This window comes from Megalopta genalis, chromosome 3 (genome assembly GCF_051020955.1).
Source record: "Megalopta genalis isolate 19385.01 chromosome 3, iyMegGena1_principal, whole genome shotgun sequence".
Taxonomy (NCBI): domain Eukaryota; kingdom Metazoa; phylum Arthropoda; class Insecta; order Hymenoptera; family Halictidae; genus Megalopta; species Megalopta genalis.
This window is the reverse complement of record NC_135015.1, coordinates 2850146-2922234: the sequence shown is the minus strand read 5'-3', so window position 1 is coordinate 2922234 and position 72089 is coordinate 2850146. Positions and strand designations below refer to the sequence as shown.

General features: G+C 36.8%; 5 protein-coding genes across 8 annotated transcripts in view; 1 reads left to right on the top strand and 4 right to left on the bottom strand.

Moving 5' to 3' along the window:
• The window catches only part of Tsp5D (Tetraspanin 5D), a 33169-nt gene extending 575 nt beyond the window's left edge, over positions 1-32594 (bottom strand). Inside the window, exons 1-5 of one of the 2 annotated variants that reach the window (XM_033481466.2) lie at positions 32393-32594; positions 14439-14550; positions 5442-5633; positions 4405-4587; positions 1-2441 (exon numbers count right to left, since the gene is read on the bottom strand). The exon at positions 1-2441 is cut by the window's left edge and continues 575 nt beyond it. In XM_033481466.2, coding sequence (XP_033337357.1) covers positions 2106-2441; positions 4405-4587; positions 5442-5633; positions 14439-14501 — 774 coding nt within the window. In that variant the 5' untranslated portion in view covers positions 14502-14550; positions 32393-32594 and the 3' untranslated portion in view covers positions 1-2105. Of the gene's footprint in view, positions 2442-4404; positions 4588-5441; positions 5634-14438; positions 14551-16888; positions 17127-32392 lie in introns of those variants that run through there. The other variant, XM_033481477.2, reaches the window with a different exon arrangement.
• Positions 32595-34866: 2272 nt separating this feature from the next.
• Positions 34867-42796, bottom strand: LOC117226831 (protein THEM6). Of its 2 annotated transcripts, XR_004491913.2 has the most exons (4): positions 42517-42796; positions 40951-41165; positions 39770-40068; positions 34867-39258 (listed from the first exon to the last, which is right to left on the bottom strand). XR_004491913.2 is itself a non-coding variant. In XM_033481574.2 (3 exons), the coding sequence occupies exons 1-3, from the start codon at positions 42662-42664 to the stop codon at positions 39832-39834; spliced, it is 600 nt and encodes a 199-aa protein (XP_033337465.2). In that variant the 5' UTR covers positions 42665-42796; the 3' UTR covers positions 39760-39831. The 2 variants fall into 2 exon arrangements, 1 of the variants encoding a protein (XP_033337465.2); XM_033481574.2 differs by lacking the exon at positions 34867-39258 and having other exon boundaries at positions 39760-40068.
• Positions 42797-44373: 1577 nt separating this feature from the next.
• On the bottom strand, positions 44374-59463 carry LOC117226806 (protein THEM6). 2 transcript variants are annotated; one of them, XM_033481516.2, is made up of 5 exons: positions 59134-59463; positions 56449-57123; positions 51309-51523; positions 48647-48832; positions 44374-47722 (listed from the first exon to the last, which is right to left on the bottom strand). In XM_033481516.2, the coding sequence occupies exons 2-5, from the start codon at positions 56603-56605 to the stop codon at positions 47612-47614; spliced, it is 669 nt and encodes a 222-aa protein (XP_033337407.1). In that variant the 5' UTR covers positions 56606-57123; positions 59134-59463; the 3' UTR covers positions 44374-47611. The 2 variants fall into 2 exon arrangements, with proteins under 2 accessions (XP_033337407.1, XP_033337445.1); XM_033481554.2 differs by having other exon boundaries at positions 56449-56890.
• On the top strand, positions 59189-60171 carry LOC117226842 (uncharacterized). The gene is made up of 2 exons (XM_033481590.2): positions 59189-59611; positions 59693-60171. The coding sequence occupies exons 1-2, from the start codon at positions 59189-59191 to the stop codon at positions 59882-59884; spliced, it is 615 nt and encodes a 204-aa protein (XP_033337481.2). The 3' UTR covers positions 59885-60171.
• Positions 60172-65840: 5669 nt separating this feature from the next.
• gkt (tyrosyl-DNA phosphodiesterase glaikit) lies at positions 65841-69225 on the bottom strand. The gene is made up of 6 exons (XM_033481604.2): positions 69044-69225; positions 68859-68942; positions 67669-68773; positions 67031-67573; positions 66480-66681; positions 65841-66105 (listed from the first exon to the last, which is right to left on the bottom strand). Exons 1-6 carry the CDS (start codon positions 69069-69071, stop codon positions 65980-65982), a joined length of 2088 nt encoding a protein of 695 aa, XP_033337495.2. The 5' UTR covers positions 69072-69225; the 3' UTR covers positions 65841-65979.
• Between the last annotated feature and the right edge of the window lie 2864 nt (positions 69226-72089).

Below are 72089 nucleotides of genomic sequence, written 5' to 3'. Positions count from 1 at the left end.
TAAACTTTTAACTTCTGTTCGCTTTCCAGGAATATGGTAATATAGGAGATCGTATCGCACGTTGAATTGACGAATTCTACTTTAATTATCAGTTCTTTTAAGTGGGTTGAATACTGCGAAACCTGAATACTGCAATATGAACCTTGAATAATACGATACTTGGATTAGATGAAAATTTGTACGCGATCAATAATTGTACGGACCTTCGAATAATACGATGCCTCAATTGCACTCTTTTTAAAGTTCCCTTCTTAACAATTAATTGCACTGTTTCCAAAGCCTCCTTTTTAACAATTCCGAGAAAAATTATTCTTTGAGAATCAGGATCATCTCATTCGTATGAATTCTTATAATATGACACGATCTTGAATAACACGTAACCAATTAACTGTATTATTCGAGAATCATCCGTATTCAATTAAGAATCACATCTTGCAACATAAACAGAAAGAAAACAAAGATTGCGCAGAATCTAAAAAGAGGCAGTGGATTAGTCTTTATCCTGATGACCGTACAAGGACTGACAAATTTCCTAGAAATTCGCACAAACGTTCGCAGTCCCGGTAACGTAACGCAGTAAATAAAACATGCAATGATAACATAAAAGACCGCATCCTACGATACGAGAACAATTTCAATAGCGCTTTTTTCACTTCCGCCTCGCGTCCCTTTTTCTCCGCAGAGAAAGGTAGCCGCGGTGATTACTATTCCAAGGAGTCAGTGTTCCTCGAGCAGCCGAGGAGGAATCATCATTTATCAAAGCTAACGAGCCGTCGGACTAATGGGCCGGCTCGCGTATCGCTCGAGCTGCACTCGTCGATCATTTCAACCCGCTTCCTGGTTGATAGTCTGCGTTGCCAGGGTCCACTGCGTCGAGGACCGAGACAACGATCGTCTTGTTCACCGGTTGTTCAATCGAATGTCCCTAACGGCAGGGTCGCACTTGGGTCTTCTGAGACACTTCTACGCAGACATGCTCCTACTCGTAAACAGACATCAGTTCAAACGTCTTTTTCGATATTCTTGGATGCTACAATTTTTAGGAAAGCTGGCATTCTTGTCTTGTTTCGCTCTGACAAGGAAGAGACAAGGATCTTCGTTTTCTCAAAGTTTTTCAACCATAAATAATAGCTACAGTCTGGACAGCCTCATTGGATTTTTTCAGGTCGCAAAATTTTCGAAGAACCTAGACACTTTTTTAGATTATATCCAAACTTCTCCTTGATATTGGATAAACGAAATGAACTCTATACAATTTCCTAAGTCTTAGAGAAACAAGCAATAGAAATAATACTAATGATTCCTAGAGATCGTCATAGTTTTTAGACAATCTTTCATTCAATACTTCATCAATACTAGATCAGGAGAACTACAAGGAAGCAACTAGTGTCTGCAGTAGATCTAACAAAGCTCTACAGATTTTGCTAGGTTCTATCTAATCTTGTATTCAATTCTTTGTTTCTTCTTTCTCTCAAATATCATAACGGAGAAACAAACATACAAAATAATCTAAACGATTCCTACAAGTCTTTTTAGTTCCTAACCAATCCGTAAGACAATTCTTTGAGTCATCCTAAATTATCACAACAGACATATATCCAAGAAAGATAAACCTAATGACCTCTATAAAAGTTCTTAGTTCCCGACCAATCTTGAATTCAATCGTTTGTTACGTTCTGGAGAATCATGAAGGACATTCGAAGAAGAAAGCCAATCGTAATGACCTCTATGGATCAGCTTGATTTCTAATCAATCTTACAGTTGTTTGCTTCTTCCTGAAGGACCATAAAGGTAATATAAATATCAAAGACAGTCTCCTATTTCACCCTTAAGATACGACAATCTAAAAACAGTTTTAAAGACCTCGACGGACCTTCATACCCAAAACTTCCGAACAAGGCAGCCCTGCCCAAAGGACAACCCGATTCTCCAACCGAGGAAGAATCTCGTCAAGGAAACAGAGAGACTTTACAAGGGTCCAGATCTCGCGAGGATGGTACGATCAGAACCTTCTTCGAACGGCGAAAAAGAAGATCGTGATCGTTCCGAATAGCCTATCCGAATGGACCTTAGACGCCGGTTTCGTCTAAGATCCATCGAAAATTCTAGGTGTTCGTAGTGTCGTAGCTCTTGTACGTGTGGGAAGACCTCTTGTGCCTAACTGTGCAGAAGAGGATCATACTGGCCACCTGGCCGAACAGCTGGAGGAACGCGACTACCAAACCAACGGTACCGACCACGTGGAGCCTGGTCACCAGCCACATTTGAATAGCAGACACACAGCCCTTCTTGTGCCAGAGCTCCTTGTTCAGACCATTCGAGTCAGCACGACCGCAGTATCGTTTTGGCTGTATGCAACAGGAGTCGGGAACACGGTTTTCCTTTGGCCATGCGTCGATCTGGAACCAGTCCGTGTAATCCTGCACGCCGCAACACTGGAACTGGAAGAGGTGTTGGAGAGTTAGCTACCTTCTATGCAAGATATTGTGGACTTGGCTGCATCGTTGTGCCACCAATCATGTGACCACGATTCATTTGCATACCAGGCCGATCAAAGTTGAGCTCTTAACCATTTAGAGTGGATTTTATCCTGAATATATTGCATTTATGGATATACTAAGTTGCAATAGTTGCAAGTTACACTATTATTTTCTTGATATTGGATCGAACAATTGAGATTCTTCGAGAAGCAAAGTGAATTAGTTTGCTAGGTGACGAGCAAACGATTTTGGAAGAAATGATAATTAATCAGTATTATGAAAGATATAGTGAAGGATGACAATGAAATATATAATGTAGGATAAAGTAAAAAGGATAGTGAAGGTTCAAGTGAAAAATATACCAAAGATTTCGTCGAAGTTGATTAACATTGCAATGAGCTACAGAGAATAAAAAATCCCATTGCAAAAAGTATCAAAAGTCGTACGAACAAGTTTTTGATGTCTGTAGATGAATAACAATTTCCGTTAGCACTGAAACTATTTCGTTAAAAAAACCAAGTTGTTTGCATTATTATGCACCCGTTACTGGTTATGGAAAATATTCTTGTCAGCGTAAATGCAATAATAACTTTGACCTTGATCTGTTGAACTGTTGTACATTTTCAGTATTTTATACATTACATTTCACCATTAGCATTTTAATATTTCATTTTGCTTCCTAACCATCTTTTCGGAAATCATGCAGAGAAAAAGTGAAACATCAATACAAATAACCACACGTGTTTCAATGTTCGTAACGTAACGCACGTGTAAAACAATATTTTATCATATTTAGCTACAAACGAAGACAAAATTTAAATAATAAGAAAGCAATATTTTATTTTATTTAGCTAGAGAGACGGACACAATTTAAATAATGAGAAAGCAATATTTGATTTTATTTAGCTAGACAGACAGACAATTTAAGTAATAGTAAAACAATGTTTAGTTTTATATTTTATAAAACTAACCAAATTATCCGATTAAATATAAAAATTAATATTTCAATTTGAGAATGCAATAAAATATTATCCCAAGTAGTTCATGAAGGAAATATTGGAAACATAGTGCAAGGAAGCAATGAGTGGCGATCGTAGATTGATTCATGTTGCAGTATGTCGTTCGCCGGATTAAATGCACTTGTGCAGCCGGAGATCGAGTGAATGCACAGTTCCTCCAATTACGCAAGCATCTCGATTTAATGCCGGCTATGTATTTGTAATTTATTGTCGCGTGTGCTTTCGTTTACCGCCATTCCCAATCATGACCACATTATTCAGGATGTAACGCAATACTGTCATCAAGCCGCCTATGTATTTTTACATCCAATCAATACTCTATTGCAGTTCGCTTAATAAGCACCTTTTAAATAGGTGCCTGGCAGAAACCTTGAAACCATGATATGCTAATTGCACAAAAGTACAGAGTAAAATTTCAAGGATTAAACTTTTAATTACTTAAAACTTGTTAGCGATCGAAATTCAACGTTTCGGTCGATTTTTGCGTTAAATTTCACGAAGACCAGATGGTATTAATTTAATTGTATTAATCTGGATGTTAAATGTGTACAGTTCATTTAGTAGTAAGATTGTGTAATAACATTACAGAAAGATTTAAAAGTATTCCTATATTATTTTCTAACAATTGGTTAGTAGAATCTAACTTCACTTTAACCCAGCATTTCAAATATATTTAGCTATTCAATGCCTGGTAATTAATTTATGTAAAAGGCAGTATATGAATTGGTCGCAATTAAAAGATCGATCGCGCCAACTAAAATAATTTTAACAATTTTTTCCCAAAACTGTACAATTGTATAGTTGTGCAGTTTGTACAATTTTGAATGCAAACAAGTTTTGTTTCGCATAAAAATCTGCAGTTTATCGATAAGTAATAGGTAAATGAATCTACAATTGCTAGTTACCTCCGTCTGTATGCGGGCCCAAACATACGGAATGGATCCTGGCTCCTTAGTGTGGTTGTAGTGCTTCTCGATCCCGAAGAGAAGCTCCTGCTTCAAATTATGGGCTAGGTGAGCCCTGAAGGTGAAGGCTAGAGTACCCAGCATGAACTCAGCCAGGAACATCAGCATCACCAATCCGAAATACTATATCAGAGTAAGAAAAAAAAAGATATATATTTCTGTGTATACGCAACTTTACAGTTACTTATTACAGGCACAGCATTTCTCTAAAATCTAGGATCTTTTGAAGATCCTAAGAAATTCTCGTACAAGTCTCTCTAAAACTATTTAGATCCTCAAGATAAAGAATTGTCATTACGAAACCAATTGCAGATGGCGTCGAAAAATGTTAAGTTAGAAAGCATGCACGACAATTAATTCCAGCAATTTGCAACGACTTTAAAATATTTTAGATCAAGTCAATATCCACCCAAACAAAACGAAATGTTTCTATAATTACAGATTTTGTCCCAAAAGAACTACAACCCCTGACGAAAATTCTTCGAATACTTTTTAAAATGCAATAACCTTTTCAAAACTCGACTAAATGATTTGAATTTTTTGATGATATTAGAAAAACTAGTTTACTGTACAATAACTAACATACGTCTTCTTAATTTTGCTATTACTCGGAATGACAGAAAAAATAAAAGTCTCCCGCCTGGAACGAAAATTTAATAAATGCGTTTTGCAGAGCTCGGTAACTTACAAGCATAATGAGAATTTTATCAAGAACTACGGCCACTAGAAGACGTAAAAATTACCTGTCTCTGGTTGAAATCCGTACAGAACTGCGATTTTCTCGAACTTTAATTGTTTGTAACTCATAACAATATGTCAACCATGAAGCTATTCCGAAATAAGAACACGACGCGACGTTTCTTTAATTTCTCGAGAATCCAGGTGCAATAATCGCAATTATCATCGACACCGGCGAACCTAAACCCAGCGTGAAGGTGAACCTGTCACAGAACGGAAGGGAACCCAACGCTACGAACCGTGATCAGCATGCATCTAGATTGAAACCAGGCACCGCAGCATCCGAAGAAGGCGATCACGAAGGTCACGCTACCAGCGGCTAACAGTAGAGAATCAGCTGACGCGAAACTGTAATACGGCATCAGGGTCATGTAGCCGGAGTACGCCAGTCGGAGCCAGAGGCCCGCACCCAAAATTCCGCAAGCGCATAGCTGCAACAGAAAAATTGCAAGGGTCAGGAAACGTCACACAGTTGTCCTTTTCGTTGAAAAGCTGGTCAAAATACTCATTTTCCAAGTATAAAACAGACGTATGCTAATATGGTGTTTTTGTTGTACATATTTCAATGTAATAAATTCCGCTTGAAATTTTAAAATTTTTACGAAATATAGAGACCTCAAAAGATGAAGTTTGAATAATTTCAAACGCCTTGCAATTTGTGGCGCGTTTACAGTGTCAGGAGTACTTCCTATCTAAAAAATACTAGACACTAGTTTTTCATTAAATGCATGTTACAATTATCAGCTCTGCACTTAAAAAGCAAAATAACATTCAATTTATTCATGTAATTCTCCCTTCAGTATGCTGCAAAATTTTATTTATATATCGATAAAAAGTTAGAGAAATAGTTGTGGTTTTTGCGAAACTTTACACCGAGACAATTTTGTTCATGTAGAAGAAAATATCAAGAACGATATCCAAGCAAGAAAACTTACAAAAATTTGCGGTTTTAGAAAATATTCAAATTTTGAAGTGAATCGATACACCCTCTTCTGTTTTATTAAAAACTTGAAAAATAATATAAAACACTTTATTTCAATGCAATAAATAATAAACATATTATTAAAAAAGTTAGAAAATGTCTTTTTCTTTATAAAATTAGTACCATTTCTGAGATATTATTACCACTATGATTATTATATTTTATAATTTACGAATTTTGATATGTATTATTGTATATACAGCAGTAGTTCGCAATTGAATTATGTACTTATGTATATAAAACTACGTGCTGGTATAACGGTATAACTAAAAATATGCTCGACAGCAGTTCAGATAATAAAGGTTCAATTATAAGTTCGTATATATGAGGTAGAACATTAATTTGTTCGTATAAAGAAGGAGCACATAAACGAGATTCTATTATGCATTATTATATGTATACATACATTGTAGCATCGGTTTCGCGTTATGCGTTGAAAGCATTCCTGAGAATGCAAGTGTTGATTATGTGATGTATGATTGAACGAGGGAAGAAATTAAAGAACATAAGATAGAAGAAGACGGCAGTAAATAAATCACATTGAATAAGGAAATGGCGCTTCATTTGACTTCATTTTATTTAGAGCTTACGATTGTTATTTAGTACAAAAATATAAAATTCCTGAACGTTTTCGATTTAATTTGATTTCCTTCGAAATACATGAATTCATATTTTTTTAAAATGCTACACTTGATAGGAATCAGAAGGATGAGAAAATCTTAACAACTATAAGTTTCGAAGCATTAAATTTATCATTTCAATTTACGTATTTTACGTTAAAATATCATTTATAATGAAAATCAGGGAAATATTACTTTTTACAACAGTTAACTTAAAAAGCATGTTTATTTTGTTGCCAATTGGATCATCCTTTTAAAAGTTTAAAATTGTGACTACAGATTTAAATTTAGTTCATATGAAGTTATGAATTGTGGCTGGCGTTACGGCGAAAATGACAACTGTGCGCCGTGGCCTAGAACCGGTCGACCATGCTGCTCGTTTCAGCGTGACGGTCGACGATGATCGACTACATTTAGAGTCAGTTTTGACTTTTGGCTGCGCAATCGGTTGAAGGGCACGGTAAACATCTTGCTTTCTTGCTGGCTTGCGAAATGTTCGCGAATTACATTGCAGGTAGTTATGATTGCAGTTTTCGATGGTGAGCGCGACCTCGTTTAACACTTCAGACTGTCACATAACGCATACGTATTATTAATAATACGTTATTATTTATAATACGTTATTATGATCCACAAAACGTAAAGATATTGAAAAAGTCATTCATGTCATATAACTTAACATCTCAATTTTAATTTGATTAACCCTAGCATGTTTAAGGGAGAGTCAAAAAATGTTCACAGAATGTTCTATTATAAATATTTTATATTTTATGTTCGCAGACATTTAAATGTATTATTTAACACTATTGTATAAATAAATATATCTTGAACAGAAACGATAATATTCATAACACTTTTTCTTACATGAATACAAAATATAACAAATATAATATATTCGCATTTTATGAAACTTTTGAGGTTCTTGATGTTTCAGTCAAAGCGTTAACACGTTAAGTGGCAAAAATCAACCCCAAAAATTTCAACAAAATCTGAATAATTTGATTAATAAAACTCAGACTAGACAGTTATAATTTATCATGACGGCTGATATTTTAACTCTTTTGCATCCTAAAAATCCTAGAAAAATTCAGTTTGTTCAAATGCATCACAATAAAAATGAAGTTTGAGGACCAGTAAAAAATATCATCCATGTGTGACCGCCGTGTTAATTGAAATGTATACGAGAGTCTGTGAGATTGCATCTGGGAAGGAAGAAAATAACTATGCAATCTGGTGAATTGCTTCTTTACTCTTGTTTGTAGAATATTTAAGATCTTGCTATAGATTGTACATTAAATTATATGTATAGATGCAAGTAAATTATAACATGATGTATAATTTGATGTATAATTTTTTAACTTTTCCGGCCTAATTTTAAGAATTTAGATGCCTAATGTAAACGATTAAAATAAATTATTTGCTGATTTTCCTTATATGATCTTGAGTTTTTGAAACTTTATTATAAGTAACAGTTGTTTCATACCTACTAGTGGAACACACTAGTGATGATTAATAAATTTCAATGTGTGTGTGTGAGCCATTGTCTCTTCGATTTAGTATCTTAATGTGAACTCTTAACTATCTACTTCATTTTGAATCATACAAGCAACGTTTCAAGCATAGTTCAACTGTCATTTTAGAGAAAGTATCGAAAAACAGAAAATATTTTCTATGTAATTATTTTTTTCTCTTCTCAAGTCACTAATTTCTTTTTGTCAGAAAATATAGACATTTCTTAGTTGCACCAACACTTGTTGGAATTCAACGATTTCCAACTCGTGACCCTGACGTGATTTTGAAAATCAAGGACTGCAATCCTACATATCAATTCTTCATTTCCTTCCTCCACTTACGTTTCTAAAGAAATATTGCAATGAATTATTCTGTCTTAGTCACGTTTTCTGAGCTTAACTGTCTGTCACTTTCGCAATCATCTATAAGGCTCGCAATTAATATGACAAGTAGCTGCGTACTGTTCCAGATATTAGCAATAAAGACGTTTTAACTCGAAATCAGGTCGAATTCAGAAATCATGCACAATGAAGCGATGGAAATCGTAAACGGCTTCTGGGCTCGGTTCAAAATGATTGCTTCAATCTGCGTCAGTCTCGCACCACTGGCAAATTGCTAAACCGCAGATCCACAGCAAAGGTCAATATCCCTTCTAATCTCACTGTCACCGATGTCTCAGGTTCGCTCCGAGACACTATGTCCCATTGATCACGAGAGTTTCCCCTGAAACCATAGCCAGCGACCGCGAGAAAAAATTCTGGTAACGTGTAAATCGAGCTTCAGAGTTAGTTTCGCGTCTGGTAAATTGAAAATCGACGTGCACCGGTCTCGCGTTGACTCGATTTTACGTTTCAGTACCTGGCTATCTGGTCTCACGTTGCCGACCCACTTTTTCGCCGCGATTACACGTCGAAGCCGCTGAATAATCGAGATTCTCACCGCACGCGGAAACCGTCGAGCATTTCTTTTGGATATCGTTCGTTGCATTATTCAATGAGCGTGGTGCTTTGTTGTTCTGAACTAACAGGATTTTCCTGGTCAAAAGGCAGTTAGTTAACATTTCATTGTGCTGTGTAAGTCTTTTGTTGTCAGACTTTAGCGTAGTTGCTTTAGAAATGACTGGTTGGACAATGTAATGAAGTTTATTTACAAGGAAAGACGAACTTAGTCAATGTGATGAAAAGTTTAAAGGCAAACGTGATAAAATTTATTTTAAAAAGCAACCTGTTTATCCGATCCAATATAATCCATTTGTTGAAGAAATGGAAAATTCTTTGAAAAAAGGGACTACTTGGCTCACTTAATAAAACATAATTAAAAAAGAAGATTGTTTGGGTAATACATCAAAACCAGTTTCATAAAAGGTGCTATTTGGCTAACCTAATGAAATTTATTTTAAACAAAACACTATTTGAACAATTCAATAAAGTCAGTATACATAGAAAAGGATGCTCTTCTGTCTACTTGGAGGAACCTATTTAAGGGAAAAAAATATTTTACCAATCTAATGATACTTATTCAAAGGAAATGACCATCTAATCACTTTAATAAAATATATGTAAAGGGAAATACTATTTGATCAGATTGCCAGAACTTATATAAAGGAAGAAACAATTTAGTCAATTCAGTAGAACGTACTCTAAAGAAAAGACTGCTTGACCAGTCTAATAGAAAACAGTACATTCGATCAAGTTAATTTGTGCATTGCAAAGTTGTTTAAGTTATCTGTTAAGTTAATTTGAAACATAAGTTACACAAAAATGTCATTCTCCTCCTAATAATTATAGTAAATTGAAAATAATGAAACAATATCCTCAAATCCTTCCAATGATCTTACAATTTTCTATTTGACCTATTTATTTTTCTCATAAATGCATAAAATCCACATTACACAACGTCTGGATAAACCACCAATCGTACATTATTCTCTACCAAAGCTCCACTGCAGCATCTTTTATCAATCTCCTCACCTGCATCATTTTCCAATACAAATTGTACTAAATAATCGGCCGAGAAATGTTCAATCACTCAGCAGAATTAGCTAGTAAAGGCGACAGAACTGAAGCAACCGATGCACAGGTGGTTAGCAATCGGCACGCTAGCTTCGGCAAACTTCTAGACCAGAGTAGGACATTCACCGGTAGATAAGACGGACAATCAACTGTTGGGCGCAGAGAGGCCGCCGTCAAGCGGAATATTGGCTCTAGACAAGCGCGGACACGCCGCGAAAATTAGCATCTCTGTGGCAACGACGACGGCTTGTCCGATCCGGTCGAACTAGTCCGAGCCCGATTTAACGTGCAGACACCGGAATCACCTGGAAGCACGGTGCTCGACCGACCCAATATCGCCGGTGCACCGGTTCTATCGGCGAGCACAATCGGCCGGGTTGAATGAGGCGGTCGAGATCAACTGATCGAACGCGATGCTCGATTTACGCGGCTCGTGAAACGAGTACCGTTAAGGATCTCGACAGGATAACGGCCGCTGCTTCTGATTAGCGACTGGCTCGCGTCGCGTGAAATTGCGTGCGTAATTTCAGCGCCATCGATCATGGTCACCACTGGCCGACCGTGTAATTAAGGGCGTGCTGCGATTCGTGAGAAATTTGGGAAATTATATATAGGAGCTTTGATTGATTGACTCATTTCTGACGGCTGAAATAACCCTTTTCAAGTGGGCAATGCTGATTCGAGGTTGAAGACAATCAGAGCTCTATTTTATTGTGTGGTATGGATTTTTGTGCGAAGTGTAATAGGCTTGTGAACGTGGTTCTGTTTTTATAGATTATTGATGGGATGGGATTAAAGTGTAGCATTTTTGTGGTTTGGAGGGTGAAGAGATTTTTCTGAATTTAAGAATTTGTTTTCCGGCATGCTGAAGACTGCAAGATTGATCAATGGTGGCGAAAGGAGAAGAATTCCAATGGTAGAGTAGGATTTATTCACTTAGGCAAGACCGTAAACTGTGATACGAATGATAGCGATAATTTATTTTCAGTCGATTGATTAAATTTTAGTTGCGGTTTTCAGATTGCTTTGTTTCGTATTAAAGGCTTAACTTAAAATGGCAACAATGTCGCATGGATTTTGGTAGATATATTTTAATTACCTTCTTTATTAATCTGTGTATAGTGTCTTAAGAATATTAGTAATAGTTCAGTTGTTCCATACTGTACTTTCCACTATATACATATAGTTCTGATTTAACATTGATCTTAAACTAAGAAAAATTTAAGAAGAATATACTGAAAGAATGAATTTCTGCAAATCCTAGGAGGCATTTCTATGAGAATTATGTTCCCTTTAAGTAAATAGTGATCTGACAAATCAAAGTCATCTTCGAATGCAACTTGCAGCTATGAGTGGTCAAACAGCATTGTAAAAGACTGAGCTATTCTTCTACCCACTTAACCTTCATAATTACATAACTACAAACGAGAACGTGTATCTGTGTATTTAAGCTTTAACAGTGCAAGAACAATCTATTCCAATACAAACCCCGACAGGTAAAATATAAAACTGCAAAATGTTAAAATTATTTATAAATATTATCATATTATTTTCGATTTACTCAAATTATTAAAAGAAGAAAAAATGTTCACGTAGCATTAAATCTGCCATCACAGATTAAAATAATTAAATGATCATTTTCTATCTTTTTATTTTTAATCTATTGAAATTATGCAATTGTTTTCAAATTATTCAATAAACTTTGTTTGAGCACATATATAGCAATAAAAGTTGCACAAAATCTCAATAATCTCAGTCTTATCATCTCTAATTGTGTACACAGATCTAAATAAGCTCGATCTCATTATTTTTAATCAAGTTAGTATTATCTTTGTTAATATTTGTTTTCTAATATTGACCTGAAGAAAATATTTCTCAGCATAAAGATCCACAATGCACTCACCAAGAACCTGTCCCAGCACTTTGTCATCGTTCTCGAAGCGCAGACAACTATCAATAAATCTCATCAGAGTGCAATGAAAGATGGCGAGGACAGGTGTACTTGTTGATGTCGCGACAAGGAAAAGTCACTACCAAGCGTGTAGTCGCGCGTCTTTGACGGTACCGTAACTTCATAGCTCATAGCTCACGGTTCAATGTCCTATTTAAGCGTTCCACGCGGCGGGGACGAGCGATTTCAAGTGGAACAATAAATTCGAGAAGAGAGCACCGGAATGCGCCGGGAATGACAATGCTTGGTCGATTTAAATCGCATGCGTGGGCTCCCCTGATCGTTCGACATCTTCTTCTCTCGTTCTCCAATCCGTACGAGATTGGGATCGGCGAGGGCGAGAGAAGAACAAAGAGACGAAACAAATCAGCCCGATTGTTCCGACGATCTGCGATCACTGTTCGAGACCGTGACTGTTTTACAAGGCTCTGAGCACGCGTGTTTTCAATCCGCCAATGCAGCGTCAGCAATACAGCATGTATTTTTAACCGGTTAGAAAGATGCTTTTGTAGACGATGATGGTATTAACGGGAACGCGTGCTAAGACCGAGAAAAGAACTCGCTACTGACTGGCTAATGATCTTACAAAAGTAGCTATTCATAAGCGATGATCGCGACAGGTTCTAGGGAAACATTGCGCGTTTACAAACCGTGTAGGAAATGCGGTTGTTTTACGGTCCTATTCTGATTAGAGATGTGCAAGATACTGTAACGAAGGCGTACCGTAAAAATCTAAATACAGAAGTTTATCGTAACATTTTATATACTGGAGGTTTTTTGAAATTCATTTCATAGCAACGCGCTGAATCAATGCAGCGAAGCACATTACATGCCTGAAGATTTACAATTTCGTCATGTGTGCACTGCATATATCATTTATATGTATCAAAAATATATAAATGAAATGTGAGAGAATCATTAACAAAATTTCAGATTGTTCTTATGTTACTCTCTCTTTATGTAATTTATTATTTAAAAATTGTTTCAATGTAGTAATTTCAAACAAAGATATTTTCGAGTTACTCAGTTTCTGCTAATTAATTTAAATTGAAGATTGAAGTAGAAGATCAATAGTTAACAAATTTTTTAAAGATTGTTCACAATCTATAACGATTTAATATCGTAATTCAACATTAAATAGGAATTATCGAGTTTCTTTTACATACAGCTCAGTCGTTAAAAAGTTAACTAAGAGGTTTTCGGGTTACAAGAGGTCTGCTTTCGGAAAATATAGTGTCCAGTTTAGTATTTCAATTTAACATGCTGCCTGAATGCCAATGCGCCATATTTACGCTGCTACACCGAGCCGCCATATTTACGCTGCTACGCCGAGCAGCCGCTGCGCTGCTTATTTTGATTTTACTCTCTCTCTGGTCGTACTTTTATTTCTTTTGTTTTCTTCACTTTTTTTTAATGAAAAAGATATGTTATTATCACTATAGGTCTGGTAAATAAATGTTTTATGGCTCGATTTATACAAGCGCGTGAACATAAGTTTTCTAGTATTTTGATTCTAAAGTATACTAAAAAGACTGCAGAAGCAGTTTGCAAGTGTGAACTAATTATCCTTAAATATGTGTGCCGGTTTGTATGACTAAAAATTTATGTAATCTTCCACAATATTGTTATGTTATTGATAGTGCAAAGCAAGATTAATCTCTATTGATCAATTTAGTACAAATTAACATTTATAAATGATTTGAGCATAACATGAACGAATGCATATTACGTAGAAACATCCTTGCGAACACAAAATAAAATACAGAATACGTGAGGTATTTGTATAATTTCGATTACTGATGATATCTCAGATAATTGACTGCAATTGCAGTCAAACAAACAGTTGACAATCATTCGCATTATTGTTCGAATATATGGATAGAATAATTTGTGACGAATAATGAATGATCGTTATTTGAATAAAATGTTCGACTAAAAACAACACATTTGAATAATTATCTTAGATAAATATTTAATCGAAACAATTCAAATAATGCCAAACTTTTGCTAGAATTATAGATTAAACTCTTCAATACCATTGTCCACAAAATATCATGTAAATCATTATAAACTCAGAAGAGTCGTCGATTAAATTTTAATTTAATTTTTTTAATAAACAGGAATGAAATTTCTTAAAGAAAATGGCAAATACCACATACCCAAATAAGAACGTTGAGGGAGCAGAAGACGTGCCTGATGCACGTGTATCCTGTGCGACCCATGGCTCGTTTCTTTGCCCTTTCCTCGCAGCAAAGGGACTGGCAGTGTTTCCTGGAACCACCAAAAATGCACGTCATAATTCCCTTTTCGCAACACAGCTTACGAAACAACTTTCCACCGCGTTTCACGAAAACTTCAATAGACCGTACTGCATTAATTACCAGTTACTTCAGCTCATTAAACTACATGCAATCTAACGAAATGATTTCACAAGATCTACACTTTCTCTATCAACCCCTAACGAGCGCTTTCGATCACCAGATGATCTTGATTCGGTTCAATGACAGAGTCAAGGCGAAAGAAACCGCGTAAATGTTTCGCACACGAACTGCGCATCGCGCCGAATTACCAGGAAACATCTTGACCACCGACGAAACGAGGAGAAGAGCAAGATGAAGAAAAGAAGGAGAGATAGAAGATGAAGATAAAGCGGCATGGAACCGACGGGCACGCGACGATTACGTATTCCGCTCGAGCGTGTTGCCTTGAGCGAACGGAGTCCGCGATTATTTCATTCCGACTTCGTCTCGTTACGGATTCACGGAACCACGGTAAACATAACTATGATCCCAGGTGCCTTGGATGAATATTAACGTGTCGACAACGGCGGCAGGGGAGGTGAGACTTATTTTTGCGGCTGCAGGCCACCCGGGGCGAAAAATCGCTTCCGAAGATACCGAAATTCGTCTACAAACTGTCAAAATACAGTAATTAACATTCAAAAAACTTCTAAAACAGAATAACTTTTTTAAAACTTAACTAAATGTTTTGAAATTATGGAGATGTTAGAGACTAGTTTACTACGTCATGTCTTCAAAATGTTTTATAAAAATTGCAATTGGTTGGAAGGGAAAAGAAATGAAAAAACTCGCGCTTTCTTAACATTTTTAATTTTTAATTTTTACGAAAATTTGAACAGACAAAAAAAGTTATAAAAATGTATTTTAACACAGTAAACTAGTCTCTCTAACACTTCCAAAAAAAGTAATTTCATTCAATTTGAAATAAGTTATTCCGTTTTAAAAATTATTAACTAAATTGACGAAAACGTAATTGTGCAATTTAGAATAAAGTAATCGATAGATAGAGTTTGTTTGTGACTAACATGTGACTAACATGAGCAATTATGAAAGATTTTTCAGGAATACATTTTTAAATCTTCGTTTTTCGTAATCGATAAAGAGAATACTTTTTCTGAGTGGAGCTCTACAGTGTGTAATTATTAGACTGCGCATTTTATGCATTTATGAGGAAAATGGAAGAGCGAAACAAAGAACAGTGAAGATATCAGGAAAATATAGAGATCCCATCGAAAGATGAAATACATAAAGATGTATTTCACAATGTATAAATGATCCAAGTAATTTTCATTTTTATATTGGAGGGTTAAATGAAGATCCCTTATTTTGTACAAATGATTCGAGTAATTTTTATTTTGCATAAATAAGTCTAGTAATTACTGTAGCGTAATTGATGGTCGCATAAATGCAGATGTAATAGAAATGAGCAGGCAGAAAGTCGAAAAGCCTCTGAAGAATTAATGAAAACTTGTTTCTTATAACTGTTAAAGGGAATTCTTATTTTGCCTGGAGATCTGCAGTTTAGTATCTAATTGGAGAACCAGATGCAAAAACAAAATGTATGAAAATCGCTAATAGTCACAGAATAGACTGTTAAATTGTGCCCAAACAGTTCTTGTATAAAACTGCATTTGTGTAATAAAGCTAGAGGATTTTAGAATTGCAGAAGCACCAGATACTCCGCAGTGCACAGAGAGAAGTCGCATTCATTAATGTTCATTTACGTTTATTAACATAAACGTATGTCTGCATGAAATGTATTCACCTTCTTTCTTATTCAAATCTGTCTACCTTACTTATTACAGTTATATTATTTAAAGTAGAGATCCTGTTAGCTTCTGGAACGAGAAACAAGGCAAGCATATTTTTTACAATTGTCGAAGAAAAATGACTAAGTTACATTCATTTCATAAATCAAAGTCGAGATAAACGCAACATAAACATATTCTTTACTGTTATCACGGAAGAATATACAAACATGTGTTAATTCTTCAAAAGAAATGCAAGACAAACACAGTATTAATATTTTTCATAAATTTTTCGCACGGAAGCAGCAAAATTTGTCTTCTTTATGAAATTGTCAAAATAAACACATGTCACCACAGAAAAATGCCCCCAAAATTTGACTACCATTTGCAAACAAGAAATAAAGGAAATCTATATCATGCTTTTTCCACTCATCACAGAAAAATATCCTAGAAATGATCTCAAACACAATTACGCTACCAAGTCATCCGAACCTCATTGACAACCAATTAGCAACGCTCCCACAGAACAACATAGAACCCGATTTCGTTGTATGAACTTACACATCAGCTTTTCAGCATGGCGGCTCCCATATCGGTAGCAAAATCGTCGTGTTTAGGTGGCACGAGGCACGATTGTTCGGCACGCGAGCCTCCGAGCGCGAGAACTCGTCGATCCGCTCGTACCGGTTGACTGATCGGCCGATCGAGCGATCCTCGTCGGTTGAGGATCCGTTCCGGTGTGCTCGGAACCGGGTCGACGCGATTGGCTTCGGCCCCATCTGGGCCTTCTAGGTCCCCTAACGGGATACCCGAGCCGACAGAGGGGCCTCTCTCACTCATACGCGATCCCGATATCGTGATCGCGATCGCGTGGGTCCTATCTGACGGTGCTGGAATCGTCACTTTCCTACGAGAGAGACCTCAAGGCCGCCGGAAATCTGCTAGCGTGTTTTCCTCTCGGAAGGATTGCGATTTAACTGCCGACCGACCACTGTCTAACCGCTCCTTCGAGATCCAAACGTATTTTTATTCCGGAGCCTGATCCATCCAAGCACTCGAGATCTCTGCGTCGATCTCTCGATCCTCTTGTTGGAAATCTTGAAGCACGATGCTCAGAACTTTCCGCTGCTATTGATTATGGACTTTATTCTGTCTTCTACGTCATTATCTCATGTTTTCTAGTTTTAATTCTTTGACTGCCGCGGCTCCCATATATGGGTGAAATAGATTGGTTGAAATTGAATTATTTGATCGGATTTTATAAAAATGATTTTCGAAACGATAAATTTATAGAAAATTAATTCTTACGTCGATCTATACATCTTCGTAACTTTATTAGGATCCGCAAAACGTAAGAATATTTAAAATGTAATTGATGCCGTATAACGGAAATTTTCAATTTTAATTTGATTAAATGATATTTAATGATCACGGTTATTTGTATGTGCTTTGAGAAATTATTAACGATCGTATTGACTGCACCTATCTTCTTGAGCAAATAAATTTTTTGCACCTTTTCGTGAACTCAGGTTGTGATATTTTATTTTCATCTAGCCGAATACAGAACTAATTATGGATAATCCGATCAACCGTATTACCACAGGCTCTAGCTGCTTTCCCCAACATGCCGATTTTTTGTTTGATTCGTTGTAATTTTTTCAAACACCGACTGCGAAATAATACTATATAAATGTACATCTTATTTTGATCTATAAAATTAGAATTATTCTTATATAATATATCACTGTACTATTATTGTTAATGTACACAAAGGGCGATAAACCCTTTAGTAAACAAATAACAATAAATAAAAAAAATATGCTTTAATTCTATGAAATTTTTGAGGTTGTTGACGTGATAGTCAAAGGATTAAACAATTGTCATATGATTTCTTTTGTTGTTTGATTAATTAGTTTTGATAGGTGGATTATTGATGTAGTTTTATTTCTTATGGTGATGATTGTTTTCCGTAGTTATGCAAACATTAATAAAACTGATTTGCATTTACTCTATTTATACTGAGAATGTAGTCATTGATTTGTTAGTAATAAGTCCTCGAAAAACAAAGAACGTTTGCGTTCTTACGTTCTGTTATATTTTCCGGTGACTTGATATTCACAAGAGGAAAGAACAAACACTCTATTAAGAGATTCTATTTAAAATCTGCATCACGAGTCTGACCGGTTATTATGCAACAAGTTGTTAAGTTTGCGTAGAAACAGAGTCTACAGACATTTTTATAAATTTCAATGTTTGCGGAAGGCACTATGTGCATTATTCAATATCATTGACAAGAATAGTCGAGGAATAACAAGTATATCATTTGTTAAACATGAATAAGTACAAGTGCAATTTATAAAAATAGTAAAATGAGCATCCTTGATTTCAACTATTTAATATTTACTTTCATTTAGAATTAATACTTAGTTTTGCCACCGCAAGTTTTCACAAGGTTGATATAGCATGCAACCACAGCACCCTATGTTTTTACATATGAAAAATTCAATTCAATCCCTTCAATAATATTGTACACTGTCGTTCCTATATGATTAGCCGTGTATCTCAAAACCGTAGAAAATTACAGCTTTCCAACCCGTCGAATTCATCGATACAGTCGACTGATCACGACAATTATGTCACATTCCTTTCTTCCTCTCGACGACGTAGCCTCACCTGTGCAAAGACAGTCGTCCTCGTGACGCTATCGAACACATTCAACTAGCAATTTGACCTTCTGTTGATTAGACTGGAGATCTTTATGCGCATTTACAATTCTTTGCAAATTCGTAAAATGAAGACGATCATTATACATACTTTTGTTTCTGCTGGACATTCTTGAGTTCTCTTAGAGCAACTAACAAATAAAAGAAATAATTTATTTCTCGTGTGATTCGATAGAGCAACAGTCTTATTCCTAACAAAAGAATAAAAATTTCATAACAAAACAATGAACAAGAGATAGTTCTTCGAACTCTCCATATATACTCTGAAGGCAATAAATATGAACAATGATAACAGTTTAGTTATGTCAACAGAAAAAACCCTTTGTTGCATAGTCTACACTAAAACAGAAGATATAAGAAGATATATAAAGAAAGAAAGAAAGACAGACAGAAAGAAAGAAAGAAAGAAAGAAAGAAAGAAAGAAAGAAAGAAAGAAAGAAAGAAAGAAAGACAGAAAGAAAGAAAGAAAGAAAGACAGAAAGAAAGAAAGAAAGACAGAAAGAAAGAAAGAAAGACAGAAAGAAAGAAAGAAAGAAAGAAAGAAAAAGTTACTTAATGGACCTTTGCTATTCAATTTTTTTCATACATTTTTTCATACAGACCAGCATTAAAAGGCCTTAACGATGACATCTGCGCCCAACAAAATGTACAACTCGCATAAATTTGTTCGGTTTACGCGCGATAAATCAACATTCATTCTCGAGATTAGAGAGCACGATAGTCGTTAGAAGTTCTCAGAGGACCGTTGACAATCCAGTGAAATCGTTGATCCTAATTACACTGGATCCTCGCACGATGTAGCAGCGAGTGTGATCTGCAAGACGGTGACCAGAGCCCTAATGAGAACGATCTATAGCGCGCAGAGAGTAAAATCGCGGCGGGGATCTTTTATTCAGCGGATCAACGCGCGCGCCTCTAGATCCATTATTTACACGTGCGCGAACCCTGCGATGTTTAATGCATGAAAAAAGTGTGCCGAACACGCCGACAATGTTTACAGAGATCCCCGTTGCCGATACCATGACCGTGCACCATGGATTCCATGGCGGATCTTCACAATTCTAAAAGACACGCCGCGGTTTCCCTGAAACTTCCAGCTGGTGCTATTCTTAACGCTGTCACGTGGAACTTATGGAGTACAATTTAGTATAGTCTCTCCTGCAATAGCTGTGGGACAAATTCGAAATTAGAGAATTACATTCTCTGGCAAATGTTTGATCCTTGAATTAGTATAAGTCTACGGATCTTCGCGCAAGTATAAAAATGCATGACAAAAGATTTTTTTATTTTATGTTGAGCAAAAATTAACTTTTGTTCTTGATCTTTTTAATTATACGAAAACAACATGTTTTACATTTCTGTATCGTATTTTAATTATATTTTTATATTGTATTGTTTTATATTTTTGTATGGCATTGTTTCATATCGTTGTGTTTTTTCTGATGTTGCTACTTTGTAATTGACGTTGCAATCTTTCTCATAAATGCATAGAATTCACAGTCTAAGATTTATATTTATAGAAAAAATCGATTTTGTGGAACTTTTGTGAGACGATATTTAATTAGTCCAATTAGCAGTGTGGAAATCTCTTCGTCTCAAGTATGTGTACAAATTAAATAAATCCACAACTTAGTTTTACTTTTAAATTAGAAGATAGAAACAAAACAAACGAATAATTTTTACAAGATATTCTTTACACTAAAAAATGCAGATTTAGTCGTGCTGCGAAGCACCAATCGCAGCACAACTAAATCGCAATTAATTACATCAAATGCAAACGTGATTATTTACCTCCAGAAAGGTCATACAAAAACAAAATTTCCTTTATAATTCTGCGTTTTAAGAAGGCTAGTATAAGCTAATTAATAATCCTAATTTTTTTACATATTTCATTGTTATCAATTGTGGTCTCTAAAGTCTGGTGGTTTCCAAAGTCAACTAGCCGGAGTGTCTCGATTAATCAGGATTAGATAATATTGATTCGCCTTATCACAGTACGAGATACAATTTCCAGCGTATCGAGATTGAGCTCGTGGACTACAGAAACTGTTCAATCTTCGGATAAATCAGTTAACGCATCCAACGACTATGATAACCGCCAGAGAACTGCAGCAGGTCTTTAACCTTTTCTTACGTGAGACTACCGCGCCGAATCCACGATTTCACGAGACAATTAAATCTTGAATTACCGTGAGGAACTTTGTCGACTTATCCTGCCTGTGGCCTTCATAGGTTATTTCGTTTTCTCTTTCACTTTCTTCCAGGAATAGATTGTTGAATTCGTTTTCTCTTCATAAGCTGTTCATCTTTATTTCTAGTCCATTTGTACGCATTTATCAGATCTGATTTGTATATGTCACGTGCTGATTAATACACATACGTATATCCAACCTTTGGTACGTAATGCCATTACACTTATACTTTTGTTTCTAATTAAAAGCGAAGTTGGCGAGGAATTGCTGTAAGCGTCGATTGCAGTGAATTTTAATGAATGTGAATTTTGATTGGAATTTGCGAAGCGAAAATATGTAAAGAACAAAAGAACTACTGATCTACGAACTGATGTATCTATCTTTATTGACCATTACCGGTGATGGAATAACGAGATTCCTTCTTATTTTAGCGTAGAATTATATATTAAATTTTTACCATTATTTATAAATATATTGCAGTAATACTTTTCCAATCTATTCATTAAGTATATTAATACTAATGATACTTACCTCTACATTAATACTGAATTACTTCCAGAAAGACTAATACAGGTAACTAAGAAGTCTTGAGTATACAATTTAAAAATATTTAAAAACTTATTTACCAACCCTGACATCTACGCTACTAATTATAACGAATAATTTCCAGCTCAGCACGAACATTAAATGTTTTCCACATGAAATAATCCAGATTAGAATGTAATTTATAAGTAATGAATTAATTCTTGATATGATATCTTATTATCATAAACAGTAAGAAAACCATATTGGATCCAGAGAAGAAATTAAATTAGAAATAATATAGTTTTCAACATCTATAAAATAGAATGAGATTTAGAATTTTTGATTGGGCGACAAAAGTATTCGCTTACTTTTTAAAACGCAATAACTTTTTGAGAACTAAACTAAATGATTTCCATTTTTTTAGATGACAGAGAGACGAGTCTATTAGACGATAGCTGAAAAGCTTTTTTTTTAAATTTTGCCATTACTTGGAATAAGAAGATAAAATTAAAAACCCTTATTTTTAACTTTTTTATCTGAGCCTATAACGATAATTTAAAAAATGCCTTTTACAGATCTCGCTAACTTATATGCGTGCTGAACATTTGATTGAAATCGGTTAAACCAGAGCCGAGATACAGGCATTGAAGGATTTTAAAAACTGCAGATTTCTTACAGTTTTGGGTCAAAATTGTGATAAAACTGCGATTTTTGCTTTAATTTGCTGTAACTCGTAACAACGTGAACCGATTTTGATCAAATTTTCAACATGCATATAAGTTACATTTTTTTAAATCTCCGTTATAGCCTCAGATAAAAAGATTTACGAATCCAAGTAATAGCAAGATTTAAAAAAAAAGCATTTCAGTCATCGTCTAATAGACTAGTCCCTCTGTCATCTAAAAAAAAATGCAAGTCATTTAGTTCAGTTCTCAAAAAGTGATTGCGTTTTAAAAGGTAAGCGAACACTTTCGTGGCCCACAAAAGTTGCACTTATAGACAAATCGATTTATTGTCAATAAAAAGTGTCAAATTCTTTACTTATACCGTTCCATTTTACAAAAATGCCAATATCTTTCACGAAAAAGAAATGCACCCCCTAAATCCCATTTCCAGTTCATCCAGCTTGTTTTCGCGAATTAATCCTGTTAAAGCCACAAAGAATAAACAGTCGTAGATCACCCTCGACGGACGAAGATAGAGGAAGTGTCTTCAGCTGATCCGGTCAAGATTCCGGCACAGGTGGCCAGCGTCCGCGCAAAATCCTCGCCAGGGATTCGCGTAGCAGGGTTAATCGTACTTGAAATCAATTCGGTAGGCGAGCGAAATGGAACCGCAAACGCGGCGGCTAATGAACGGCGAAGAGAGTGCGAGGGGGCGTAGAAACGGTCCCCCTTGCCACGACTTCCTGCCAATTGCGGACAATTTGCGATCATCTATGATCTCCCCGCTCGTCGCCTCGGCGCGGCGGCCACGGTGTGGTACTTCATAATACGTGCCATCGACGGCATTAACGCGTCCTACGCGCCTAACTTCCCACGTGACGTAACCGAGGAAAGGAATGGTCAGCACACCGTGCAAGACACTGTTTTCAGCTCGATCGTGTGCTGGGCCGCTTTTCAGGCTAATTATCATGATGAGCTATCGCCACCCGCGTCGAAAAATCTATCGATCTACCTTAGACATCGAACGGCGATGCGAGATCCATTTAACGCATTATCTAGCAGCGATGATACCATAATTTTTGAGAGACCACGATTTACAGTTAAGAACTTTTTAATGAACAAGTGATCTTCAGTAACACAAACTAATAAATAGTTAATAATAGTTAATAATAATTAATAGTTATTACTGAAGATCACTTGATCGTTCACGAATGAAATTACTGTACCTACTGAACAATTCATTAAAAAGTTCTTAACTGTAAATTGTGGTTTATTAGTTTCTATAATTATCGTAGAGTAAATTAATTTTAGGCTTTCTCTTAACATAGTGCAATGATTGAAAATCCTATTAATAGGCTTCCGGTGGATAAAACGTTAAATGGCAATTTGGTTTTGAACTTCGCGATTTATCTATAGTTTTCGCGGTTTATTTATAGCTCTTGTGATTTTTTGGAAGTCGGTTAATTAGGCATATCTTAATAATGGTATTTATTCTGTGCATGCAATTTAATTATCAAATTCAGTTCAGAAACGTAAGTTTGTAATCTAGAATATCGTATCTATCGATTATTATTTTTGTAAAGATTTCATTCTTGATTCATTATCGCCTTTCACTAAGAAGTATGTATTCGTATTGTGTGAATTCTAGTATATTCAAACAGAATATAAGACAATCTTTATTAAGCATAATTGCTTTTCCATATCACAAATGCAAGCACACTTGTTGTAGAATTTGTTTGTACACCTAATATTTGAACACTTATTGTTTGATGAGCAACGAACTCAGTCCTCTCGGTCGGGAACCTTTGATTCGATGTGTTTAGATTTGCACATGGAATTAGAAATATGCGATAAAATCGATAATAACCCAAACGACTAGGCGTTGTGTCTAACGAATAGACTGCGTCTTTTATGGATTTATGGGGAAAAATGAATCGGCCAAATAAGAAACAGTAAAGACATTACATAGATTTATGGATAGTATTATATTATTTTCTACCTATTACGATCACCAAAAGAGAAAAGATATCTTCATCTAATTTACGTTCCTTACAGTTCATTTCCACAATTTTTATTTTGCATAAAGACCCGCAGTCTGCTAATGAAATATTTTCTTCGCTTCACCTAATTAATTACACGGCCAAAACCAATAGAAACGACAATAAGATTCTCCAGCAATCTCGCCAGTCACAATAGAAAAACCTGGTATTCATTCCACCGCGAACTAGGCTAGCGAAACTAATTAACACCTCAAGACAATCGGACAAAGAAAGCCCAATTAAACGACGCAGAGACTTTTCCCGATACAGTGCAGACGCTCGTTAAAGCGCGGCCTACACAATGCCCCGTTGCATAATACATAAGAGAACCGATAGCGTGGGTAAACATGTCAATAAACGTTACCCAGATTTCGCAACTGTAGTTAATCATCTTCGCTATTGTTTCACGATTGAGAGTAACTGGTGTCCGTGAATCTCCGACAGTTAATAGACATTCTCGGATTAGCTGAGATCGTCTCGACGATTTCAGTTGTTTAAGGATGAATTGGTAAAAGAAAATGACCGGTGGAACTTGGCTAGCTTAGGATCCTTCGAACACAATTATCCATCACGAAGCGTAATCATCGAATTGTCCGTGGCAAGGGGATCGCCGTAGGAAAACGCGACGCGTCAATTGTGAAAAGGATCTGAGGGCAGAGAGGGAGCCCAGCGTCATAATTCCTAATTTATTACAATGCGCTCGTTAATCGTGAAACGATATGCGGCCGCGTGTACTTGTATTTATATTGCACTCGTATGGATGGGACTGAGGATCGAACAAAGGGCGCACTTTGGTGCCGTACGGATCATGTGTCGCAATGCACGTGACTCGGCTCCCGTTTATGGGATTATGACTGATCTACAGATTTTTCACCGCCATCCCATTCACTCACGATTTTCTTTGCGATTGCCTTCATTATTTCATTGTCAAGAGTCTCGCTGACCTATATACGAGTGGGTTAGAATCATAGTGGCATAAGTCACATTTTTGAATATTTTTACTTATGTCTTAATATGTGATCTACACACGCCAAAATATTAAAAAGGCAAGGGAAATAAATTACAAAGTTACTATGAATTAACTTAACTCTAAATCATCTCAACAATAAATTTGATTAGTAAACAATAACACTCATTGTTTCCCGCAATGAGGAGACTGACTTACGCCATTATCATTCTAACCCACTCATATGTACAGTGGCCCACAAAAGTGTTCATACACCTTTTAAAACGTAATAAGATTTTTGAAAATTGAACAAAATGACTTGATTTTTTTTTAAATTACAGAGGAACAAGTCTATTAGACGATGGCTAAGAAACACTTTTTTTATTTTGCTATTACTTGGAATGCAAAGAAAAAACTAAAACCTCCCGTCTTTTAACTTTTTTATCTGAGCCCATAATGACAATTTAAAAAATGCCTTTTGTAGATCTTGGTAACTTACATGAGTACTTGATGGAAATTGATTAATCGAGAGTTGAGATACACGCGTTGAAGGATTTTAAACACTGCAGATTTCTTACAGTTTTTGGTCAAAATCATGATGAAATTGCGAATTTTCCGATCTTTAATTTGGTGTAACTCATAGCAACGTGAACCGATTTCGATAAAATTTTCAACATTCATATAAGTTGCAGAGATCTAAGAAAGGCATTTTTTAAATTTTCGTTATAGGCTCAGATAAACAAGTTAAAAAACGAGAGATATTTATTTTTTGTCATTCCAAGTAATAGCAAAAATAAAAAAAAATTATTTCATCTAAATAAGATGCGAATCATTTAGTTCAGTTTTATAATAGTTATTGCTTTTTAAAAGGTGTACGAACACTTTTGTGGACCACTGTATATGTCAAAGAGGAGTTCCGAATCATTTACTGATTCTTGACAATCTTTCCTCTCTGGATTTTCAATATTTTATTTATACTTCGTAAGTTTTATGAACCAAGGAGAAATGCATGTGTTTGCCAGTATACTTAAAATTTATATAATTATTTTATTGTCACGTTTCTAAACGCACTAAATGTAGATTGCTTGGAAGATAGAATATGAAAAGTATGAAAGGTTGAATACTTCTGTAGAATACTGTACATATTCAATCATATTCGAAACTATATATAGAAATCCGTAGTTGACGTTTGCTATATTTTTTTAGGTAAGAAATTTACTGAATGAAACAATTGTCCACAACAGCGGATATATCCGCTCTCGCCACTTAAGAAGTTAACAAGCGTGTCTCTATTTCTACCAATTCACGGAGTGAATTTACATTATCGACTAGTAGTGTGAGGAGTTTCCTATTTTACATAGAAAACCCAAGCGTTCAAGAAAACAACAACCATATACTATCCGACAGTATTCAGCCTCAAAGAATTAATCAAAAAATTATTATCTAAAAGACAGCTTATATAGAGCAACAGCTTAAGTATTATATAAAAGTTCAAAAATTTACACCAGTGGTTTGAACTTACACCGTAAATAGACTGCGAATCGTTATGTAAAATAAAAAACTGTCTACATCACCTATTAATAATTTGTATAAATCGAAAATATCATAACCATTCTTGTAAAATCTCCACACCTTTCGAGACATTTGGAGAAATTAAAATCTGCAGTCAAGGGGTGAACATCGGAATCAAATTCAACCATCGCAGACTTGAACAAGCTGCTTCAGACTAATGCATCAAATGGATTTCTCGCAACCAAAATTTCTTCGGCCATTGCAAATTCGATTCGCATAAACAATGTCTGAAAGAAAAACGATCGATCCAACAAAAATCGGTATCCAAGCATCGGGTAGGTACTTTCTACGACAAAGTCTCGCGCGAACAGAAAATGGTTTCTCTCGCCTCGGGTGGTGAGTTTCGACAATTTCGAGAGAAAGGAATTTCCCACGAGCACGAAAGAAAGCGTCAGATAGCGGCCGGTATCAGCAGAAAAATTCTGCGGACAATTGTTCCCCGAAGAGGCTGCATGGGAAGAGAAATCGGCGTTCGGCCGGTTCGCACGATCGATTTCCTCGGCGTCGCGATCGCGCCGCGGATTATCGCAGCGGTCCGCTGCGACATTTAATTAACTTTCCTAATCCCCGAGCGAGGGGAGGATTACGGTCCTTGATCCAGAAACCTGTTCCAATCGACGATCATTAAAACACTTGCTCCCGAACGCCGGGGCCACTAACACGTGTAAACAACGACACTTTCGAAATGAGTTCACTCCGCGGTTTAGAGTCGAAAATAACGGTCGGTTAAATCGTTATTTGTTTGCGACCGCTTGCGTCCACCAAAGTGGTTTTCAGATTTCTTCGAACAACTCGCTCGTACAACCATTTGTTGATAAATAACGGCCACTTATGTGGTTGCGTAAGTTTTAGGATGTGTCATTTTTATGCATGTGTCATTTTAACGCGATTAATGTCTATTGTTTTATAACCATAATAAGATTCGATTTATTTAGGGTCAAAAAGAAAACTTTGATATTTTTCTGGTAACTTTGAAATCTTATGCTTGTAGAGGTCCTGTTTTTTTTTTATTGATGAAGTACAAGAACGAAATTGATTTGAAAATTGAAACTACTTCTCGAACGCGACGCAATAGTTAAACTCCGTATGATTTTTAATGTAATATATGCTTGAATAAAAAAGTTTGTCAGAAAATTGTTCGTTGAAACGTTTTAACTGGTTTGATAATTCTAGTGTTACTCTTTCTTCTTCAATCTCATCTTGAATTGTTTAATATTCGTTATAATATTTTCGTTTGTTTCAAGTGAAAAACTCTACAGTGTCAAATTAGAAAGATTAAAGGTAATCAACATATTCTTCTGTTTTAGTGTAACAGATTTAAAGATTAATATAAGAATCGCTCAAAGATGGTTCTCTCATTCCAAGAATGATCATTTTAATCTACAACACGAATGTTCATGACAATCTTTGCTGCTTTAACTCGTTTATTGAGTTAAATTGAATAGAAACAGACGGAGACTTTTTTAAAACGTATTAAGAAATTCAAGATTTGCCTAGAGAGGAAAATGTAAAACTGTTGAATGATATTAACGTAAGCTTATTTTGATGATAGACTTGGGCTTAAAATTTAAAACATAAGCATTTCTGTGTTGACCTAATAGATCGTTCTAATTCGGTCATCGTTATGCTTCACAAAATCTACATAGAAATGCATTGTCATTGTTATCTAGAATAAGACGCTATTCAACTATTTACCATAACACGTTTGATGATTCACATCGCCTATTTTCTGACAAACGACACAATCATTTCAAAAGATAATGAACTGTGTCACTCAAGATAACTTGTTCAATTATGAAAGATATTTAAAAGACTACTGCAGTAAACATTTGCTGCATTACTGTAAATGCAGAAAGTGCAATCTATCGAAAGTGTTAAAATTATTATTAGAAATTTATTTTTCCTCTGACTCTCGATACTTGATTTTTAAAGTAAAAAGCGATGAAAGTTCCAGCGATATGAAGATAACCATGACTACACAATAGTGAGGTCTACGTGCGAACAAACTGTGACTACATAGAATCATGTTCTATACCGTAAATACTTCATCAACGAAGCCACATACATTGACAAACTGTGATTACATAGAATCATAGTCCATACTGTAGGTACTTCATCAAGAAAGCCAAATATGAATACCAGCTGTGACAACATAGAATCATCTTTCATACTTTAAATATTTTATCAAGCAAGTCAAATATATGCACAACTATGCATACAAAGATTTTCACGTGTCATTTAGGCTTCCCAGGGTTAGCACAAAGTGTGTGATGACTATTCAGGATTAATAGCACGATGATAAAATGACCGCGCGCGAGCAGCAGAATAAGGAGATCAGTTCGAAGAAGACCAGATCGCGCTATAATTTGGCCATGATCGGTGTCGGGATTGTTTCTCATGGGAAACAGAGCTGCAACGAGACCAGTGTCGTTGAACAATTCGTATTAGCTTGATTATGAGATTCGTTCATAATCATTATTATGTAATACGCGGTCTCGATTGCCTTACGCAACCGGTCCCACGTACGAAACTGTGTGACCCGAATGCGTGGACCGTTCCAGGACCCTTTTGCGCAGACCACTCTCAAACTTTTCACCGATTTTCCCTGGGTTTTCGGGTCGAATTGTTGCGCGGGAATTATGAGAGCTGACGTAACGATTTAGACCATTAGCTGGCAACGAATTAATTCCTCTCGTCGTCGGTTTAGAGGCGTTTTGTGGAGGTTAACGAGGTCTCCGCGGTGCACGCGACAAAATTGCTGCGTGAATAGTTAAGGACGATTCTCACGATTCCTAAGACGAAGAAACACGTTCGTCTCACAAGCTGAGAAGCCACCGTTATGAAACTATTAATATATTTAGCAATACGAGGAGCAGAAATTTGCAAACGTTCTTTTCGATTAATTTGAAGTCTCGCGATAATAACTGATAAAATACTGCCAGTAATACATGCTGTATGCTTTCAGTTTTAGAACAAGCATGATGGAAGCAGACCAAATGGTTTGTGATAACGGTGGTAAAATAGTTGCTAAGATAGCATAACGTCTGCAATAATAATTCGCGTATAAGTTATTTAACACGTTGAGCGCTACGTTGGTCACTAATTTTTTACTAGGTTTCCAAATTTATTATCATTATAATATATTCGAAAAAAATGAGTTTTAGTAAGATTTTTAGAATACTTGCAGAGAAATACGAACAATTTTAGCTCCTTAGTTTCAATGGTATCAATTAAATTGCTTCGATTTTATGGACCTTCGAGGTTGATATTTGCGTTAAGAATTCACTACTACACCGAGTAAATTGCAAACGACCTTGACGACGTGGGCTACAGAAGTCAGTGATACCTGCTCGAGAACGCGTTAATCTGGAGATCCAATAATTACTATTTGTTTGGGCATTAAGGAAAGTCCCATGCGAGTTATTATTAGATGCTGCCAATCAAAGTAACTGGAAGAAGTTGCTGCAAAGGTTGGAAGAGAGCGTTTATTGCGATCTCACACTTTGGTTGCAGTGTGTGTAACAATTATGTAATGGTTTACGATGGGTTGTTTGAAGAAAACTAGACTACTTTTATGAAAGATTTTAGTGGATGCGTGGCGTAACAAGGAAGTTAATGAAATCTTTGTACTAGAAACTCTCACACGAGAAGACATAAAAAATATTATAAAGTTAACACAAGCATATCCTTAGATATATATAAATTGATCTATTTAAAATTTTCTCAGTGAAGAATCTTTGAAGTCGCAATAAGGTTAACAGTGTTTAATGGAGTTTGCCTTTTTCAGTATCTCTGCTACCAAGGAATTTACAGAACTTTCTTGCAGATTATACATATTTTATGGAAGCGAGTATACTTCGTGCTTCAATGGATTTTACCGCTAATAAAGGCAAGGAGAAAGCATGAACCAAAAGAAGCAAGAGACAATTAGGTTACATTTTTCAGCAGCTATTGAAGCGTGAAATAGCGAGCTGGCATTTCAACAAGTTTATCTATTTCCTACAAGCGAACCGTCGAACAATAGCGAATCTTATTGCGTAGGTACGTTTCTGATGTAATTGCATACATTTCTCCGCATTATTGCGTACATCATATATTTCACAAAAGGTATCCTACATGCAAATTCGCCATATGATGTCTATTGATTACTCGGCAACGTTACAGGAAATCGCGTATTTGTTCCGACACGGCGTAGCACTCTCGCGTCGTCGATCGAACAATAAAACCGCGATGATCATTACAAACAGCTGATTGCTAATCGGCCTGCGTCTTCATTAATTTATGCCTGGTGTGTGGAATTTCGTAAAACGAGCCGGCTGTTACGCGACACTTTGCTGACACTTTTACACGAGATGCAGGCAATATTCATTAAAAACTCGATAGAAGGCACTATCATTATATATCTAATTAATCCTTGGATGACTAGATGTGGATCTACTCTGACCCCGAAGTTGGCCACTGATTCAAGGAATAAAAAAATCACTGAAAATATTAGGTGAAAATATTAGGTCAGAGAATATGATTTCGAAACGTTACGAATGCACTGTCAAAATCGGTATTGCTTCTTCGATCAACATCATCATGTATTTCTGCAAAAATGTCTGACATTCAGAAGCTAAATTAATTAATGAAATGAACAAATGTACAATTCCTGATGGGTCATTTAAGTGTTCAATTTGAATAAAAATAAAAATCCATGTTATCCATTTTCATCAATTTCATAATGCCACGTTGAGATAAAACGAAAAGATAAAATTATGATAGCTGTCACTCTTTCTATTCTCTCGTAGAGGATAAGCAAAATCAGCGAAAAATATGATTTTTAAGCCTTAGTAAATAATTTCGTCACTTTCTATTAATCTCCAAAGTATGTTGCTGTTCTCGCTGACAATAAAACTGTAACAGATTTCTACATTTTTAAACAATCATTAATTAATGTAAATATGGGGCATAAAAGTCATGAACTAGGATCATGAAGTCTAACGGAACACTTACGGAACACTGTAGAAAATTTTTGGTATTATCGCAAACAGACAGTGGAGAAAAGAATGTACCAATTACAAAAAACAAAAATGAGTCCATCCTAAATCGAAATTAGTACGATCACGATCATGTCATCACAGTTTTGCATTTCCTCTATTCATCTCAGTCATAAATGCATGCAATCAAACCTATTTCTGCTACATCCAAATGGCTAAAAATAATTTCCAAAGATCGACAGAGATCCGGACAAATGTACTTGCAACAACGACAAAATTAACAACAAATCTACCTTTCCAAAATGTAAAGAAGTGACGGAACAGTTCCGCAAGAACCAAAAATTGAAAGTGGGGTGCGCGTAGAATTCAAAGCGGCGGAAGCGGCGCAAACCGGAAGCCGGTTTTCGAAACACTGTCACTTACAGGTGGGATGTGAGTGGTCCAGGAGACGGTCGTCGCCGGGAGCTGTCGCTAGCTCTTCAACACTGGTCGGGCCACGAAAGTTCATGGAAAGTGGAGTGTCAAAGGTCGGCAAGGCTTGTTCGCGACAGGTTACGAGCGCCCGGATCGACTGCACGGGAGGAACGCGCAGAACTATTGCACATCCGTTCTCCATCAGTCACACTCTGCGAAACGAAAGTCGCCATCTGACGGGGTCCGCAGAAATCCAGCGAGGCCTAGCGAGGGCACGCCTCGTGACAGATTACCAAGGAAAACTGTTGCTGTCACTCTGTGCACCGCGCCCGCGTCAGAGAAACGCCGGATTTTTGTCGACCGTCTGTCTTATTCATCGCACAATGACCCGGCCGTCATCGTTCCTGTCGTCCCCTGGATTCCCCCGGGGGCCAGCGCATTGAATCATTCATAAGATGATGATCCAGTGCGCTGCCGGCCGATGTCACGGACGCGTGAATTTGCCGAGTGATGGTTCCCGACCGGTGTCGTGTTTGTGTAAGTTTGGGCCAGTTTTGGGACAAAAGTTTTTTGTAAGACAAAAATTTTGGATTCGTTGTTCAGGATTTTTCCAGCGTTCCCGTTTTGATTCCACAGTTGATTAGAACTGTTTGTTCAATTTCTTAATTTGAGACGATATGTTATCAATGTTTGGTACTGTTTTTGGAGAAATTATTAGCAACAATTTTTTATACGGAAGAAATTAAATTTATTAAGTTTAAATCACGTTTAGTTTGTTTGAAATCTCCAGTGCATTCTTTTTAATTTTGTTTGTAAGGAACGTTTCAATCTTACTTCTTTTTTACTTCTTTTAGGATCATACTTATGTGACTTTTCCCTGTCACAGATTATTCGTAATACCTTCTTATTACGAGGAAAAATATTTGATGGACATCAGACGTTATCTCCAATTTCTAATGTCTTTACTTTTTAGCTGATTTATAATATTTGATTGCTAGAGGGATGTAGATTGAAATCAAATGATTCGATTCACTTGATTTATTAGCATATCCTTCTATAGTGAAGATCGTTAACGTAGTACATGTTATTCCAAAGTGATCAAATATTATGTAAAAATGTGACTTTACAAGTGAAATGAAAGAATTAATTGACATATATGAGATTACCCTGTCACATTTTCGTTATTCAATTAATCAGGTACAATGCTTTTGAATAATGAATGAACGACTGACATATACACGCTCTCGATTCGATTAACTTATGTATGCATATCAAACTGATAGCCTTATATAACAGTTTAATTATACCACCAGAGAGAATTGTGTGATTCAAGTGTGATAAGATATTTTGCCAAGTGCGGTGCATTATATTCAGGGGTTGAAAATACTTATGATATCAGTTCCGGTTCTTGAAATAGTTATGAAGAACCGAAATGTTCTCATAATTGTTATAAGGAACCCATAACTCTAGCGTAAATTAACCGAAAGCGCAAAATAGTGTCAAGCTATCTACCTTTGGTCTCTTTCAAAAATAAGAACCAATTGCAAGACGTAGGAGCCAAGTGCAATGTTGTTTCTTTCTTAACTAATTTTAATAAGTTGTAATTAACATATCCACATTTTTAGTTTCTTTCAATTTTATCACTATTCTATGTTTCACCTATACATTTCTCCTATAAATGCATAAAATCCGCAGTCTAATTATAAGTTACTACACATATAATACACATACATTTGTAAGCAATGTAAAACTTATGTCTAAATGTTTAGGGGTTGTAGAAATAAAATGTATATTGTATATTATGTAAAAATTCCTTAGCCTTAAATTCGAAGTATAACCGAAGTGCACTGTCGAAATGCATAACCGAAATTATAGAACTGATTCTTAAGAACCGAATCCGAAGAAACCGGGTATACAGGATGTCCCAAAATTATCGAATTTTCGAGGAATGAGAGGGCTATGAGGTCACTTGAAGTAACTTTTTCCTTGGCGAAAATACAATCCGCAGTTTTGTTTACGATTTATTAACGAAAAACAGTAGCCAATGCGAGGCGAGCGCGGAAACTGCCACAGCGAGCTGCACGTGGCTTTGGCAGAAGGGCGCGACGGACTCGGGCCACGTTCGAAGTAATGAACAAGCTACGGACAGTTTCCGAATTTATTTTACTACGTGACAGTGATATTTTTAAGGAAAACGCTGTTCACCTTTATTTTAGAATGTCTGAAGAATATTTACTAATTTTTTGGAGCCGAAATAGTAAGTAGTTTAACCGTGACAGCCGTTTTAATTATTAATTGAACCGTTCACAGCAAAGATTAACAATTAGAAATCCCGTCAAATCTTTTCAGTCCTTAATTAGTAGTTGTAGTGTATACTTTTTATACTGCCAATTAGTTCCATCCACATTGAGCAACATTAATAGTCAGTCTAATTATATGCGTCACGATATTCTCGCGTTTAAGATAGACCTTACACGCAACTGTACGTTTGTAGAATAAGTATATTTCATAACATCCGCGCACAACCTAAAAGTAAATGGAATATTACTCCATTATATACGAATTAGTTTACTGGCCTTATGAATGTACATCTTATAGAAATAAAACAGAATTCTGTACAATGTTAAATTCCCTTCCCTCTACCTACGCTTTTAACTCAGAGTATGATTGTCTTCACTCTCGCGGAATCAAAATTTCTTTCTGTTTCATCGTGAAGGAACAAACACGTGGGATAATATAACAAAGGTTATGTTTGAGATTAAGACTATCTTCTTACATTTAGCGATCATTTGGCGTCCAAGTTTCGTTTCCATCTTCCTCAATAACCATGATGTGCCATAAACTCGGTACTTCCGAAGAGGCATTTCAAAAAGAAACGCGACGGCTCCTAAGGCTGCCGGGATAGAATTAGAGAAATTCGCGCAGCATTGTCGAAGGCCGCGATAACTCCACGACTGTGCAATTAACCATCGCATCCGGTTCCATAGCGAAAGAGATTTTTGAGATTAGAACAATTTTCACATTTGTGGCGACCATTCGATGTCGAACCTTTCGTTTTGTCCTTTTCGATAGCCGTGGCGTGTCATAAACTAAGCACTTTCGAAGGGTCTCCCGAAATCGTACCAGTATTCGAGGCTACAACATTGTCAAGGTCTTCGAAAATTCCACGTACATGCAGCCACCTCTCTCACCCTTACGAAAACGTGGGATCATCATACAAACTCCCAACAAAAAAAACGAAACGAACAGACAGAAGTATTTTGAAGCTGCTAGCGTTCGCATCACACAGAAGTGCTTCGACGATCTCGCGATCGACTAGAATAGAGAATCACATGACACGTCTCGCGAACGCTTATGTCAGACATACTTAAGAACAATCCATCGTTTGGGACTACTTTCCTCCAGCAGTCGAGGACAGACGTTTATTATCATTGAACGCGCAACCACCGTTCCACCGATCGAATTCAGTTGCCTAATATTAAATTGGCGGGCTACATTTTTCGGGACACAGGAATCAAAGCATCTGCGAGGCCTTACAATCCCGGATGATTTCATAAACCCGCGCGCTAATTTCTGTGCATCGCAATGTCAATTCATGATCCTTCGTGCCGGATTCAGTGATCTGTGTAGTGAAAACAGTGCGCATACTTAAAAACAATATTTCACAAGGAATGTACATCATCAGCGCACAGACCAACCGAGGAACAACCACTCCGAGTTGCAGTCAAGGTCAAGGACAATCGATCCTAAGACACCGCACAGCAGCCAAAATCCAGTCAAGGTAGGCTTGTTACTGAACTGCCAATCAGGTCCCATTGTAGAATTATCACCCACTCCTAGTAACTCTCATCCGCGACTTTGTGCAAAATGGCAAGCAACGGCGACAGTCGATAGATCACTAAACTAAACTATTCAAGGCTCAATTGTTTAACCTGTCAAAATGTAGCGAATTTAGCGATTCCGATGTCGAACGCGCCAAACTCCGGATTCGTGTCGAACGAATGCGAATCCAATTTGAAGTTTTTAACGACATTCGGGATAAACTCTACGATATAGAATTACATTTGATTACTCCAGTTACCACCGATTCCCCCGCGCCGATCACGTCCACAGCTTCCCCCGGAGTCCACTTGCCCAAAATCGATCTGCCACAATTCAAAAGCCGTCTCGAAAATTGGAACACATTCAAAGACACGTTTAAAAATATAATTGACACTCACCCAAATCTCACAGACGTTCAGAAACTAAGTTATTTGCGACTATCTCTAACCGGGAAAGCTCTATCCGCGATCGAATTGGTTGAAGATTATTACAATACTCGCGCTCTTAGGCATACATCATTATTGATAAACACACCTTTAATGCCAGATGACTCGGCAGGCTCAATTCGAGATCTTCGAAACCACATGCGATCACACATTCGATGCCTTCGAACGATCATGGGAAAACATCGTGAACGATCTTCTAGTGAACATTGCAATTTCAAAAATGAACGTTGACACACGTAAATCGTGGGAAAACACTTTCGTTGACACCCGCATGCCGGACATCACGGAAGTATTCAAGCACCTCCGAAATGCGTCACATGGTTGCAAAACATCCGAGTCAATTAAAACAACATGAAGCGCGAGCGATAGTTAGATCAAACATTAATCATTGGATCAATTAGCCGCGACGAAGTCTTCCGACTTCACCACAACCAAATCGACGACAGATCTCAGAGTTCAGGAAACCACGCAATATTCTCATGTCCGAAATTCCTAGGCATGACCGTAACCGATCGAGTGTCAATCGTGCATAGAACCAAATTATGCAAAAATTATTTGATGCCACGCCAAACGCAGCAGCCACCCTCAAACGAGATTTATACGTCGACGATTTGTGAACCGGTGCCGATACTATCGAAGAAGCGCAGTCGACAAAGGAATCTTACGCGTGGGAGGTCGCCACCAAAACTCCACGTTACCATTTTCTCAGAAACATCCAATTCTACTGCCGTAACATTGTACGACGTGCGTCGAACATATTGGGTCATTGACGGAGAAAACACGTCGAGAAAAGTTATATGACAATGCGTAAGATGTTTTCGAGTCAATCCACCAGCGATCGACTATATTATGGAAAATCTATCTGCGGAACGCGTCACCGAAAGCCGACCGTTTCAAAACTCCGGCGTCGATTATTGCGGCCCCTTTTACATAAAAGAGCGGCGTTACCGAAACCGAACACTCATAAAGGTATACGTTGCAGTATTTATCTATTTCGCAACAAAGGCTGTGCATCTCGAAGTAGGAAGCGACCTAATGACAGAGGCATTCATCGCAGCCCTGAAACGGTTCACCGCACGCATAGGAATCTGTCGAAATCTTTATTCAGACAACGGGACTAACTTCGTCGGCACAGACAACAAATTAAGGAAAACTTATAAAACACTGTTGAAGGACGAAAAATTACAAAAGTTCCTCACTACCAAGGTAATCACATGGTACTTCATGCAAGCGCTGTCTGCACATTTTGGGGGTATATGGGAAACGGTTGTAAAGGCATTTAAACATTACACGTAGAGTTATTTATATGTGAACAATTCAACAGCTTTGTCATAAAAGTCGAAGCCATATTGAATTCACGTTCTCTCACTTCCCTCTCATCGGATCCCAATGATTCTTTATCCTTAACCCCAGACCACTTCCTGATTGGTGGCTCCTTAACGGCCACTACCGAGACTGATTTCAGAACAACCCCTGACAATCGATTGTCGAACTGGCAACACATTCAAAAGGTGAAACAAAACTTTTAGACCAGATGGCGCAAGGAGTATATTAAACACAAGTGGACAAAGGGGACCCATCGCATCCAAGAAGGGACCATTGTCGTGTTGAAGGACTTCACGCCACCCTTATATTGGCGCTTAGGAAGGGCCCACAGCAAGCGCATCCAAAGCAAACGGCATTATCAGAGCGATTTCAGTCCGAACCGTAGATAGTGTCTACAAACGGAATGTCAAAAGGCTGGCACCACTTCCCGATTCAGAACCTTCGCAGCAGTGCAATGACAATTAAAGACGGTTCCTGAAGCCTTTCGTCAAGTCGACACATATTCGATCGTTGCATGAAACTTGATCGATCGTATCGATCAACGGGGGAGGGAAAGTATGTTCCATCGTGAAGGAACAAACACGCGGGGTTTTCGTCGACGAGGTTTACGGCACGAACGTGGTTACTTTAGAGATTTTGAGTCCGGCTTGAGCGCCGGCCCCGCGAAAACGCGGATTTCTGAGTCTGTAATAAATATATGTAATAATCCACCATGAAATGAGAAACTGTATTCTTTTTATAATCACAAATTAAAAATTTCGATTTTGTTTAAATTTTTAATTACCATTAATTTGTATATGAAGAATATGCAAATAAAATGTACTATTTTACGAAAATATATTCAGTGATCAGAAACAAGCGAATAAGACCGGCGATCGGGGTTTAAGTGGCCGATACGTTGCCGGCGCTCAGGCTTTAAATGTCTCTTAGGTCGCCGGCTGTCAATGTGTTAAGATTGTTTTCTTTTCATTCTACCGAGGGTCGACTTGGAGGAATTCGCGTAGCATTGTCGAAGGCCACGGTAACTCCACGGCTGTGCAATTAACCATCGCATCCGGTTCCATCGCGAAGAAACAATTCATTAAGTCTTTGCCGGTAAGGTTGACGACATGGACGTGACCAGGAGCTATTTTTATGATTAGGACAATTTTCACATTTGGCGAATATTCGATGTCGAACCTTTCGTTTCATCCTTCCCGATAGCCCTGGCGTGTCATAAACTAAGCACTTTCGAAGGGTCTCCCGAAATCGTACCAGCATTCGAGGTTACCTACGGTTGACCTGGAAGAAGTTCGCAACGTTGTCAAGGTCTTCGTAAATTCCACATACATGCAGCTACCTCTCCCATCCTTACGAAAACATAGGGTCGTCATACGGACGCTCGAAAAAAAAAAAAAAAACGAAACGAACAGACAGAAGTATTTTTAAGCTTCTCGCGTTCGCATCACAGAGAAGTGCTTCGACGGTCTCATGTTCGACCAGAGTAGAGAATCACATGACACGTCTCGCGAACGCTTATGCCCGACATTGTTTAAGAACAATCTATCGTTTGGGACTACCTGCCTTCAGCAGTCGAGGACAGACGCTTATTATCATGGTACGCGCAACCACCGTTCCACCGATCGAATCCATTTGCGCAATATTAAATTGGCGGGCTACATTTATCGGGACATAGGAATCAACGCGTATGCGATAGGTTCAATCCGCGCGCTAATTTCTGTTCGTCGCAACGTCACTTCACTTTCTATTTGGATGAATTTCAAATAGTAAATCGCCAAGCAGTCAATATTACCTTCCCAAGTTTACTTTTCTGACAATCAAATATTTCTGAGCATTGTACGGTGAAAACGGTGCTTAGTTGCGCTTTTTTAGTTTCTGAGAGGATTCCTCCATGGTGTCTATCCACAATTGCAACTCTTTTGTCATTTGTGGTTTTTCGATGCCAGGTTCCAGTTCCTGCAATATTTCATCGACAGAAACTTTCAGGCCAAAAGTCGTCTGTTTACTGAGGCCAACAGCTCGGACGAAGCCATCGGGAATGCTGATGAACTGGTGCTCCAAGTAGATGTTCTTGTCATCCCAGTAGATCAGCTGTGAAAGTGAAACCAGTTTCAAACGACCGTTAGTGCTTCGTTCGCTAGCAAATCAACGTTGGCGATTGAATGTCAAGTGCAATTACATAATTTGATTCTCCTTTGAATTTGTAACGATATATGAGTATGCATTTGCAATTGACTTTTATGATGTGAATACAAAATATTGCTATTGTATTTTATGAATCAGTTAATTGTTTTCCATTCTTGTGTGTAGAATCAGCCAATTGTCTTGCATGCGCAGTTTTCAAAGCGATCAGTTTTGAGAAAAAAGAACGCTGTATATTTAACAACTTATGTTTGATAATTTAAAGTATTCTGTGGACTGTAACATAAAATGGTGTAAATTAATATTGCATTATTAGCATAAGAATATATACATAATGGTTAAATGGCGAAGACATCTCAAAGGAGTCTAAAATGCTTAAACTGTACCAAATTTTCAGGACATCTAAGAGGAAAATCTAATTAGCTATAAAAAAATGTCCAGAAAAATTGGTACATTTTGGGCACCTTTCTCACATTACACATTGTCTACAGTACTTTGTCATACTTATATATGTATATATAATACATATATAATTTTTTTTTTCATACTGTAATATTAAGCTACACCATCTTATTTAAGAGAATCTACAAAATAATACTATGTAAATTAGAACTGTACAACCATTACTGACAAAATGCAAGACATTTTCAAAATCGAAAATATAAGTTTGAAAAACTTGAAAATAATTTCAGCGGACGGAAATTTATTAAAAGAATTCCTTCAAAGTTATCAATCCGGAAAATGATTATAATAATATTTTGATGATAATATTTTAGCAGTACCATCAATCGATTTCGCGATCAATTTCCATACTCGAGACGCTAACAGTACCTTCGTGGTGATCTTGAACGGTGTAAAAATCCCGATAGTCTTCCTGTACCGCGTCATCGATGCACCTTGCACAGCATTTCCGCCTCTTTTACAGATCCCTGCATATAATGCAGTGCTGTCCCAATAATAAAACCTCGCGAAGTCCAATTCTCGAAGGAACCGAGCATTGTTCATGTGCTTCAGAGCTATATCGATGTCCTGGAAGGTGCATATTCCTGCAAAGAATTATGCAATTATCAAAAGATGGAATAACAAATAAATGACAAGCGCAGCGAAGAAAAGTGTTATCACAAATGATCACACACGATGATTACGAAAGATTCATTGTGGTTTGTTTTATTCGTAACAAGATACATACACATGAGTGAAGCATTTGCAATTTCATTGATTATTGAAGAGTTGGAATTAAATATCATGATGAAGATATAAATAAACTGACATTTAGTTACGGAAATGCGGAGCGGAAAAGGAATTTATTAAGAAGCATCGTAACACTGTGACGACATTCACACGTTTAATAGATTGAATCTTGATCTTTCAAATGTATTCGCTTGCATACAAGTTTTTAACTAGCAATCGAAAAACTAAAGAAACTGATGAATTCAGCGATTTAATTTGACAAAATATGCATGCAGTGACCCCTGAAAGTACTCGTGCGTAAGTGAAATTCATTCAATTGAATTATGTTGATTTCTTAATGGTATTTTTAGAGAATATTGTTGGACTTGCTTTAAACAGAATTGAATCTTATTTCTCATACAGCATCGGAACATTTTAAAACCATATTTGCCTCAGTGTTATATCTGCAGTAATATTTGCCGCTATCAATTAATCAAATTGATTATTAACGACTCTGCACAGCTTGAAATTACGATAACACGTTATTTTCATTAGACCATTATCGGAAACACAAGGTCATATTACAAAAAGCAGTGTCACTTAAGGTGTAGGTATTTATTTACAATAACTTATAGTAAAAAATGTATTTAAATTCGTGTGTTATCTAAACTATAAAAAATTCCTGGAACAAATGTAACAATAAAAACCATTCAATCAGATCATAAATCATGCAGCACTTCGTTTTGCTTATCGCGACATGAATTTAAAACAAGTTTATAGTATGCATATAAAACGCTGAGCTCTCTAAAATGTTTGCTAAACACTTTTCGCAGGAGAGATCATAATTACGATAATCTTAATTGAACAGTATAAGATCCCGCACAATTCTGCTTCTTTTTCATGAAATGCCACAACGCAAAGCGACGACCGGAACAAGATAAAAATAGCAAAATACGCAAATATCAAAGTTGCACCACGTGACAGACTCCTCGTGCATGCGCATTTCAATCAAAATCTCTATCAGCGATTCCAGCTGAGCCGGCAGAATGGGTCAATATTAATACCCACGATATCAGCGACCATAAAATTCTAATCAATTACAACACAGTCGCTATAAACGAAAATCCTATCAAAATGATACGATATCAACGCAAACAAACAAGATCGCGTCAAAAGTCTCAAGATGCCCGATAACAAATCAAGGAATAACGCATGTATCAGAATTACCGTAAATTGTTGAGACTTCCATGAGACTTTTCCTCTTCTTGTTGAAGATTCTGCCAGTGCCGACGGTGAACGCAATTCTAATGAAGTAGTTGACATCGAACAACACAAATAGGAGAAGCACGATCACCCAAGCGCAAGTGCAAATCATTTTTCTGTACCGGTTTCAAAAGTCGTGATAGAACGAGGAATTCGGAGTTAAGCTACCAGTAGACGTTGACGCGACTACAGTCGATGAAAGACTGCGTGTCGAGTCCACGTTGATAAACCGAAAAAAGACCGTATAAAGAACACGTAACCGGTTTTCTCATCCAGCCAAGTCCCACTATTCAACGGTGTTCTGACCGTTGCGCTTCGTATGCGAAACGGACAAAGTACTAGGTCACTAAATAAGTATAACGAATTCTTTTTCAACCTACAGTAGCCTTCGGCAAACGGAAAACATCATAATTTTAATTCTTATAGAGATTTCTTCAGGTCGTTCTTCGAGATCTACATTTTTATTTAGCGAGTAGATCTTGATAGTAGTGGAATAATAAAACTGATCATATTCTTAATTTAAAATTTAGCTAAATTATCAAGATTGCATTATGTGCGCCTTTTGTCGACAAGATCTTCTAAAATTGTTTTAAGCTGTCTGTTATTTAGGAATATGCTTTACGAATGATATTTATATTGAGATTGATATGTCATCTGCATCGCGTGACCTTATTTGAGGTATGAATTTATCTGCGTTTATTCTAAGATCCCATCTATGAAGACTACTTTTAAACTTATAAACGAAAATCAATTGTTCAAATCCATTGAATGAACCAGAGTTTGTTGGGGTCTATGAAGGCATGATCTTCTATAATTTTATATTGTGAAATAAGTTGGTTTCATGCGATGTTTAAAGAATTGGCGAGGCAGTTAATGTGATGAACTGTGGATTTTTGTGCAATCCTGACACATGAAATTGTACCAGTAGCTTTAAAGAATATTTGAAGACTGAACTTCTGATTTTCGAGAATAGACGATATTTAAACGATTGTAACGTTGTAATACGAATCGTAAAATGTTTATCTTGAGCTTATTTGGAAGCTTGTTGTCTTCACTTTCGCAATCTATCATTAACTTTCGATCCCTTCACCGTTCATAAACTCCTGTTTTTGCGTAATATTGACAGTGAAACACTGAAGATATGTTTTCTCTTGAAAATACTACAACAAAATTTTTCTCGTGATTGAATATAGTATATAATTCATGATTGTGAAACTCTCTCTACGCAACGACCCACCAAAATTTAATGCACGATTTCTTTTAGTCGCTTTACTGACCCTTGGACTTGTTGCTCATTTCTCTTTTATAAAATAGTGAAAAAAATCGTACTTTAGATTTTAGTAATTTCAATCACAAAAAATAGGCTAAATATTACTGTAAAATGTAACACAATATCGGCTTACTTTTGCTCCACATAAATCTTTAAACGAGAACGTAAAACTTAAATGTATTATTTAAAAAATTGCAAATTCCAACAAATAGGCATTTGGAATTTTAATAAAAATAGCACTTTACAGCTGTTAGAAATCGGCACTTTTCATAAAGAATACTTTTATGAATCGAAAAAGCAAGCATAATAAATGATTTTCTAGTGAACCTTGAAAAATTTGTATCAAACCTTTATCCAGAGAATCAACAAAGTTCCTAAGAGTGACCATAATTACGTCAAAACAAGAAACCACAACAGTACAAAGTCATTATTTCTACTTACATAATACAAATGTTCATTATACATGCTATAAATCGAATTACAAAACCGATTGTATGCAACATATAATAAATTCGCATAGTAAGTAAGAACAAGGGAAACCGAATGATAAATTTCTGACCCATCTAAAGAATATTTATTTGTTTGGTTGGACAATGGTATGTCGATGACATGATTATCAACACTATATTATCTGACACAGTGACAATTATTATTATCTAGAGGTATAATAACGTTTCCGCATACGTAGAAAGTGCAGAACGCTAGAGCCGTCGAGGCTCGCTAAGTCCACGGCTACATAATGACCAAACCATGATGCGGATTTAATTAGAAATTTGGTGGAGGACACTTCACGGATTTGTCTGAAACGGCGCCGGTAATTAAAACCTTATCGAACATCGAGGATCGATTACGATTTATGTCGACTCGAACCCGACAGATCACACACGGCTCCATACAAATTTAGATTTCCAACTGTGAGCAAATCTTTGTAGAAATAAATCAACTCTGTTTAATTTTTAATTCGGATTTTCGGACTTCAAGAAAATTCATCTTAAGAGAAGAACGCAAGTTTCTAATTTTGATGACGTGTTGTACTTAAACAACAATTTTGAAACAGTTCAAACTTAACTTACAGTGTTCAGGCACTTTTAACTTAGTGGATGTTCGTAACAATTACATCGTTAATAGATTACATATTTGTCTGCATTTATGTCATGTGCAAGTCTGCAAAATGCATGAAAATGTGCAAATTGATAAGAATCAATGATGTTAACTGCACAATTTCATCCTGCTCCAGACTTGCATAAAATTACTGATAAAAGTGATAATTTGATTAAAACATGATTACTCAAAGTTAGAAATCCACGCACGTGTCGAACAGCAATTAATTCTACTCGCTGAAGAGAAACTCACTAAGGATCGGAAACGAAACAACAAAAACGCGATACGCATCGCGGGAAGGCACGTCGAGTGCATCGTAGAAATATAAAGACCTCTTTCTTTTATCAGCTCGTTTTTAAAATAGATTGTTGCATTTCTGTCGTTCTGCGATGGCGAGTCGCTTGACTCGACACCTTGTCTCTCATCATCATTTGTCTTCATCTCGGAAAGAATTGTTTACCGACGCCAGTCACGCGTTATAATAAAAAAATGTAAATAACGTCGCGTGAGTCGCGACTATTCTCAACAAAGAACATTCAACAAAGGCGACTCTCTTCAAGCCTCGAAAGCGCCATTGAAGTGGATATCTCGACCTCGGTGGAATCTTCTTTGAAGTCACCGTAACGCGCACACCGTTCCACGGTGTCGCCGGCAGCCTTTTCTCTTTTGTAAATTACAATACATACATAGATACATCTTCCATAACGAAATCTATTGAAACATCGATCCGAAATTTTCCTTCGGAAGCGATCTCGCGGCTGGAATCCACGTTGCCGCGTTATCTAGCAAAATAGAGTCACGTCTATCTCTCTTTTTGTACTCTTTCTCTTACTATGCGTACGAGATGCGACACTTGACACTAGAGATGCGAGAGGAAACTCCGATTGTTTGCAAATTCACCGCTACGTCATCTATTTTGAAAAATCAGTACCATCGGTAGATTGGAAATTGCAACAAATAGAAGTTCCATACAACATTGTTTCAGCTCTTAATCATGTTAATAAATTAGAAACGCTTTGGAACTCTTTTTACGCATTCTCACTGTTTTGTATTTTTTATCACAAGTGCATAAAATACGCTGTCTGAATTTAGTCTTAGCTTCTCAACTTTCATTTTAATACTCGCAAATAAATTGCTTCGATTTTATCTCATTCATGTGGTTTCCAACTTAACAACTTATTATAGATATAGAATTATTTTTGCAAGAATTGATTCAATACATTGATTCATTTACAGGTATATTATAATCAAAATGATTTTTGAAAGTTCAGTCGGTTTGTCCCCTCGACACTCTAGCATTAAATGAGAACACCTGAGATTATCATCGTCAATTATGTTCTTAAAAAACTTTTTGAAACGAAATTATACTACCTTCAGCGCACTGTGACGATAAATAATATTTTCATCGAAGTCAGTTTCTTAAATTGTTACAAGAAGTCTGTGCTATTTAAGTCGATGCATCGCATACGTCTTCAGAAATTTGTTCATGTAATTTTTAGAATTTGTCGATGAAGCACTTCCACAAATGGCAGCAATTATTCAATAAGATATAAGTACAAAAAGAAAATTTTGAAGCGTGACCTACTTTCATGTCCGCTAACAGCATGCAACTCCAATAACGAGATAGTACGGTTTCAAACGTAATAATTAATGCAATTTGTATACAAAACAGAGGTTTCCACTGATCTTTGAGTGTTGACTCATAACAGTAGTGGTGATATACGTCGAATTGACTCCGTAGTAATAGCGGTGACTTGACGGCGAATTGAGTCCGTGACGATAGTGATGACTTGCAGCTAAATTGACTTCGTATCAATTAACGGTGTCATGATATCAAATTGACTCCGTATCGCTAGTGGTTCCACTGTTGATATGGAGACAGTTTGACATCAAGTCATCATTGTTGATAAGAAGTTTATTTTAAGTTAAGTCACCATTATTGATACAGAGTTAATATGACGTCACGATACCACTACTGATATTAAAACAGCGGTCACCACTTGAAACTGAAAAACTAGTAGCGCAAAAGATTATTTAATATTCAAGTAGTTGCATCGTTAAGAACTTGTCAGCTTAAATACAGATACGTTTAAAGTTATGCCATTGCCAGAAACAGTTACATTATTTTACCCAGGAAATACTGCTCTCTATCAATTAATGCATTAAAGTATACATTTCCATTTGAACAGAGAAATTATACGATGATTTGCGCAAATGAACTCTGACTCTAAAAAAACTGCTTATACACGCGCGTCTAAAAATGATAATTGAATCGCAACGAGTCTCTGAAACACAATCCTAAAGAACACATATTAATGTTTCTCAGTCGAGTGTCGCACCTCGTAAGAACGTAACTACGCATTTTTGTTTCCCATGGATTGGAAGGTACTTTCTGACACACCTTGTATACACGCGTGTCGCGTCACATGTTCCAGCGACACGGATAAACGATACCGAAGCGGACGAGAAAGATCACGATCCGCGAAAGCTTGAGAAGCGTAACGATCGCTCGTGTCCTGTCGCCAATCGGGACACGATCGTTCGGAACTGTCTAGCGAGGAATGGTTCGAAGGACCGACGCCCCGAAAGAATCCTTGGAACACGTTTCGACGATTTTTATACTGTCGTGGTTGCGTAGACGGAAGCGGGAACGACGCCATTCGTGCTGGAAGGCGCATCCTCCTTTTGTCAGCAATTGGTGGTCACAGCCGCTGCTTGGCGGAGCAGCGCCGAGGAGATCTCGTTACTTTCCAGCCACTTGGCGACTTCCGGCGGCATTTCCGGTCTCACATGTGGCATCTGCAAGACCGCGTTTACGTTATTCTCAAAATCCTAGTAGTATCCAACGATTTTTAGGAGCTAGTCTGTTAGGAATACTCTGGGTGCAGGTTCTTTCAGCAAGTTTTTCTCAGATCGGCAAAAGCTGTCTGTCATTTAGGAATATGCTCCAGGAAAATTTGTATTTAAATAGAAAGACGAGTGTTCTTGAATCTGAAAAAGATTGTCATGTGCTATCCACAACACGTGATCTGATTTATTTTCGGCATTCTTAAACTAGCTGTATGCAACGATTTTTAAGAGTTATTTTGTAAAGGACACGCTGGATACGGGTTCTTCCAACAAGTTTATCTAAGATTGTTCCAAGCTATATCGTATTTAGGAAAATTTCAGGAAAATATTTCCGGGAAGTATTTTAGGAAAATTTGTATTGATATAATGAGTTGAGTGTACTTGTCATAATAGAAAAGATTTTTATGTGCTACCTGCAACACGTGTGAAAACTTATTTGTATCACTTTGAACCAGAAGTTATGTTGCGTAATGTTTAAGATTGAATGAATGTTTTATGAATACACACTTATGAGTACACATTGTATACAGTTCCTTGAAAGCTTTTCTCCATTACCCTGACTTTTCGAGAAGTTTGATTTGGAAGTCAGATTTTCAACCTTAAAAAATTTTCATCAATCAACCTTAATAGCTACAGGAATGGATGCAGACTCTCCGAAATACAACGGCATATTCTTGTACAATATTATCAACATTTAAACATGTTTAAACAATGTTCACTTACGTGCCTAAAGTCAAATTGAACTAAAAGAATTTGTTAGCAAGTATTATCGAATCTTGATTGGATAAGAATTAATAGTACAGGACCTGATTCGACGAGCTTGCAAAAAATAATAGTTTGTAGTCTGAAAATGATCAAAGTATGTAATTTTACCTGAGTGACACCTGCCTCGACATCTGCAGTCTGTTTTACTCCTCGTTCCATCAGGGATCCGATCACAGCCTCTGCGCTACAGTCCAACAGTCTTTGCCTGCAAATTGCAATAGCGCGCACGAACCCATCGTTTGGAGTGATGAACCGGTGTTCCATGAACACCGATCTCTCGTCCCAATATATGATCTATAAAAATAATTCGTGAGAATCGTTAATAAAAAGATTTTTAATATGACGTAATTAAAGTATGTACATCGATTCAGTCAACAATATTGAGTCTGCAGTACACTTTACGTTCAGAGTTCAATCAGATCATTAAGAAAAATCTTACATCACATTTTTTGATGTGATTTTAAAGATGAAGCTTTGTTCTACAAATCCATAGTCGATTCAATCACGAAAAAAATTTTGTGACGGTTTCAGGGACGATTTTCGAAGAAAATCGTGATTACAGTTTTCCACCCACAATATCGACCAAAATAGAAGAGAAGCTTTAAAGATAAGTTCAGATTTATTACTGTACCATTATTTTACGAAATTATAACAGATTGAGTGGCAAAAATTTGTCAAAAATCGAGAATATAGTGTTCGATACTTTTAGAAGTCACTGTACACATAAATTCTGTATAGCTTGAGAAATACTTCCTGGAACGCTGATTTGCAAATACTCATTCTACACATGGCGTATCTGATAACTGTTCAAGCAGGTGTTGTCGGATGATTCGTTCTGTAAAGACAGGCGCGACGACCGAGACCATGAACAATGGGATAATTGACTCTTCGTTTTATGACAATCTGTTTAATTGGCTTCGATTCTATATTCCGCGTACACAGCTATGAAATTGATCGCGAGGAGGATAGGATATGTATATCCTCCACCGCGGTGCGTCATGCGGTCGTCGAATGCATACGAAACCATAATGACTGATCGAGGATCGACTTCGGCAATGCTCGACCAGACAGGAAAGACGACGATTTACTCTTCCAGTTTGCATAGCCGAAAACGACGCTTTCCTTTGTTCATTCGCCTGCAACGACTGCCAATAAGATCCAGACACTCTCTACAGATTTTTTTTCTTCTACTTTCTAGGATTCGACTAAAAATCTTGAATTTTTTTGACGAGTCGGAAAGACTAGTTTACCAGAAAAACATTTAAAAAATAAAAGACAAATAAAAGACATCTTGAAAAAGTGCAATTAATGAGAATTGCGAAGAAAATATTAAAGGTTGCTTTTGACAACATTATAAGGAGGCTTCGTTTAACATCATATCGTGAAAGATACAATTTCATTTTGAAAATTTGTGTTGTACAGGGATAGATAAAAAGTTGTAGAGGCAATCTTTTCAAATTTCTTTTACATACAATTAGAATTTGTACGTTGCGCTAACTTCTTTAAAAGGACACGGTGCGTTTGACGCAATTACAAGCATGTTAGTCTGTTTTGAAGAGTGTCAGGATGTCAATGGGAGTCACTGCTGAAACTACCTGTGCAGAATAGGAATAGGAGAAGCGTTTACAGTTTACGCGTACATTCCAAGAAGATATCAAAAACAAATGTTAATAGTTCTCGCGAAAATGCCCGAAGAATTCTTGAGACAATCGGTCAGAGTCCAACCACGCGTGACGCAGAATATTGAAACAGTAATAACAATTACACAATTTAACAAATATTGCAACTTGTCTTTGCAGGAACGCATCGTAAACACTTTGGTAAAGCAAACTTATGCCCGCGAGCATTATTGAACACTAAGACACAGCGTGTTTCATTTCCTTATTTTTTCAATTCATTTTGTTTTTACGATCCATACAGATGGAATAAGAAAATGTTTTCATCGAATTCAAGGACATGTAGAAGGTATCTAGTATGTATTATACTGTACAATTGTCATTTCTTTTTTTTTTTTAATACAAAAATCAACGAATTGCTGCTGGCATTTTAATTGTCAGCTATTCCAAGTGTCATTTTGACTCGTCCTCCACCGATTCTGCGTAAATCGTGTTTTATACTTCATTTCATTAACTGTTTAATGATGAGGATAATTTGACTTTACACTTTTATCTCATTTTTTTCAAAGAATTTATTCGAATAGGTTTCCTTTTTCAAAAACAGAATTTAAAGGATTAATTACTGATTAGTGAACTGTGGATTTTTCTGCAATTTCTTATTTTGTTTATGTATTTTATAGATATTTGAAGAAGGGTAGAATATCTTGCGTCATTTAAAAGATTCCTTGTCGTAAATATAAAGTAGTAATAAAATTAATTTTTACTAATCCTAAACCTACCGATTAGCATTCATTTGATTCAATTATTAGCAGAATTATTTTATACAGTTTTTATTATAGTACATGCTCCAATAATATAATTTTTTGATAATGCAATAAAATAATTTATAAAACGAGAAACCGGTCAGTTGGTCGTTGTAGGTTTAATGTTAACGCATTTTCTCTGTATTTTTTAAACTTACAAATGCCATAAATGCATAAAAATCCATAGTCTACCGATAAGGGTTAGGCTGATCACTTTGAAGTTTGTCTATAGGTTGTTGATTTACTTGAACATCCAGTGATTAGAATTACGCTTGATTAATATTACAAGCACACGCAGACCAAAGTCTCATCAAAAGCAATAGCTATAGGATTTAATAGCCTTCCGCATACCTTGGTCGTTATTTTAAAGACGGAGAGCGGCTTCACGAATCGACGATACCGTATTGTCGCAGCTCCCTGTACAACTCCCGACCCTTGCGAGCAGATCTCGCGATACAGACTCGTCCTTTCATAGAAGTCCGCTCTTGCGAAGTCCAGCTCGCGAAGGTATCTCGCGTTGTTCATGTGATAGAGGAGCGTGTCCACGTCGGTGGTGGCGCAAATACCTATTGAAATCAAACATTAGTATACCGATCAGCATTCAGCAATAACAATCATCATTATACTTTCATTCCACGGTCCTGCACCCGCGAATCAGAGTACATCCTTACCGTATCTTTGTCGCGAAATTTGGTGTCTAAAGAAGACTAGACAAATAATTGTATTGCATTTTCATTCCGTGGATTTGGAACCACCAATTCGGAGCTCTTGAAAACCAAGCAAAGTTAAAAAAGCTCTTATCATATTTTAAAACATTTTTAAGATTTCGAAGCTATGAATTCGGGGCTCTCGGAAATCAAGGTGAATTAAGAAAATTCTCATATTTTTAATACAGGCACTGAAGCTTTGAATTAGATTGTAGAATAAACTATCACGATCTTCTTATTTTAAGATCTAGAAACTACAAATTGAAGATTCTCAAAGATCAGTGGAAATCGGAAGAAATTCTTTGTCATATTTTTATCTCAAGATCTACTGCGGAGCTTTCGAAGACCAGGAAGGCTTTCAAAAAGTCTAGCGACTTTCGACTTTGAAGTTTCAGATTCACAAATTAGAATTTCTCCATAACCGAGAAGAGTTGAAACAAATATTTGATATGTTTTCACTACATAAAGCTGAGACGAATTAGAGCAATTATTTTCTCGGCACAAAAACGTCCAAAGGAAAGTTCAGAATCGTTACCGGTAAAACTTAAGGAAATTAAGGAGGCGCGAACAAAACCAACGATGATGGAACACTCGCGGAACTTTGCTAGATCGATTACAAACATGGTCAAACCGGAGGCTAAACGATACAGCATCGCAAAATCGAAGAACAGACCACGGGAAGCGGCGACGCGTCCCGATCGGCTTCCTCATTCGTCGCAAGGACTAATAAATAAAAGATCAGCATCCGTCAGAATATTCCGGCATACTAAACGATTCAAGAATTTATCATTCGTCGTAGTATTCGCGTGGCATGACAAAGACGATGCATAAAACGGGATATTAATCGTATTCATTGACAAAAAATTTGAATGTTTATCGTTATTCAACGATTTTTTTCTTCTTTTTGATAACACTGTCCGACGAAATCAAATTTTTGTTCTGATCTCCTATAGCCACTATGAAATTCTTGTAGAGCTTCACTTCCCGAACAAGAATCTGTAAACCGAATTGCTTCATCACCCTCAATTTTCGAAAAAAATGAGCTTCTGTAAAAGCCTAGAATTTCCAACAAAGATGAGGTATTGCATGAAAAGTAAAACGTTAGAAATTTCTAATAGATCTTAAAAGATAGAGGAGAGTTTTCCGAATATAGTGGCACACAATTTATTAATTGTTTTTGGTCCTAAATAGCTATAAATTAATGTCAAAGTTTAAAGAAGTGCCGACGTGCGTAGTTTCTCCGCAATATTTTTGTATTTTGACGAAAATTCTTTGTGTGGCACGAGAATTCTACTCAGGATCGGATTCTGAAGACATTTCTAAAGAAGAAACGGCCAGATAGAAGTGACGGACCGATTTACATTTCGAGCAGGCCAAGAAGGAGCGCCCGCTTCGTGTAAATAATATTTGAACTTTTTTAATACTCCAATGTTCTGTCTTTTTTCATATATTTCTGTGAATATTAATGACTGAACTCCGATGTATTTCGCGACGAAAAGTCACACCAGAGTATTCGAACACTAGTATAACTTTAACTTTTACGCCATATGTTTAAATAAATATACATTGGAGGGAATGCACCTGAAGAAATTTGTGCAATTGGAATGCATTTTTGGCTGATTTAAAAATTTACTGACATTAAGATAAGAAAGAAGAAGAGAAGAAAGAAATCAAATTTTGATTGTTCTTTTTAATTTGTCGGGTGGTTTACCGGGTACGAGTTAACTCGCCAGGTTAAGTTAACTCGACACATCTCTATCGCTCTTATTATCTCTGTAAAAAATTGTATAGCAAACTGAACCATAATGTAGATAGCGTTTATGAAGTGTTTTCGGAAAGCTTAAATGATTGTGATTGACCAAACACTAAATACTCCAGGAAAAGTGTATATGAAATATTGTATAGTTTAATATTGAAGCATCACATTATATCAATTTGCCACCTCTGAGTAAGTTCCAACTGATCAATATTTCCAACTAGAATGTCAGGTATACTGTAAGCTGTTAATAACTGGCAAATCATTCTCTTAACAAGCCAGATACACTTATAGTAGTGTAACTCAACATCTTCACTTCACTATCAAAGGATGAAACTCCTCAGATTCTATCAAGTTACCATTTCCAATGAACAAAACATGTGTTGAAAGACTAACTTACTACAAGTAAAATTCAAGATTTCCCCATAGACAGCCATGACTAGACTGCGGATATGTATGCAAAATAAAATGTTTCTATATTAACTAATTTATTAAGGAAACAATAGTTAAATAAAAATGTATTACACTATTTAATAATGTCATTATGACGATATTCTTAAGACCTGTTCAAATGCTTACTGGTTTATATTCACCTACTTATTTTTACCATAAATGCATAAAATCCGCAGTCAACAATCCAAAAACTCCACTCAATTCAGCGTAAACTTCCTCTCTCTACTGCCAAAAGGTTAAAATCCCCAAGTAACAACAATTCATATTTTCTCTCCGCTCTTTAACTTATTTCTGGCGAACAAAGTTCAAAAGCCCTTCATTGTCTCTCAGGGACTGGCCAGCGACTTCCAGGACGAGTTTCTACGTTTTTTAGACTGTCCAAATGGATCATCGCCGAAGCAAGACAACGCCCAGAAGACCTAGCAGCATAAGATTCATGTTTACGTTCCCCGGCTGGTCCAGTTTCGCACAAATTCGCGGCGTTCGTTCCCCAATCAATACTTGGTCGGATTTGCGACACGAGCAGCCGGCCGGTCAACTGATTCGCGCGTGCTAGGTCAAGGTTCCACGGGAACGGGACCGCGGTAAGTCGACGAATTGTAAGGTTTCCGGGCTTACGTGGCAGCCAATTTGAGAATGAGATACATTTTCACGGAATCTTCGCGTTCTTACACGCTGCGGATTTGATTACGTAGCTCCGTTAATTCTGCGTTGACGCGCACAGCTCTAACGAGGAGAAACTGTCAGCGCTTGTTCATCTTTCAAACATCCTCGAAACAAGCTCAATATTTCACCCTTCGGGTCTCCTCCTTCACCCTTTAGATTACTTCTGCTGTTTCGTTCCAGCCAGTCCAGTTTGATCTCATTCTTCTCGCACAATGTCATAGTTTCGCAGTTTCACTGTGTTTGAACAATTTAGGATTTACCTCAATGCCACCGAATAGGAATTAGTTGATATCGAAGTTAACCAGATGATAGTATTATAGAGAAAATATGATTGGCAAGTAGTTATTAATAGCTATTAATTACGATGATCGTTTCTTGGATTCAAAGAGGAAAAACTTGTATAGAATGCACTGAAGTCGCGTAACAATTAATATGATAATGTAACGTGAAGAAATATGTATGGTTGTTGTAGTTTATAAGCTGCGATTTGTAATCGAGTGATATTGTTTGGAACACTTTCGGTGCTGCAAGTTCTCTCGTACATGCTTTGCATACAAAACACATGTCTTCTTTTTCACCTAACACTTTCACAATTATTTAACTGATGCTGAACTTGCGTGTTAAGCACCAATGTTCATGTGAAATGTTTCTGAGACGACTTCGGGACCGCTGTACACTAAAGCGGATACAGTTCATCTTAATTTGACACCTGTTACATTGCAAAACGTGCACGGTGACACAAAAAAACGAAACTGAATAAATTGAATGTAGTTATAATTAAACTGCAGATTTTATGCACTTATAATCGAAACGAATAATTCGAATGTAAAATACGCGTGGCGCATTCAGGGAATTGTTAAAATACAGTTACAGTGTCTCCAACGTACTAAAATAATTAAACGGAGAGATAAACTTGTATTTAATTTGTGTTCCCTGCAATCGAGATCCGCAGTTCTTCGTACGAAATTGAGACGTGCAACTTGGTAGAATTTTCCATGAAATCTTAATTGAAAGAGAGATACATGAGATGAGATACATTTTCACGGAATCTTCGCGTTCTTACGCGTTGCGGATTCCATTACGCAGTTCCGTTAATTCTGCGTTGACGCGCACCGCTCTGACGAGGCGAAACTGTCAGCGCGCTTATTCATCTTTCAAACATCCTCGAACGAAGCACCTTCGGGTCTTCTCCTTCACCCTTTAGATTACTTCTGCCGTTTCATTCCAGCCAGACCAGTTTTGTTTCACCCGTTTCGCGCAATCTCACAGTTTCACAGTTTCACTGTGTTTGAATAATTTAAGGTTTACCTCGATGCCACCGAATAGCAATTAATTGATATTGAAGTTAGCCAGATGATAGTATATAGAGAGAACTTGATTGACAAGTAGTAGTAGGCAATAGAGTAGATTGGAAAATACTATTTAGTATAACATTTTCACAAGTGCACATTACAGTCACTCGTAGCACACAGTTAAACGTAAAGCGAGGCAAATATTGACACAAGAATTTTCAAGACAAACGTCCAACTTGCGTTGGTTAGTCTAATGCACCAGGATACTCTAATTAACATGTGACTGTAATGTGTGCATAGAAAACGTCAGAAACACACACGGAAAAAGATATTCTTCGTTAGAATCATCGACACTCTTTGAAACAAAACCAGTTGAAATAAAATGTTACAGTATCTTCAGAATCTTAAAATGATCAAACGAAAAGACAAACATCTATTTACACTTTCGTTTCCTGCAGTACGATGCAGTACGTTTTTATACTGCATAAGGATCCGCAGTCTAGTCACAATGCTACGAAGTGCTCTGTCGAAATCATCAACACTGAGAGACAAGACCAGCTGGAACGAACCGCGCCATCAACATCGAATATAGTACCGTGTGTCGAGCATGAACATACCATAAATAGTGGTCTCGTCGAGTATGTGCACCCTTTTTTTGCAGAACCTGGCGAAGAACACGGTGAAGAACATCCTCAAGAAGTAGTGTATCTCGATTAGGCCGTAGATCATCACGATGGCCGCGAAGACGCCGGTCAGCACCCAACAAGTGACCATGGTTGCAGGGCTATTCTTATCCCCTTTCAACCCTTGGGATCAGGCAGCAGCTTGTCGGTCAGGCTTTGGTATTTCGCCACCGGGAAGCCGCGCTCCACTTTATTGATTCGCGGTCGGTACTGGTGGTGTTTTCTGGCTGGATTCTCGCCGATGAAGCGCTGCGCTGCTCGACTAGCATGACAGATTCTTGACAGCCCACCGGTGCACGACCTGCCGACATGCAGGAGGATTCACTCGGCTCATGTCCGGTGCACCAAGGCCGCGGTTCACCAACGAACTGAGCACCTGCAACGTGAGGATCCGTCGACGTGTGATCGCGTCCAAAGCCGAAGAACACCGACGCGGCTGCGTTTTTCAGAAACGTTGCGCGCGCGGAGGGCTCCTCCTCGGACGCTCGATAGCGGACGGATAACGATCGCAGGACATCCGTCCGTTGCTGGAGAATCGGCGCCGGGAAATACGATTCGATGTACCCGGAAATCGGAAGAATACGGCGACGAGAGGATATACTGCAGGCGCTTGACAAACATCGAGAGTTGTTTTAGTTATTAGAGAGTCACGTGGCGGATGAGTCCGCAGTGCCAGCTGGCAACGATCGGGGCAATGGAAATAAGTATCGATGAATCGCCAGTATATCCAAGATTCACTGTCCATGAAGGATTGGATACGGTGATGGTGACAGTAGTGGAATTAGTTTTACTCTGTCTCTTATTTACTTTTAAACATAATTAACCTTGGATTTATCTAATAAGACGCGTTACATTTTTCAATTCTTTTATTTCGTTTATTTTTAAAGTTAATTATTCAAACGAACCAAAGACACAGAAATTGATCATCCCATAGTAACCGGCTCCACTATTGCATGATTATAATATGTGCATGATTATAATAACGACTGAAACAGTCTCCCCATGAAAAACTGAAGATACGATTTTTCCCGAACGTAGAACAAATTGAATAGTAGTTGAACAAAATAAAAATTATTTAAATTTTTTACGGAAGTTGATCGTATGAAATTCTTATTGTGAAGTTCTTATTTCATTAAAAGCTCAATAAAATCACCTGAAAAAGTTGTTCATCAACTTTTGGGGACTTATTGTAAAAGGAAAGCTTCAATCCTCAAATCTATAGTAGATTTATTCGCGAAAAAATGTTTCTAATGTTTTTAAAGTCGTTTTAATTGTAGTTTAGATAGAGACAATTCTTTAAAAATGAAAAATTTGGTGTTCCAATACTTTTTGGAGTGCACAGATAGAACTTTTACGAAACGTGTAACGTGCAAACAAAAACAATATGTGTAATGAAAACATTCTATATCACAATTCTCGAAGTTTATTAACCCTCACTCGCCCCCTAAATATAGCTACGTAAAAAATTCTGAAATTTCCTCCAACAAATTGTGTTTCGTTCATAACTTTCCAATCAACAGTTTTCCCTATTTTAAATCGATTACGTTAATCTATATACAGCAAAATCTATTGTAGAAGTCAGTAAACATCTAAATAACTGTTCAATTATCCGAACACTTATCATGATAGTGACAATAACCGAGATTCTACCGTACAACGTACAGAATCAGAGAAAAAGAAAAAATTGTAGAGCATCCCAAGATTTTTAGAAGACTGTCATACTCTCTGCAGTATGCTTTCAGACTACAGTAATACAAGAGGGTTGAATGCATCTAAGACGAAAGGATCTCCCTCTTCGCTGAATGCGTCAACCCTTCATCATCATAAAGGGTCACCAAGTTTTATATATTTGTAAACCTCCACTTCTAACTTCCTATCAAACTTTTATATTTTTTATATTTTTTCACCATTTGACTAAAGCACCCGTTGCACATTAAATCAGAAATTATAATAAACCCCTTAAAATTTTCTCAAATATTAATACATCCTGGAACAACAAAAATCCTCTCTAACTCATCCGTCTGTATGAGACATATCGACCATTGTTAACACATTCACTGCCGTGTCGGTCACATATGTGTACACTCGTCTTTGATCTTTTGAATCAAATGCTAGTTTGTAGCATGCAGAAACATTGAAAAACATTCGTTTCAATTAACTTCAATTTTCCAATTTCAGTTTCCCCAAACCTATCGCGAACCATGTGGAATCAAATTTTACCCCCAGCGGTTTTAAAACTGCATGATTCAAAGCGTCATTTTTTTAACTGGTATACTGATTGTATTTCTATTTTTCATTTTGTAACAAAAGCTTAATTTTCCTTGATTTTCCTATTTTATACACTAGCTAAGAATAAGACATCGATGCAGCGTTTATCTAGAATTATGCACATTCGTTTGCACTTTTTATTAGGGTCTTTTTAAAAGGTCATGCAGGTTTTTTAAAGGTTAAGTTGCTTTGATGTTTTGGACTTTTTGGGGTCGTTACGCAGCTGTCAACGTGTTAAGCTCCTATCAAGACACATGGACAGTGAACCTTGACAGTGTATCTTCAAAGCTCCGACGATCATCTTTGCATCCAGAAAAAACCACCACACGTAAACCATCGAACAAAACCTACTTTCGATACTTTCGACTCGAGATGTGAGATTCTCAGTTTTGTCACGTCGCTGGTAATGCTATTCCAAAAATCGCTGTCCAGACCTGATTTCCCAAGATCGCAGTGCGCCAGTCGATGCTCGGTTATCTTCGACCTTATCGTCTCGATGGGACTCTTTAAGCTATCGAAGCTGATCAAATCGATGGTCACACGCGATGAGGATTGGCCGGCTGGTGCTAATGTCACACACACATACACACGCCTTTGTAACGGTGTGTTTCAGAGCAACATGCTCGATAAATCCCACCCGCACACGCGCACGAAATGGAAGCACACGAAATTCAGGAGCCTGTCCGTTCCTGGCGACGACATATCACGAACTGACGGATCGGCGAGTTCGTGGGTTCGTCGTCACCCTGGTCGAACGTTACGGAGACGTCCCTTTTCTGAGGTTGCATCTGCGCCGAGGGCATCCAACCATGAAGCCGGCTTCCAACCGGTGGGAGACGAAAACCAAGCATTGACGTCAGATTCCTTTAGCGACCTGTGATGATTGCAACATACTGTTGTTTTTTTGTAGGTGGCTGCAAATCGAGAGGACCGATATGACCATTCTGAGATCGGATTGCGTTTGGTGGGGACCGGCAAGCGCGTCTTTCTGGACGTTTGCGGGCACCTAGCAGAAATTTTCGGAGATCTGGGTCTAGATCTGTGGGCTGAGATTGTATCTAACTTCCAGCATTTGAATTTTTTAGGTGCACGTGCCACTTGATTAATTTACGCCGGAAACCGAACTGTTAAGTATGGATTGCGAAACGGGTGGAATCATCTGTGTTTCGGAATTGTTTTGAATTTGCTACAGTGTTTTATTGTGATTTATTTTGATATAATGGAGGAAATTTTGTTAGTAATTGTAGATGATGTTGAAGCTTTCTGCATTCTTTGAGGAACTTTCTTCAAATAAATGTACTATTTATCATGAGGCTGAGGATTTTAAGCGTTTGTGATAAAAATGAGTAGGTTAACTGAAAAACAATAAAAGTATTCAAACAATTCAAATGCGTTGTATTAATTTCAGTTCATTAAAATTATTTTTTTTCACTTCTCGGATAATTTAACAATATTGTTACAATATTTCGAATTCGTTAAAATTATTCAAAGGAGAAATACATTTTTTATTCTTTTCTCAAGGTCAGATGTTGAAAATTATAATCTAGTGAAAAATATTTTATTAGACGGATGATTGTTAGAGAACTTTTCTGTTTGGAATTATTCTAACAAGCATTACAGAATATGTATAAGTTTAGCAACCATTGAAAAGATACTAAGCAATTTTTCACATGTAAGCATTAGTATAAGGTCTGTTGCAGAAATATTTCTAGATAAAGCAGAATTAAAGAAAACTGAAATTTTGTTGAAAGTTAGAAGTTAATAATAAATTTCAAAGACCGGAACGCAATAAAGAGAATTTAAATTTGCTTGAAAAGAACTGTAGTGAATGAAATATTCACAAATCATTGCACGCACTTTCAAAGAGCAATTTATAAGGCAAAGACATTAATAAGTTATCGTTCTGTAGATCCCATGGAATGATAAAAAAAAATATTTATCCAGTGTGTGATAGAAAAGTTATAAAAACAACGAATAAAGCGAAACGTGCATCTAACGAGATATTGGAAGTCGTTCGCTTTAAGTGATAGGAAACTAAAACGAAGCTATGAGACATGAAAATTTCACATTTTCTCTCTAAAAGTTGACGTTTATGTTGTACATAAAAAGAAGTACAAGTAGCCCTCCTACAATACGGCATCCTATATCACGGTTTCGCTTTAACACGACAGCATAAATTGCGGGGACCCTTGTATAGCACTGTAACCTATGACATTGTTTCGCTAACACTGCACTTCTACAGCACTGGATAGTATGATTTTTGTTTAACATATTTAAAAACTATGTTACCTTCAAATAATGGCGGGAAGGAATAATGAACTATAGTACCTTTACATGGAAACATAATTATTATAATTAAGGGTATATAAATATATTACCCTTCCACTGAAAGAAGCCGAAAATTCAAAAAGGAGCTGCAAAATTGTCAATTTTTATACCTTGAAATTTATAATGATCCTGTACGAACCAACAAACAAACAAAAATTACAGATTTTTTAAAGAGGATAAAAGGTGCAAAAAATCTGAATGATTTTTCACCTTTCTCGTTTGATTGTACTGAGTAGTGACGAAAAAGAAATTTATTAAATTAAGGTTACACTGAATGAAAATAATCTTTTTTTGTTTTTCATTTTGTGTTATACATACATTTATATTTTTAATAAAAGTTAAGTTGCTTATATGGAATTAAAAAAAAGAGTTTGTTTTTAATAAGTTTTCGAAACAAAAAAATATTATATCAACTATAGAACATGATGAATTCAAATATAACAATGCATTGATTCAAGAAATAGTGCATAGCATGATATAAAATGTTCGATAGAAAATTAATCAAAAGTTTTCTTATCATTATCGATGATTCAAGTGAATTCAAGATAAGATTTTTGTAAAACTTTAAGCTGTATGTACATAAAGTTTCATCCAATTTAACCGTTGCAATCACGCGCCTGTAGTATTCCACCTTTTTCAATTGCAATAAAGGCTCTCATGATCATGGAAAAACATATTATACATAATTTCATAAAAACCATTCATTTTAAATTTAACGATAACCCTGTTAATACTAGATATTAATGATTCGCATTATCATTCTGTTTTAGTCTGTGTGCGTATGTAGTTCATTATTGAAATGCAGGATATGAGAAATATCCTAACCATTCTATCTCGTCCTGCAAATACGTCAGACGAGTAATTTTGCTAATCCGAATGCATCAAACCGAATTTGGCAAATCTGTCACCACGGAAAATGAAAAAATGAACTTATGGACAGGATCGAGGAAATATTATCAGAATTATTGAAAGAAACGGTCAATCGAGAATAAAAAATCGTTTTAAAACAAAGATACGACTGCGACTGCAAATGCGACTACGAAAAATAATCTTTGAATCATAATTAGGCACGTGCGTCCACGACCTTTACGTGCCCGTTAATTGATCAATAAACCGTGCGATGTCCACTTTTACATTCACCGAGAGATCACGTGGATTATTTATAAAAGATTCGACGTCGACTTCTTCGATATTTATTAATAAAGCAGCTAATACCATGGGACGTAAAGACGCAAACAATATCCTATTATACACACTCAAACAATAGTATTCCTCGATTACGTCATGATTGATGTAAAAATTAGAAAGAAGAACTTAAACATCACAAACAATTAGAAGCAGAAATTTCAGCGAACTCTGACTGTTTATCTAGAAGAGTGGTATCTAGAAATTAGCAGCAATTACCGGTAACACGAGCATGTCAAAACTGCAAGAAATTGACGCTCGCAAAAAGGAAACGCACATCTCGTTGAACTAACGCGCGAAAAAGCACTCTATACTTTACATAACCTTTTCAAGTGGAGACGCTTTAGATAAGATTTCATTGATAAGTAAACCATGGCGAAGAGGCCTGTTTCCGAGAAAACACACGCGAAAGCGGATGAGTTTGCGGAGGAAGTGCGATTAATGAACCTCGTTAGGAGAAATTTGAAATGGCTCAGGACGGAACGCTATTAGACATGAAATCGGATAGATTTATGAGCTTGTAGAAGGCGCGGTTCTCTCTGTAAATTTGCATTCGGCTCGAGCGTCTCCTTCTGCCTTCGTCCAAAGAAACGATACCTTGGGATCAATGGAAATTTTAGTCAGTCGCTCGTTCGACGCAAGAACATTCAGAAACCGACGATCTGGTTTGCCCAGCGACTTAGGCGACTCGCAAACGCTGAACTGTGCAATGTATAATTGTTGTACACAAGAAATGAGGAGATTCGATTACACAAAAACATGGAGATTCGATTCTGAGAAACTATTACAAAGATGCCAAGAGATATTGAACTCGAACAGAAAATATGGAAGATCTTTTAGTGTATCGCTAAGATACCCAGAAGCTGGTGATATATTGGGTTGGCAACTAAGTAATTGCCGATTTCAGTTATAGATGTCTCTCACTCCCATTTTTATGATATCCGTAAATGTTATATTATAAAATTATTATTATTATTATTATGTTATTTTTTATTATCCGTGAATGTTAGCAAGTGGACAAATTGATTGCAGCGGTCAAGGAAAAGCAACCAGAATTGGTCAATCGTAAAGGTGTCATTTTCCAGCAGGACAATGCTAGGCCGCACACGTCTTTGTCCACTCGGCAAAAATTGATCGATATTGGTTGGGAATTGATGTTACACCCACCTGATCTCGCGCCATCGGATTACCATTTATTTCGATCCCTGGACAACTCCCTTCGTGGTAAAACTTTTAATGATAATGACGCTGTAAAATCTCACTTAACTCAGTTTTTGGCCGAAAAGAATCAGATTTTCTACGAGCGTGGAATTTTCAAGTTATCAGAGAGATGGCAAAAGGTCATCGAACAAAATGGAAAATACATTACAGATTAAACTTCGTTCCAAGTAAAAAAAAATTTTTTATTTCATTGAACAAATCGGCAATTACTTAGTTGCCAACCCAATAGTACGCTTGATGATTGAAGCGGCTTGCGAAATCTGCACCGTGTTGTACATAATTGTTCTATGTGAAGAGGAACAAGCGGAAGGTTCGTTAAATGTTGTTCGAAGGCGAGGCATGCACCAGCACGACCCCCAGGAAACACTTTCCTGCTGATGTTTTATGGAAAACGCGTGGCCCGCGATCGACCGTCGAAATCGACGCGGAACCAACGAAGAATAAAGCTGCGTCACGGGAATTACAGCTTCGCACTATCGAGGCAGTCTAACGCGCACATAGGCCACTTTCGGCCCACAAAAATCAATATTTCTGTCACATTCTAGATTTCATTGAACTGAAAGAACCTGAAAGATTGCTCTTGTGCGTTGGCTCTTTGAAAACAATTTCTTTCTTCCGTGAAGAATATCAATTCTTTGAAATGTGTTTAGAGTTGAAATAGCCAACTAATCAGGAACCGTGTACTATTTCGGGAACCATTAACTATTCTTTTGTTAAGGTATATGCATTTTTCATGCTCATGAACACTCGTAAATTTATGGGTCACGGTGTGCAATTTTTGCTTGTTCCGTAATGTTTGAAAGCGTGCAATGCTTTTCCTCGCAATGCCATCATTTTGCAAAATATCACATTTTTTACAGAATCCAATGCTTAACTGGAACTCCTGGATTGTATTATATGCAGATATTCTTATTTTCTATGTGTTGAAACTTTGACTAATGAGTTACAAGTTTTACACCTTTACTTTTTACGGTTGTTGTGTTTATGAATGTTAACATTTTCTAATGAAACTGTCAGGAAACTTACTTGAAAATATGTATTATTAAAGAATGACAAAGATATTTTACGATAGAATAATCACAGTTCGTAGATTGATTATTATATGCAAATATTAATCGATCTACTGTATTTCATTTTAAGGTTTGAATGCTAAAGAAAAAAGGTTCTAATCATGACGGCTTTACAACCAAAATTAATTAATGAGTCTATTCTTTACTTTTGTTTATAATATTTCACGGTTCCAATGTAAAAAAAGCTTTCCAGTTTTAATAATTTCGAATTTTTGAGGTTTTAAAAATATCTGTCATGTCTCTAACTACCGAATCACAATTTTCTGGGTTGGCAATTAAGTAATTGCCGATTTGTTCAATGAAATAAAAATTTTTTTTTACTTGGAATGAAATTTAATCTGTAATGTATTTTCCATTTTATTCGATGACCTTTTGTCATCACTCTGACAACTTGAAAATTCCACGCTCGTAGAAAGTCTGATCCTTTTCGGCCAAAAACTGACTTAAGTGAGATTTTACAGCGTCATCGTCATTAAATGTTTTACCACGAAGGGAGTTTTCCAGGGATCGAAATAAGTGGTAATCCGATGGCGCGAGATCAGGGCTATATGGCGGGTGTAACATCAATTCCCAACCAATATCGATCAATTTTTGCCGAGTGGACAAAGACGTGTGCGGCCTAGCATTGTCCTGCTGGAAAATGACACCTTTACGATTGACCAATTCTGGTCGCTTTTCCTTGACCGCTGCATTCAATTTGTCCACTTGCTAACATTCACGGATAATAAAAAATAACATAATAATAATAATAATAATTTTATAATATAACATTTACGGATATCATAAAAATGGGAGTGAGGGACATCTATAACTGAAATCGGCAATTACTTAGTTGCCAATCCAATATAATTTCATAGCTCGGCGAAGGAACGTTTCATATTATAGAACATCAGGATATTAGACCATATATTTTGTTACAGAAGCCCCTTATGGTACCGGAAGTGCTGAATAAAACCTCTGTTCTTCCAGGAGGAAAGTCAAAGGTTACTTTCTATCGCCGGGGGTCATGCGTGAAACGGAAGCGAGACAGTTTCATTCAGTACAAGATTCTTATAGGATTTAAATGTCAATGCTGAAGCCGATTAGATCCGATAGATATATGTATAGCTAACTTTTGGCCTTTAGATGTCTGGAAAAATCTTTGTCCGAACGCTACCGACCTACATTTCTTTATGACTGATCAGATACGGAAGCTTGCATATGGGGATTTATAAACAATGGCGGAGATGCAATCCTATAGAAATCTTAACGGTGTTTACTACAAAAGCAATAAACGTTTATTTAAAAAATTCTCTGGTACACTTTGCATAATAAGTTACAAAATAAGATTCCATATGCATAGTCTGAATACACTTTGTACAGCTTCCAAGATCCATTTACTCACGAGTGGAGGTCACATGGCATCCATGACGAATGGCTTGTCACAAGTTTCATATTTTGTTAAAGGTCTATCGTATGGAATGGGGAACACAGGTACATTGTCCTCTTCTTCTTCAACCGGAAATGTCGTTGTTCCAGTCTAAAAGGATGGACGTTTATTTTCTTGTCCTGCGAGAACGAAGAGCAATAATTTTCGGACTGCGGGTTTTATATTTTTCATTTAATTTAACATTTTTCCTTGTTACAGAAAAATGTTTAAAAACGACCAAATTATTCTTTTTTGCGGTGCAAAAGAACTCCCCAAAAAAGGAGAAGAAATTCTACTCATAACAGCTTTCATGAACCAATCCATAAGAATGTAAACATCTCAATCCAGTGTTCACAGTTCAATTATTCAATGAAATGTTTAAAAATGCTTGATTGCAATTTTGCTGATTGTTTCGATTGCAATTTTCATGAATAGGTTCATAGAAATGCAAAGATCCGCAGTCCGTTAACAGAGTTTTTACGTACAACGAATTTCGGAAGAAATATAACGCCGGCTTCGTAGCTCAGAATAAAATGACTATTTCGGAATGTGCCCCACGCCGCTTTGCTCAAATTGGCGCTGGTAAGGACGAACCATGGAATTTTCTTGAAATCCGGCGAGAATCTAGTATATGATTTTATGTGAGGCATGGCTTTGTCTCTGGCCATACGCGAAGCTTTCCACTTGCTGAGGAAGTCAATCGAACGTTTCATTACATAAACGAAAATACTAGATGCAACATTCCCTCTATAAGGTTCCCCCAATTGAGAAACACAACGCATTCTCTAGTATCAATTACATGCAGTTAATCGCAGAACATTCGAACTTTAAATAACAGAAAATTTTGTTCTCTGTTGCTAATACTTCCTTAATGTCCCATTCCCACCACCTTGCTATTCATCAATCACGATGCACCCAACGTGACACGCCAATTAAATCCAAGGAAAAGTATCTTCAATTGCTTTGAATTGCCTCAGCGTGTTTCCCAAGTAGAGAGCAACGTTACAAAGGAAATATATACCGAATGCTCACTTACTATAGATAGGATTCAAACCATAATTGCTTAGAATGCGTTTGGTTACTGTAAGGCAAGCAACAGGACCCAACACGGCAGTCGAAGCTGTCAATATAATTTCTAGTTGTAGGATAGATGAAGTGGAAGTTTGGATGACTCTTTAAACCTGCTGCTATTTCCCTAGACATTGAAGGCACAATCTCTTTCAGGAGCCAACTATCATATTTGGGACCAAGACTACCAATGCTGGAGCTCTGAGCCACGATTGGCCACTGAGGGGCATTGGGGGGCAAAGTAGCATGCTTGGAGAGCACAGATGCTAGTTTCCGGTGCCCCCATAGGTCGGACTCGCGATTTTTATGAGACCCGGGGACGGAGGCTATAAAGACAACGTTCACTGATGAGAAATCTGCTCTACGGACGGCAGAGGTCCACTCTGTCAGAACTGGCATCTTGTACGTGTTCAGGTAACGTTCTAGATCCTTTTTAAAATCCGTTGGTGATTCTCCATCTCCGGGATTTGCAGATTCTGGCAGTGGCGGCAGATGCGGCGATATCCAGAGTCTGATCAGGACAGAATAGAACCAATTGTTTATCCCTTCAGATTGTTTCTTCGATACAAACAAACATTAAGTCACTATGAACAGTATCTCACGGACCCTTGAGTTCTGTTCTCCCAGTCGTCCGAGTACAAGTTTGCAGTGGATACTACTACTCTAATGCCATCATCTTTGTACTTCAAGATCATCACTTTAGTGTGATGACAGCCAAACTTGCTTGGCATTTCGATGGGAATCATGGTGATGTTCTGACCCAATTTTTCCTCATCCACCCTGTCAGCGTATAAAATTAACATGTCCGTTCGCTGACCAGCTAACAAGTATTGTAAACACAACCATCCAACATCCACCATGAAATTAATTTGTAAACTAGAAGTTATTTCTCCCAAGCTAATGTCTAGGATTTCAGGGAAAGTTATCGAACATTGTTGGTCGTATGTCTCTTTTGAGTTCTGTATCCTTGAGAAGAACAAATGGTACGGTGCTGAAAGAGCATATTTTAAGGCAAAATTTCCTGGCTCAACTACAGATACCTTCAGACCTTGTTGTTTCATCATTTTAATAGCTTTGTTTCTGAGTTCTATTCTTGACTTTGATGTATTACATTGTTGAAAAGTTTCTATCAGAGACATGCCCTTCGAAGAAGAAGAATTAGAGCTACTGGCTGTACTTCTTTTCGAAGTCTGAGTACATTCTGGAACATCCTCATCAGGATTTAACTTTGATTTTTTGTATTCATTGTGATCATTACTGTGAGGACCACTGTTATCTCTTTTTTTTCTTTGGCAAAGATCATCATCTTGCATTCTTTCCTCTGCTAGCTTGAGATTATTCAATTCCTCCTTCATTACATTTACTTTATTATGGTCTAAACTGCTTCTGCAGTTGCTGTTAGAGGCTTTGAAAAGTGACTCTGCTTCTGCATCCATTTGCTTTAGTTTATTATCCCTCCTTTTAATTGTTTCTTGCTTATGCTTCTCTACTTTGTCCTTCAAACATTGACCTAACTCTTGATTTTTATTTGTGGTAGTGGAAACTTTTGTTAAAGATTGCATGCTATTTTTGCTATCATTGTTTTGCTTTCTGAGTACCATTTGTAATACTTTTAATTGATCCATTAGTAGTGACCTGTCAGTACAATTAAAACCTACATCATCAGGCACATCTATCTCTCCCTCTAACTGATTTATTACAAGCTTTTCCACTGAAATAAAAAGTAGACTTTTTTCTTCCTTACCTTAATGGGGAAGCAGGTGCAAGGGAATGGGGAATAAATGATTATTACTCACGGTGCGGATGTGACATCTCGTTGAAGTGAATCGGATTTTTTCGGTAGCATTTTTCCATGTAAGGACAATTCTTTTTAACCGTCCCTTGAATGAAAAAAAGACAGAAATTTAAATTGTTTCTGCGAGGTTAACTCATAACCAAACATCAAACGTCCACTAAAAACAGTCATCACTATTATCCTTACCATCGTTGGTGTATGAAATCATTGCCATCGTTAAATTATTCACAACGCGAACACTCAGACACAATTTTCAAAATTACGTACACTTAATAAATAACAATTTTTCGAACACACGTACTATTATTATATCAAACTGCAATGATAGAAGATAGGAGTCACTTGGGTCCTTATGTTACCGTGGCGCTAGCGTATTTCAAATGGTGATTCAAATGTGTACCTAGTGATTGAAGGCTAGGGTAACTTTACGAATTCAGCAGGTCGGTATCAGTTGTACAGATGTCGTTATATAAATGATATTATCTAGAGATGTGTAGCTGCTGGATGAATACGAGATGGAGTCACCGGCGTTTTCTATTAGGAATGAAAAAGAAACTCAATTCAAATAAAAATACAGTGACATTTCCTTATAATTTTTAAACCATTGGAAGTATTGCAATGAAATTTACACTAAAAATATTTAAAAAATAATCATTCTAAAATTTAGGTAATTAAATATTTTTTTGCATTTGTTAAGCAATAATTTTTAATTAATTTTGATTAATATTTTTAATAAATACGGAAAATAAATCTTGAAAACAGTTTTTGATTTAATTGTCAAAATTTTATTAAAGTATGAGAAAACATAATTTTTGTGGATGTTTACACGTACTTGGTATATGACTAATATCCACGTGAAAGTGGATTACCTAATATATATTTATGCTTTGAAAGTCTTTCTTTATCACGAGTTGTGTTGGTTAATTTCGTCTAAACATTAGATAGTAAAACAAACACGAGAGTATTAGAAGTTTTCATTAGGAAAAGAATTTCTTATAATTATTATTAAAAACAGCTAGAAATAATAAATGTATCAATAGAATATTTTCGATGTAACGATTCTTCGATAAATTCGTGCTTTAAAAATCACTTTGTATGTTTGACGTTATTGATTATTTCCGTTACGGAATAATACGACGAAATAACCACGAGAGTCAATAGCCACCATTCAGCCACTGCTTTTTTTCGAACATGATCACGTACCAGTAACAAGTATACAATAACGGCTGAACTTTCGGTTCGAAGAGATAGGTTTGGATTAGGCTCAAGTTAGGTAGCGCAGGCATTAGTAGGCTTAATAGGCATTAATAGGCTTTCGACAACTTGACCAAAGAATGTTATGAAATGAAAAAATAAAATTTTAATTTTGAGCCGAATTATCAACTATAAACTTTGCCCTGAAAATTCGAGGAGCTAGAAAGTCTCAGAGTACCTTCGAAAAAGCGATGGGATACGCCTATCCCACTTCATACCCTGTCGAAATCTTTTACGAATTGTCTCCCACTGCACCTCATGCCCCCCACATTAACCGAATTATCAGCTTCGCCTGGAGAATTCGTCGATCTAGAAAATCTGGAACTCATGCGGCAACATTGTGTATTGATTTTTAGAGCTCACAAGGTTGTAAAATACAAACGAAATTTCTGTGTTGCAGTCTTATGTAGTTCACTACCTGACTGTTCTATTTAGGTAGAGGGCTCGAGAAAACCTCTCGTTTTTAGCAATATCGGTATTTCAGAACATGTGACACGGAATCCCATATGTTATCCAGTCTACTCTCATACCTCGTCTTTTTCTATACACCATTTGCGGTAAATTTTAGTTAGAATAAGACAGTGGCGCCATTTGTTGAGTTGAAAGAAACGTGTACTCTGTTGGTAAATTTAGCGAACGGTTTGAACGTTTTATCACTACGTCAATTGGCGCTGTATGGACTCCCTAATTGAGCTTCGAAAACCTAATTTACTAGAATAAAAAATAATATTTCGATCCTTTACCGTTGAAATTTTTTAACTACCTAGAGCTCAAATGGAAGCTTAAAGAATATACGACATCGAAATTTGAGATTAATTACGATAGCATATTATATAGACAACTCCAAAAATAATGATCGAGTGCACATTAAAATAAACGTTCAAATGAAAATATTCTAAAAAATTATTTTTCGTCCTTTCTCGTGAAGATTTTCAAGCTTATGTGGATTTAGAGTAAAGCCCGCAGAATGTACTTCATGATAGGTGCATTGCGATTTGAAAATAAGAATTATCAGTTTGTTTTTGTGGAACATTGACGTAACTTAATATCTATTTCCTTTATTTTTTGGCAAATCGACTGCATCCCTTTGCAATTTAATTGACTTATTTTCTAGAAATTTGTTGGTTATCGTAATCATATCTTCAATGTTAAGCTACAATAATGTCCAAAATGATCTGCATGGTTCAATACACATTTCTCTGATTCCACATTCGGGAGTAACTTAGCGTAGTCAGAAAACGATCCGACATCCTTCTGCTCAGGCAGTTGTATACCTGATTTCCCCGGGGAATGTGTTATAGAATTTTCAAGCTGGTAAAAGAATTCTTTTCCTTTCCTTTTCCATGATCTTGCCCTGTCTCTATGTTAAGCTATGGTAATCTCTGCTCTTCCAGTTCTCCGGGATGTGAAAATATTTGAAGCCGTATATATGAAGAATTCGTTACGCAAATTTATTGCAGTGGTTCACGGAAATATGAAAGTACAGTGGCAGAAAATATATATTTCGAGTAAATAATACAGTCGGTTGGTAAATCCTCTGGGGCCAGAATGGGCCAGAAACAGAAAAATGTCACCACTGGTTCATCCGATATGTTACTTTCCCACGAATTTTCACCAGAAAAAGATTTCATTGTAATTATCTAGTGCGTGAAATAATAATACAGCGTCCTTTCTCGCGATATTTGAATGTGCTTAACGCATCATGTTTTTATTAACACATGTAACAACTGTTTACTTAGGTAAATATTTTTATTGCCGAATGAATCAAATCGGTCAGGTAAACTGCATTTTTCTTGTCTAAATTGCTGATATCATTTTTCACATTTTCGTTAAAAGATGCATGAAATCAGAAAATGTTAAGAACACTGTTATTTCCAAATCAATTATCTTATTGCCTGCAAAATATCTCAAATAATTTAGTCATCTCATTGTCAGTAGAACAGTAGAGCACTGCTCGAACCAAGAAAAATATGTCAGA

Excerpts from the sequence above, each read along its gene's own strand:
- gkt (XM_033481604.2), bottom strand. The coding sequence starts at position 69,071 with ATGGCAATGATTTCATACACCAACGATG. Across the intron at positions 67,574-67,668 it reads TGGGAGAACAGAACTCAAGG|ACTCTGGATATCGCCGCATC; the intron begins GTCCGTGAGATA and ends TGTCCTGATCAG. Across the intron at positions 66,682-67,030 it reads TGGTTTGAATCCTATCTATA|CAAGTGGAAAGCTTCGCGTA; the intron begins GTAAGTGAGCAT and ends TGACTTCCTCAG.
- LOC117226842 (XM_033481590.2), top strand. The coding sequence starts at position 59,189 with ATGCTATTCCAAAAATCGCTGTCCAGACCTGATTTCCCAAGATCGCAG. Across the intron at positions 59,612-59,692 it reads ATGAAGCCGGCTTCCAACCG|GTGGCTGCAAATCGAGAGGA; the intron begins GTGGGAGACGAA and ends GTTTTTTTGTAG.
- LOC117226806 (XM_033481516.2), bottom strand. The coding sequence starts at position 56,605 with ATGGTCACTTGTTGGGTGCTGACCGGCGTCTTCGCGGCCATCGTGATG. Across the intron at positions 51,524-56,448 it reads CGACGAGACCACTATTTATG|GTATTTGCGCCACCACCGAC; the intron begins GTATGTTCATGC and ends TGATTTCAATAG. Across the intron at positions 48,833-51,308 it reads TCTTTAAAATAACGACCAAG|ATCATATATTGGGACGAGAG; the intron begins GTATGCGGAAGG and ends TTATTTTTATAG.
- LOC117226831 (XM_033481574.2), bottom strand. The coding sequence starts at position 42,664 with ATGATTTGCACTTGCGCTTGGGTGATCGTGCTTCTCCTATTTGTGTTG. Across the intron at positions 41,166-42,516 it reads GGAAGTCTCAACAATTTACG|GAATATGCACCTTCCAGGAC; the intron begins GTAATTCTGATA and ends AATTCTTTGCAG. Across the intron at positions 40,069-40,950 it reads CGTTCAAGATCACCACGAAG|CTGATCTACTGGGATGACAA; the intron begins GTACTGTTAGCG and ends TCACTTTCACAG.